The 70,549-nt window shown below is 46.5% G+C and overlaps 2 protein-coding genes across 2 annotated transcripts in view; both read right to left on the reverse strand.

The window, feature by feature from the left end:
* Positions 1-3,080, reverse strand: part of TNFSF15 (TNF superfamily member 15) — a 16,591-nt gene extending 13,511 nt beyond the window's left edge. The window contains exon 1 of the mRNA XM_044439973.1: positions 2,618-3,080. Within this exon, the coding sequence (XP_044295908.1) occupies positions 2,618-2,848 (231 nt within the window). The 5' untranslated portion in view covers positions 2,849-3,080. The remainder of the gene's footprint in view (positions 1-2,617) is intronic.
* A 34,443-nt stretch (positions 3,081-37,523) lies between these two features.
* Positions 37,524-57,696, reverse strand: TNFSF8 (TNF superfamily member 8). Its single transcript, XM_044439720.1, has 4 exons — positions 57,502-57,696; positions 45,097-45,160; positions 39,239-39,307; positions 37,524-38,151 (listed from the first exon to the last, which is right to left on the reverse strand). Exons 1-4 carry the CDS (start codon positions 57,694-57,696, stop codon positions 37,721-37,723), a joined length of 759 nt encoding a protein of 252 aa, XP_044295655.1. The 3' UTR covers positions 37,524-37,720.
* Positions 57,697-70,549: the final 12,853 nt, after the last annotated feature.

The following is a 70,549-nucleotide window of genomic DNA, read 5'->3' on the forward strand; positions in this document are numbered from 1 at the left end:
ACCGATGTGAAATGTGGCATGGTCAGCGCTGGAACGGTCGTTTTCCAGCATTTAAAAAAAAATCTCAGTACTGCTCTGGAAATTCAGAAAGGTCTCCCGATCCTTCCTTGTACTATTCTCTGTACATTCTCTGTGGGGGTTTTGGGCGGCAGAGTGGAAAGAGTTGTTAGCAGATAGATGCATGGCTCTCTGGGGAAAACTAGGTGGGGAGAACTGGCTGGAGCAATAAGTAGTACAATGCACTTGCGAGCTGATATCCAGCCGTAGCACAAATGCGTCCCAGGGCAGGAGAGTTCAGCTTGAGATGCATTGTCCCCTTGCTAAAACGTTCTTCAGGACAGGTGTGGCCTCATTCCTCTTACAGAAGATGCGAGGGAGAATGACAGAAGCCCTTCCTGCTACAAGTTCTAGAGAAGCAGGATCAGGAGCGGCTTCCAGCTGAGGGAGGGGGAGCCCCAAAGGGGCCCCGTCACCGCCTTGGAGGGCCATTGAGAAGTGAACTAAGGGGGTACCCGAATGCTGAGCAATGTCCCCTCCGAATCACAGGTGGGCCATCTCCAAGGGAGCAAGGAGAGTGTCTTTGCCCATCCCTGCTGCACCAGAGAATTCTCACTCATGGAGTTCACTGCAGGTCCTCAGATGGAAAATTTCTGATTTGCTGGATCAGGTTGCAGGGCAAGGTTCGTGGGAGTCTTGGCGACTGAGTGTCATACCTACCTCGTATGACTCAGGTTAGAAAGTAGCTAGAGTTCTTGGAATCAATTTTCTTGGGCATTCCAATGAACAAGAACAATAGCATCTCCTGGAACCCTTTTGGATTTCACTTTACTGCCAGAAGTAAGTTCAGAAATCCTCACAGATCTTGGGTGAGATTCATGGAGGAAAAGAAGGGGCTTTCCAAGCATCAACATATGTTGTGAATGGCCCCTGTTGCAATGCAAAGAATTTGGTAGTGGTTTGCTCTGGCCTTTACAAGCAAACGGTGGAAAGGAAATGTCTTGAAAGGCATTGCTACCTTGGTGATCAACAGTTTCTTTGTGGTACTGGGAATAGAAACCTGTGGAAAAACTTGAGCTGGCGGTCTCAGCTGTCTGGGGACAAGTGCCCCTCTCTTTCCCTTTCTGACTCAACATTCGGTGTTGAGAGGCAGTGTGGTGTAGTGGTGAAGAGCATGGGACTGGGACTCAGGCGATCCGGGTTCTAGTCCCCGCTCAGCCACGGAGCCCACTGGGTGACTCTGGGCCAGTCACAGACTCTCAGCCCAGCCTACCTCACAGGGTTGTTGTTGTGGGGAAAAGATGGAGGAGGAGAATGAGGTAAGCTGCCTTGAGCCCTTTGTAGGAAAAAGGCAGGATATAAATCAGTCAGTCAGTCCATCCATCAAGCTCTCTAGCTCAAGGCCAGTGTGGCGGTTGTCACGCTTTCATCCCACGCAGTACCAATCGTGAGCAGATCTGAGTCAACGGGACATCACACGACAGCCTGCAGCTCCTTGGGTGTGTGGTGGCTGCGTGCACACCTGTGGTCTGAATCCGCAGGGCTACCTGCTTGGAACTGAGGCACCTGCTCTTTGCGAGTTTCACCACTGCCTGGGCTTCCCAAAGCAGATGAGGAAGCAACCCACCCACCCCTGACCCACGAGCCTTTTCTTTTCCCATCTTCAGCCCAAAGTGCTTTGGGAAACAGGTCCTGAGTCGAGTTCAGGAATGTGTCTGCACTGGCCAGGAATTGCACGTCAGCTGAAGAGATGGGACACCATCTGGACCCATCTCTAGTCCTGCACAGGCATTTTTAACTTCAAGCACAATCTTCTCTGTTCCAGTGCCCTCTAGAGGAATTGGGTTATCTCTCATCTTTCCCAGGGCATGTGGCCATGCTGGCAGGGGGCAATGGGAGTTGTAGTTCGACAACTCCAAAGGGCACTGGGTTGGAGAACACTGCTCTAGCGCCCTGGCAACAAGCGGAACTTGGTGGACTGAGTTGCAAGACCCAGACGCTGAGTTCAAAACCTGGCTCAGGCATCCAGCGCATCAGATTACCTTGTGCCGTTCGGTACCTGTCAGCGCAGGAGAGGAATGAGTGCCACCTTTGGTGGGCAACAGGTCGTGACACCTGCAATGCTTCGAAATGTCTTTTTATCTCGTTGCAAGACTGCAACTTCTCCTAATACTGTCCCTCAGAGTCCCTCAGAGTTCTGTCCCTTCTTCTAACGAGGCAGGATGCTGTTCCCATCCCATTCCATGACAATGGTATGGCTATTACAAAGCACACGCCGTAGAAGGTACAAGGGCAATGACTAGATGGAGACTTTCTCCCGATTACACACGTTTTCAAGAGCCTCCCTGCCACCCAGGTTCAAGCTGGCACCCTCTGATGCCCCTCTCTCCCCTCTCCGCAAGCCCTTCCGCGTGGATCTCTCTCCCTCTTCCGTCCCCAGCTCAGTGGCAAGACGTAGGCTAGGCATGCACGACTAAAGGACCCCAGTTCAATTCTGGGTTGGGGGGAGCGCAGCATCTCCGAGCAGGGACGGCCGGGGAGGCCACTCCTCGAGCTGCGGGAAGCCTGGCCAGCCCGCGGTTGCTAGGGCGCGTCTCCTCGCGTTTGCTCCGGTCCTTACCTCGCCGGGGTGCAGCTGCGCGCACCTGCCGCTCTTGTGCAGCAGGTACAGCACCGGGAACGCCAAGGCCAGCTCGAGCACGAGGCAGAAGATCACCAAGCATCGCAGCCTCTTCGCCTCGGCCTGCCCTTCCCGCTTGCCGCACCTGTACCCCTGCTCGACCGCTGCGCGGTCCTGCAGGCGCAGAACCAGCTCGACCAGGTCCATCGGATCCTGCGCCTTCGGGAGCATTTGGTCAGCTGCTGCGCGAACCGAGCGGAGGGAGGCTGGAGCCGGGAGGGCTGGCGCGTGTCCCTCTCGGGGTGCGGAGCCGGGCGGACTGGGTCCTGCCCTGCGTGGAAAGGGGTATTATATAGCCGCGGTATCGGGGGTGGCGGGCAGCGAGACCCGTCCCACTCCGTAACGCAACAGCTGGGAGCAACACACCCTTCTCCCGGGGAGAGGATGCGGCACCTGCGGGGCGGGGAGCAGCGGAAGGGAGGGCAGGGAAGAAGCTGCGGGAAAGCGTGCGTCCCGCTGAAGCAACGCGCCCGGGCGCGCAGTTTCGCAGGGAGAGGAAAGTCCCTCTCGGGTAGGAGGGACCAGAGGAGGCAGGAGCCGCGTCCGGAGCGCGGCAGAGGGCGAAGGGTTGCGCTGCAAAGCCGCGGAGACCTGCGGGCGCCGGGCTTGGAGAGGGCAGCAGTTCCAGGGCGAGTGGAAGGCGCCGGCGGAGCGTGGCGAGGCGCGCTGCTTCCCGGCCGAGGGAGGGCTCTGGCCGCGGCGCGTTTCTTCCCAAACGGGTCCCCTGCGCCGAGGAAGAGGAGGGCGCTGCGCCGACGGCCAGCGGGTCCCAGCCGCGGCCGCGCCAGAAGTTTCCTTGGAAGCAGCGCGCAGGCGACCGGACGGAAGCCGTCGCGATCTGGGAAAGCCGGGCTCCTTGGGATAGTCGGAGGCTGAAGACGCGAGGAAGACCCAGCGCGGGTGGATTAACTCGCTCATGGAAGCCTCAGCCTGGAATTTACAAGGGCGGGCCATCTTGGAGGGAGTTTATTCACGGGGCCGCCATGAACTGGAGATGACTCGGCTGCCGCAAGCTGAAGGAGAAGCGGGGCCTGCGGGGCCTTGGGAGCCAGCGGAGGGCGCCCACTCGGAGCTCGCTCGCTTGTACTTGGTGGGGCTACTTTCCGAGTAGACACAGACAGGGTCGGGGCCCTGCAAGGGTCCTGGAGGAATTTCGAGCCAGTCGGCAGGCATCGCGAGTCGTGGTTCACTCTAGGGCCACGGGACGGTTTGCAGACAGCCTCACCTGTCCACCCCACCTGGAGGCTAAAGTGGTGAATCTGCGGACCCTTAGGAAGAGATGCCCTGGGTCTTCTCTTCCCTCCCTTGTGCAATCTAGCAAGTCTCAAATTCCGTTTACTTTTCATTTCGAGCGTGCAAGTGTGGATTTTCACAATGCAGTCTGCGTTTGAGTTTTACTATCTGTGCTGCCTTGTGTAGGAAGCCTGGATGCAGATCCAAGCTGTTCCTAATGCAGAAGCAGATATGGGTGGGTGTGGGAGAGGTGGAGGCAGCCAGCACCCCAGAAAGCAATTTATTTATCTTTTAACCACGGGATGGAGAGTCTCCTGGATACAGGCCTGCCCAGAAGGCTCACTGAATTCAACTTTCAAGTGAGTGTATCTACTGACTTGTGCTAAGCAAATATGCCTCATTTACATTAAGGGTAATGTACTCTGTCATCTAGAATCTTTTCTATAAATGGAAAAGCAGCGAAGTGCAATATTCCAGGGTATTCCTTTCTCCCGGATCAATACAGGTAAATCGAGGAAAGCTGAAAATAAAAGGAGTCCAAGAAATCTTCCCTTTGTTTCCTATCCCAGAACTTGCCGGTAGCAGAAGAAAACAGGCTACCTCCACACCTTCCTCGGTCTTCATGAAAGTGTGAATAGTGATGCAATTTCATAGAAGCAGTTAAGTCTGTTTTCACACAGTGCTGGTACAGGAGGCTTCCTTCTACTGGGCCAGCCCTGAATATGCTTCCAGTTCTGCCGCTAAGAGATAATCCCAGTTTTTAAAACTTAGCAGAGCACACTTCCAGTGGAAAAAGAAGATAATTTTAGCCAAAAGCAAGACTTAGCATTAGTTACAAGAAAGGCTAATTCTAAGTCTGATTTACATACAATTACTTTTAAAAAAAATCAGTATTCTTTGACCTGCCAAGCCTTCTATAATTTTGTATTTTTATTACTATTAAAAAGTATTTATATTCCATCCTCTATATAAATTTATGTTATTTTATTTTTAAGCATCCAGTTAATAATGGCAATGATGATAACTTATGGTCAACAGATGCTGAATTTGTCAAACACTGACCTTTTTTTGGTAAAGGTCAAAGTCACGTGTCTTGGAGTTTTCTCTTTTAAACTGGAGCACTCAGCGTAATTAAAATTAAAACCCTAACCCATTTACTTGACAGTAAGTCCCACTGAACTCAATGGGGTTGAATTCTTCGAGGAGACAGATTTAGGCTAAACATCAAGTTGGACAAATTTATACATGCTTCCTAAAATGTTAGCCCCACTCAGTTTGATGTGTCTGTCCAGGACTCTGTCTCAACTCAGCCTGTTCTTTTGGAAACGGGTTCCTTTGATTTCCTTTTACCATTCAGATCAGTGTGTTTGGATACGGAGGTGGTCTTTGCCTAATTTCCAGATGGTTTCCCACCTCCCCTAGTGTTTCATCCTATGACTGATGTCGGAGCCACACCTCAGTGTAGCAAGCGTGGTGAACCATCAGAGACCGGTTTCGCACCATTTTTGATGCTCACTGCAGCTGAATTTGCAATGCATGTCACTGTGGCTGGTTGTGTCATCCAAACCCACTGATGTGGCTTGTACCTGTGGTTAAGCATGGCAACAACTCAGCCTTGCTGACCTTGGATGAAGTATGCAGCAACGAATGCTCATGGCTTGAATATGCGAGAATGAGGGAGCTGGGTCTCTTCAGCCTGGAGAAGAGGAGACTCAGGGGGATCTGTTGGCGACATGCAGGTATGTGAGGGGGTGTCACACGGAGGTGGGTAGACCTGTTCTCCCCTGCAGAGGAAGGCAGGACGCGCTCCAATGGAGCCAAGCTCAGGGAACCCAAGTTGAATTTAGATGCCAGGAAGCACTTCCTGATGGTTAGGACCCCAGGGTGTGGAGTGGGCTTCCACAGGAGGTGGTTGAGGCCCCATTGGTGAGGTTATTCAAGGATAGGCTAGACATGCACATGGTGGGCATGTTGTGAGTGGAGCAGGCTGGAGCCGGGGGTCAGACTAGATAGCTTGGGAGGCCCCTTCTGGCTTGCTATGTTTCTAAGCCAGATGGTGCATACCACAGTGTGAACACTGCCAGGAGGCTAGAGCGTGGGATTGGGATGTGGAGGATCTGAGTTTGAATCTCTACTCAGCCACAAAGCTCTCTGGGAGACTTTGAACTCACTCACTCTCAGTCTAACCTACCTCACAGGTTGATGTGAGGATAAAATTGAACTATGTACAGCCCCTTTTTGCAATGTATGGCTGTGAAAGCTGGACCATAAGGAAGGCTGAGCACCGAAGAATTGCGGCCTTTGAATTGTGGTGCTGGAGGAGACTCCTGCGAGTCCCTTGGACCGCAAGGCAATCAAGCCGGTCAGTCCGAGAGGAGATCAACCCTGACTGCTCTTGAGAAGGCCAGATACTGAAGATGAAACTCAAATACTTTGGCCACCTAATGAGAAGGAAGGACTCCCTGGAGAAGAGCCTGATGCTGGGAACGATTGAGGGCAAGAGAAGAAGGGGACGGCAGAGGATGAGGTGGCAGGATGGAGTCACTGGGAAGGAGGGTGTGAGCTCAGGTGGACTCCAGGGGATGGTGGAGGACAGGAAGGCCTGGTGGATTGTTGTCCATGGGGTCGTGATAGGTTGGATGCGACTTTGCAACTAACAACAACAACAGCTCCTTTGTGTACTTCACAAGAGGGGAAAAAAGATGGGATATAAATGCAGTGTAATAACGAGCTCCTGAAACTTTTTGGGAGAGCCCTCACGCGCTTTTGAATGAACTAAGGCCACTGTTAGAATGCACACTTCTGTCTTTGCCGGTACTTTTGGTGGGGTGGAGAAAGGAAACCCATGCCTGTTACAGCAGTACTCTGATTTTCAGTTTCAGTCAGTGAAGAGTAATCTCTCTCCATCAGGGAAACCCACAAATAGAACTGAAATTAGCCGGGAGTAATTTTATCCTTCAGGCCACGGGTATGCTTTCAAAGTCTTTATGCCGTACAGCAGCCACTGTCCAAGTGGAAACTTCACACATTAGCTAAAAACATAGAAAGATGGGAGTGACTGCATTCCACACAAACGTTTTGGCCTGCCTTTTTGAGTTTCTGAGATCTGATTGCACAAAGGCTAGAAGTGGATTCGGGAACAAACAAAGAGACCAAGCACACCTTTCCGCAGAGATAGATTCAAATAACACCAGGCCCTTTGGACAATGGGGCAAATTCTGTACCCAAGGCTTGTACTTTTGAAACAGGAAATCCCACTGCTGTGCTATGTTGTGATTACGAGGCATTTGTGGGCAGCGGATGCTGATTGTTTGGACTGGTATTTCTTCTGCATTCGGTCCTCGCCGTCAGGGGAAAAGCTGGCGATGGCATTACGACCTCCCACACGGCCATGAGAAGCAAGCTCAACACCGCCGTGCTTCTCCCAGGCCTTTTAAAGGCCTGATGTGGAGAGAAGTTTTGGAACAGACACCTGCAGCGTTTGTCCCCCTCGTCTTCTTTCCATGGCCTGCCTGTACCACTTGGCAATTCTGCTGGGAAGCACGAGAACTGCTGCTTTGGGGTGCAAGTCCTGACATGATGAAGCCACCCTCTGGAACCAGAGCACTCCGGATGTTTCAGATGGCCATTCCCACTGGCTTCAGGCAGCAGGATCAAGGATGCTGGGAGCTGCTACCCTAAACATCTGGATATCTTCAGGCAGGGGCTGCAGCTTCACACTGGTCTTAGTTGTCACCCGTGACAGATCGCTAAACCTGGCCGACCTGTTGTATGGCAGAAGCAAAGGGAAGTGCCATCCTCAGTCCCCATTTCATGCCCAAAAGCCGACTGGGCTGCCATTTGACCTTCCTTAGATCCCAGTAGTGAGATTTTATTATTCATTCAATTTATATTCTGCCCCACTAGCCATAGGTTCTCTGGCTAGTAACAGAGTGAGTCAGAAGAGTCCTCCTGGGTCATCTAGTCTGACCCCCAGCTCCAGCTGGTTCCACTCATGACATGCCCACCATGTAGCTTGCATCATATTAAAATCCACAAAACAATGCAAAGTCAACAAGGCAATGCACAACTAAAGGACCAATAAAATCATAAATAAATATAAAAATTCAACGAATCCAGACTAAACAAAATAAAATAATAGCAGAAATAGATAACCCCCTCCCAAATAAGACAAATCTATTAACATTTAATTATATCAAAATCTGGCTCTTAAAACATACTGGCAGCAGCACATAATGTAAAAATTAGGATTAAACTTCAATAAAACACCCAGCACTCCCTGAATTAAGATAACTACAGAACAAATCTGTAGTTGGCGTATGAAGGCCAAAAGAGTAGGCACCAAGTTCCAAAGTTGGGGTGCTAAAGCTCCCTTCCTTGCAAATTCCCGCCTCACTTCTCGGGATGTGGAGGAGAGCTTCAGATGAAGGCCGCAGTCCTGGGCTGTAGGGGGGAAGGCGTCCCCTTCGCTAGGCTGGCCCCAAGCCCCATGGGGCTTTACGTGTTATTGCACGCATGGGGCCCGGACAGCAACTGGCATCCAATGTCGCCGGTGTAGGACTGGCGAAATGTGCTCGTGAATGCCAGTCCTTGTCGGCAGGCGTGCTGCCCAAGTTTGGACAAGGTGCAAGGTCCAGTCCTGGACGGCATCTTTCGTCCACCTGAGGGCTGCAGGTGGATTCAAGGAGCCAGGGGAGGCTGCGTGGCACACAATGCTTTGACCTGCCCAAGAGGGGGATGGCCAGGGGTGGGTGGGTGGTGGGCCTTCGAGGACCATCTGTGCAGCTGCCACGGTTGGCTCCACCAAAGCACCTGCTTCTGCAGGTGATCGCCTCGCCTGCCCCAGGGCTGAGCCTTCCCTGCTGCTGAGGCTCTTCCCCATCTCTCGCTCCAGGACAGAGTCTTACCCAGAAATGACGGCTTTCAAGGTGTGGTGGTTTCTCCACCCACGAGAGAAGTGGCCCCAGGCTCTTAACAGGCAGGATCATAAAAAGCTTCCTGTTGGGGCGGGAGCAAGCCCCAGAAAACATTTGTTTCACTTGTTTCTCATTCTTGGCACACCTCCCAGATTTCCAGCATTTGAGTCATCCTGTTGTTACTGCTCTACAGTTCATATGTTTGCTTTGCACAGCTTTCCCTTCCGGCCTCTTATGTCACATTGACAGAAGGATAGCAAGTTCAGCGCAACGTTTTTGCCCGATCTCACACTTATTTATTTATTTAGTTATTTTTCGATTTATATCCTGCCTTTTTCCTACCAAGGGCTCAACGCAGCTTACCTCTCCTCCTCCATCTCATCCCCACAACAACAACCCTGTGAGGTAGGCTGGGCTGAGCGTCGGTGACTGGCCCCGAGTCACCCAGTTGGCTCCATGGCTGAGTGGGGACTCAAACCCAGATCGCCTGAGTCCCAGTCCCAGTCTCTTGGCCACAACACCACGCTGGTTCTCCATACTTCTGTTTAAAAAGTGCACAACACCCACCCTGCCCCCAGCCACAACTTGGTGCTTCGGAAAATGACTCCTTTTAGCTCAGACCATGACAAAGGCCCTTTGCTCTGGCTCAGTGCTGGAGCCCAGCCAAAGATTGCAAAGCCAAATCTTCCAGTTGGCTCTCCAAACCGCAAGCCAGCTCACATGTTGCAGACAGAGGCCAAAGGACTGCCTTGTTTGGGGCCACAGATCCTGAGTTCTGAGCTAACACTGAATGAGAGAAAACAACACAAATTTAGGCAGGGCCAAGTGAACAATAGGCATCCATCTTGGGCCAGGTCCACATGTCCAAACAGCCTGTCCTGGCTATAAACCATGGTGGAGTTGTGGTTTGCATCTGCCAGAAGACTGGGGCTTGCTGACCCCCTCCAGGCAGTTGCTCAATGAACACCAAGTTTCCCCTGGCATATGGCAGGCAGGGGAAATTCTCTTTCCCTGTTGCGATCAGGAGCTGTCTTGGATCCGCAAAGCATTTCCCTGTCAAATTCTTTTGCTCATCCCTCATAAAAGCCAAGCTGAGAGCCACAGAAAACCCCTCCAAAGTTGATACTTGTAGTGATGCTTCTTAATATTTCTACTACTAATAATTCGTAGGTTTCTAAAAATAGCAGAAGAAGATGGGGGTGGCAGAGGATGAGGTGGCTGGATGGAGTCACTGAAGCAGTCGGTGTGAGCTTAAGTGGACTCCGGGGGACGGTGGAGGACAGGAAGGCCTGGAGGAGTGTTGTCCATGGGGTTGCGATGGGTCAGACTCAACGTCACAACTAGCAACAACAACAACAACAAATAGCAGCACTCAATCGCCTGCAGGCATTCATAGATGCACCGCTGTAGGAATGCACAATCTTACATCTGACTTAGTAACAAACGCCCAGCCTGCACATTGCCCTCTAGAGGCATCAGAGACGTTTCCCTCCCTTTGTTCCCTCTCAGCAGCTGCCAAGAAGAACCCAAGGAAAACCATGTTGCTTTCAGGCTCTGGATGGGTGAAAGGGTCACATTGACCAGCGGAACAAGCTAAAGGAAGCCATTAGCACGATGAGGCACAATGCCCGAGCTTGCTTCTGAATTTCATCTGCAAACCAGCCATTCTCCTCAAATGCTCTGCAGAGGGGTGTTGCCCTTGGAGTGGAACGGTCTTGGCACATGTGCCATTAGATTAAAAAAAAAGTCTTTGTCCTCCGAACGTCTAAAAAAGCTACTTTGGCACCAGCCCCGGTGCAGTCCCGTCCACTTTGTCCTGTGTGAAGTGCTATGGGCACGATCCACTGGGTTATACAGTGCATTGGAGGAAGTGAAAGAACAGCCAACAATGAAACCAGAAGGCATGTGCAAATCAGTACACGGATGTTCATAAAGCTGATTTGTTATCAGCTGTTGTTGATAACAAACTTCCTGTCTGTAGGCGAGCCAGGAAGATGCCTAGTGTGATAATAAATCCATGATTTCAGTAAAAGGCTTTGGAGATAGAATTAAGGCTGTTCTGGAATTCTAATTCAGAGGTCTCTTGCTCGAATTTCCCTGGCGTTCTCCTGCTGCCTTGCTAGTGTGGTGACCTCTGCTCCTTCTTCTCTTTGCAGCCAAGATGTGTATGCAAACACAGAGTACTCCTTGGGCAAAGCTTTCACATTGCGGTCACCCGCACAACAGTATGGAGCCAGCAGACTTACGCAGCCCCGTCAGCAAAGCCAAAAGGACAGCGGCCTGCGATGGGGAAAAGCCCAAAGCAAAATCCCAGATGGCGCCCAACCCACCCCATATGCAACAGCCAGCTGGACCAGCAGAGGAATCTTTTCAGTGCATCCCAGGGGACAGGATCCACTGCTACACCTGAAGGAAGCAGGCTGGCTAAGGGGCACGTAGCTCCTCCCAGGCTTTGCTGCCACCCCAGGAAAGCCCCCACAGTGCCTAGCAGAATGCGGCCCTCCCTGTACAGGGCCATGCACGCAAAGCAATCCCTTGTCTGCTCTATGCTGCCAAGTCATCCCTGACTTACGGCATCCCCATGAAGGAAAACCCTCCAAGATGTTCTGTCCGTGACAGCACCATTTACCTCTTCCAAGTTCAAGGCTGCAGCTTTCTTGATGGATTCAGTTCACTTCATATTTAGTCTTCCCTTTCATCTTCTGCCTTCAGTATTCCCCAACACAGTTGTCTTCTCCAGAGAGTCTTGCCTTGTCATGATGTGTCCTAGAATGACAACCTCGGTTTGGCCATTTTTGCTTCTGGAGAATGCTCTGGAGTAAATTCGGCAAAACAAGGTTGCATCAATGAGTCTACAAGAGCCTCGAGGCCAGAATTCTATTTGGCACTCAAGCACATTCATCAATTCCTTCTCTTTCTGTTTCTTTCACTTTGTATGCACTCTGTTCTTCAGCAGAAGTCCCTGTGCAAACCCCGATCTGTTAAACAGAAACACATTCCCAGAATATATGGCATGCAGTCTGGCTGACTCTGTTTGTCACAGACTATTTTCTGGTCCTCCCCTTCCTAAGAAATCAGTCTTCCGATGCTTGCCTTTGCAAGACATTTGTTCCAATATTAGCATCCCCAGTCAGCCCAGGATAACTATTTTTCAGAGTTTCTCTTTTCTAGAGGTTGTACCTCAAAACAGAGGGAGTGAAAATTTGTCCCTGGTGCGGTGCCATGTAAATACATACACATGAAGTAGCTTTCATGTGCTGGAAACTTCCATTTGGTGAACTCATGAAAAGAAACGGTGGGGAAAATTTGTTTTCTCACCTTCTTGAATCAAAAGTACAAATGCTCTTCATTAGGAGGTGAAGGGCAGACTCCTGCGGAATGAAGAAATGCAACATGGAGTTGATGTATTTGCCCAGAGAGCTTGGCTGTGTGGAGGAGTAGAAGCAAAACAGGATTAGCGGTAGCAATAGCCATGCTAGAGATAGGAGAGCGTTGTGATTCTTTGTTTGTTTAAAAAGCACTCACCTTCATCATAAGTAGCATGGAAACGACAGATGTAAAAATCTGGGTGAAAGAGAGATGGGCAGGCCCAGAGTGTCAGTTGCTTAACTCTTGAAAGCTGAAACTCCCCTGGCTTTCAGATTGGCGTCTTTCTCTTCCCGCAACCTGCCAGTGACTGGGGCAAAGGTGGAGCTTAGGGAAGTGCTTCCAGGAGGGACAAGAGATGTGCCACGGATTTGGGGTGTCATGAGAAAAGGCAGCAAAGTGACGATCCTTAAATGGGCTATTGTTCTACTTTTCACACAGGTGCAGGGCAGAACTCCTCATGGCTCTGCTTCAGGCACCAAAAGAAGTTGGTGCATTAGGCAAGTTAGCTTGGAAGGGGCTGGGGCTGGGGGGATTTCTAGGAAAAGCCCTTGGCCCAACTCTGCTAACAGCCTATCTAGCCCAGGTCCCGTTTCCCATCCTGGCCAAGGAGATGTTTCCAGGATGACCCCAAAACATAGAGCAGGCACACCCTGACAAGGGGCCAGAAGATTTTGACAGCTGTTGGGAAGCTACCTTGGCTTCCAACAAGCCAGTAGAAAACTTTGGCAAGAGACTGATGGGCTAGACTCTGGTGATCCACTTTCCCATTCAGTACAGCCAACCCCTCTGATGTCCGCCGAATAGTCACACGTGGGAAAGAAGAATAGCGTTGGTCTATTGCCGTGAAATTCTAGAAAGGTTAAATGTTGCTCAAGAGTGAACTTATATTGACCTGCTTACCCATCTGTAGCAGTTGGCACTTTCACTCCACTAAGCAAACATTTTGATTAGTTGATGACTGATTGATTGGCTTTTGCCAGCTCCTTCTCGTGGAATTTGCCTTGTCGAATTTGGTGGGATTTCAGCGGCAGGATTGTAGGCTAAGAGAGGGGAAGGTCTGGAGTGGTTTGAGGGGTAAATATGGACTCTCTGAAGTTACCCACACCAGATCTAGACTTTAAAAAGATGTCTCAAGGCAACTTGAATTTAGGATTTTTTTAAAATTAAGGTATTTGCGCACATCTGTCTAGAATAACTGTTTAGAGCCTTCGCTAGGACGAGCTAGTGGCGACTTTGCTTTTTTAATTTCATTCATTTGTTTATTCATTCATTTTTGTTTCTGACTTGCCCTGTGGGTGTTTTGCCCTTTCCGTTCGACACCAGCCAGTGTGGCCAGCAAGCTAGCATGCCCGGCGCTGCAACCTAAAACGCCTGGACGCGACCAGTGGAGCTGGGGTGAACCCTTTTGGAATTGGTCCTCTGTTGCCCAGTCCAGTCCTGGAAAGCAAGCCAAGCCAAGCCAAGCCAAGCCAAGCCAAGCCAAGCCAAGCCAAGCCAAGCCAAGCCAAGAGGAAGTCCATGGACACGTGCAGATCCCTGGTTGCCCGACGGAAGGTAACTGCCAGCAGGCCTGCCCAATGCCATCCCCAGTGGCTGACCCTCTTCCTCTCTGCTTGGGTCAGCGTGGAAGGGCAGAGCTCCGAGGACATGTGCCTAGCGTCTCTCGCAGTCAGCAATTTCTCCACCCGCTGTTGCTGCTGGTGTCAGTGAGTGCCACCAATGCAGCGTGTGGGATTCAGGTTTTGGCAAGCGCCCCACAAACTGTAGATTCCAGGAAGCTGATCCTGGGGAATCTGACCACTTCCCACCCCCATCGTCCACAGACACTTGTTCTCGGCGTTTCTTTTACAGTGGCTGCATCGGTCTGTTTGAGAGCCTTTGCCACCTATAATGGCTATGGAAGATCTGGCCCACCGGTCCGTTGTTTTGCTTTGTCAAAACGTTTGTTTCTGAGAAAGGAGAAATGAAAGCAACTTGGATTCTCTCACAGGGTGCATCACAGGGAAGATCTGGCACTGGCTTTCCTTGTCTCATAGTGGCCCACGAAAGAGTTACGGTGGCTCTGTGGGGACGCTATCTCAACCAGGGTTGGAACAAAGCGCATGGGGAGATCCAACCAAGGGGCAGGGCCAGCCCTACCATTGGGCAGTTGAGACGTCACTCCAGGAAGCTCTTTGTGAAGTGGGATGTCACGATGGATTGATTATATGGATTATTTTTGGATTCTTACTACAGCTAGGCGCAACTGACCTATGCAAATCCTCTACCATATCTGTGGGCAGATAAACTGGAGGAATGAACCCAGTAAACTTCCCCAAGTGGAGGAGAAATTCATGAGCGGTTTCCCACGGCAGAGCAAACCATTGTCAGGGATTTTCCCCAGCTTCTCCTTTTTCTCTCTCCCCCCAGCCCCTTTTAATAAGAATTTTCCATGCTTTTGTGCTGCCGCTGCATCCCTCTGGGGTGAGACAAGTCCCATGACTGAAATATTGCAATTGAAGGGTATAGCTTGTTCAAAAAGAACAGAAAAGAAGGGAGACAGAGTCACTTTATATGTTAATAATACTTATCCATCATTTTTACTTTACTAGGTAAAAATACTTTAACCTACTTTATTTCTTCTATGTAGAAATACTGGTCATGGCATCTGTTCCTATCACTTCCTGGCAAGATGGGGAAGAAATAGAGGTAGTGACAGATTTTATTTTCCTGGGCTCCAAGATCACCACAGATGCTCCTTGGGAGGAAAGCTATGGCAAATCTAGACAGCATACTAAAAAGCAGAGACATCACCCTGCCAACAAAAGTGCGTATAGTCAAGGCTACGGTTTTCCCAGTTGCAATGTATGGCTGTGAAAGCTGGACCATAAGGAAGGCTGAGCACTGAAGAATTGCGGCCTTTGAATTGTGGTGCTGGAGGAGACTCCTGCGAGTCACTTGGACCGCAAGGCGATCCAACCGGTCAGTCCGAGAGGAGATCAACCCTGACTGCTCTTGAGAAGGCCAGATACTGAAGATGAAACTCAAATACACTCCCTCTTAGGGATAAGGTCTGCAGCTTAGGAGTACTCCTCGACCCGGAGCTTTCTTTGGAAGCTCAGGTGACAGCGGTGGCGAGGAATGCCTTCCTTCAGCTTCGACTGATTAATCAGCTGCGCCCCTACCTGGAGTACGACTGCCTGGCGACGGTGACACACGCGCTGGTGACTTCCCGCCTAGACTTTTGTAACGCGCTTTACGTGGGGCTTCCCCTGAAGACGGTCCGAACACTTCAATTGGTGCAAAATAGAGCTGCCAGGTTGCTGACGGGGACGGGGCATTATGCTCACATGACTCCAGTCCTCCGTCAACTTCACTGGCTTCCCATTGAAGCCCGGGCCCAATTCAAGGTGTTGATTATGACCTATAAAGCCCTAAACGGCTTGGGTCCTGGCTACCTGAACGAGCGCTTATGTCCGTATATGCCCGACCGCCCTTTGAGATCTGCGGGAGAGTCCCTTCTCCGGGAACCCTCCATGAAAGAAATTAGGAGAGTAAGTACTCGGAGGAGGGCTTTCTCTGCGGTGGCGCCCAACTTATGGAATTCACTCCCCAAAGAGGTCCGCCTGGCACCGTCGTTACTGGTTTTTCGGCGCCAGGTAAAGACCTTTTTATTTAAACATCATTTTAATTGTTAAAACATATGACCTGGCCAGGGCAACTTCTTCTTCCTTCTCTTTTCTCCTCCTATATTTTTATTTACTTATTTTATACTGATAATTTTAATTTTATATTTGTAACTCAGTGTATTTTTTGTATTTTTGTATTTAATGGTAATTTATTGTGTTCTATTGTATTTCAATGTATTTTATTGTGTTGTAAGCCGCCCCGAGGTTTCGGCAAGGGGCGGCATAGAAATGTTATAATAATAATAATAATAATAATAATAATAATAATAATAATAATAATAAAAATAATAATACTTTGGCCACCTAATGAGAAGGAAGGACTCCCTGGAGAAGACCCTGATGATGGGAACAATAGATGGCAGAAGATGTTCTCATCTTCCTATATTTCTATGTAGAAATTATCCAGTATTTCTTTTTGTTGCTGTTGTTGTTGCTAGTCGTGAAGTCATGTTCGACCCATCGCGACCCCATGGACAATATTCCTCCAGGCCTTCCTGTCCTCCACCATCTCCCGGAGTTCATCCAAGCCCACACCAGCCTCTTAGTGACTCCATCCAGCCAACTCATTTCCTGCCGTCCCCTTCTTCTTTATTTAAATGTGTTAAGAAATAAAAGGAACATGATAGTCAGCATTTTCTTTGGACCACCCAATCAAGGAGAAGATGAGGATGAAAGTTTTGACCCAGAAATTGCCAGTATTTCTGGGATGTGTGACGTGGCTTCAATGGAGACTTCAACCACCCCAACATCTGTTTGGAGACAAATTTTGCCAAAAGTGGCACTCCAAAATCTCTTGACGTGCATGGCTGATAACGTTCTTCTGCAGAAAGTGGAGAAAGGAACTAAACTATCAGCTGACTTAGTGAATAAAGTGGAATTTACGGTCACTCTGGGGGAAAGTGACCACAGTATAATTGAGTTTCTAATGGTAAAACAAGGAAAAACCAAGTCTTGATGAATCACTTTGAATAATTCAGAATAATGATAAATAAGGTCCCATGGCAAGTGACCCTTAAGGAAAGGAGGAGGCCAAATGGGTGGGATTTGTTTTAAAAGGAAATTTAAAAGGCACAAATATAAGGCATTTCGACAAAAAGGAAAAGATAGAAGACGGCAGAAGAAACCACTGTGCCTCCATAAAAAGATCTGAGTTGACCTAAAACAAAGAAGGATGTGAGTAGGAGGTGGAAGGAAGGCCTGGGAGCAAGAGTAGAATTGGAAAGCATGAAAGCGCAGGAATGAGGGGAGATCTGCTAAAGCTAATAAACAAAGGATGCTAAAAGCAGCAAAAAAGGGCTTTCCCCCCTTTTTTCTCAGTAAAATACAGAGAAAAGAAATGGATGAATCTGTCCATTTTGGTTTCCCTCAGTTTCTCACTAATTCTTCTAGCTTTAACTTTGGTTCAATCCAAGCACTGAATTACATTTTTGTGTGCATTTCTTCTAACATCAGCTATTTTGCAAAATACAAGAAGTCCTGACAAGCAATTTCCCTAGAATAATGGACCTGGGTGTTATTTTCCTCAAGTGCATTGCAAAATTTGGACAAATGTGAATTTTGATCATGCCTGAGCTCTTGCTCAAAATGGTGAGATTAGGTCAGCTTGCTGTATGAATTTCTTCCCCACCCTTGGGAGAGAAGCTGAGTGCTGTTTTCTCTCTGTTTCAGGGAGCAAAATGATTGCTGAAGCCTTCTTCACTCAACAGCCTATCTCCTGTCGTGGCCAATGAGGTACCTCCAAGGCACACACCAACATGAGACTATAATGGCTTCCCCAAAGCCACAAGAAGGACACATGCTTAAGAGACTGAAGGCCTATGACAGGTGTGGGCCACTTGTGGTGCTCCAGATGCTTTGGCCAAGTACATCTCCCATCGGACCTGGCCAGCATAGCCAGTGGTAAGAGATGCCCATGGAACGACACCTACAGATCCATGGGCTGCCTTTGCCGAAGTGTATGCATGACTGTCCTTAAACACACAAGTATAGTCTGCTCTATATAGAATATGCAGTGGGGTGTAGTTATTCCTCATAATAGAGTTTCATAATGGTATGACAACTCTAATGCTTTAATCCTCTGATTTTTATCTTTTTCATTGCGGGTTGATTTTTGAAGCTCGCAGTAATAATGCGACTGGGAACAAAAGAAATAAGTCAAAACAAGACGGGATGAGAAGAAACAGGACAGGACGGGGCGAGCTGAGACAAAATGAAATGGGAATGGCATGAAACAAGATGAGACAAAATGAGATGGAGTGGACCGAGATGAGGCAGAACAAAACAAAATGAACAGAACTCACAGCAGGTGCAGTCTGCTTCGCTAGGGACAAGTCTGACCCCGTCTAGACTGTGAAGCCTTGTCAACAGACATTTGTAATTGGGCATGTCTTTGGAGTAAGGTGCCTCCTCTTGAATAAAGTATAGAAGCAGCTGCTTTGGACCCTTTGCTGTTTGCAGCGCTAAAGGGAGCTCCTATTCTGTTTCCAACAAAAGCTCTGTTGCCTTTCGCTCTGTTTCCAACAAAAGCTATTAAGGAGAAGTGACCGAGACGAAGCATAATAGAATCATGTAGTCCCACCATGGGTGGATTCACTGTCAGGCTCAAAAGTTCCAGCTGATCTTGTCTTGAATCCATGGTCGCATCTTTTAATGCTCTCGAGTTCAGCTCAGCTACTGCACAGAGTAAAGACATTTGGCGTAAGTGAGATAGAAGAACCTCTTTCATTCAACAGTTGGGAGTTGGAAATCTTTGCTGATGTACTGCATGTCCACAGAGGTACCAGTAGCTCCCAGCTGGGACTGTGGAAGAAATGTCTTCAGTCCATAAGGTTAGAAAGCTTTCTAGTTCACAGCTCCCAGAACGGAACACGGACTTAAATGCATTCACATTTTCCAAAGTCTGTGTTTGGTCCCTTGTGTCATTTCATGGCCAGCTTTGCAACTTAGTTGGGTGAAGACACTTTCAGATGACAAGCACATTTTCTGAGCAGCAAATGGACACCCTTTTGATGGGGTTTCTCATCATGATGACTTCTCCAGTTTGGGGCCCTTGGGCAATGCCTCAATTTGGCCCAATCCGAGGGGCATCCAGTTGGAGGAAGCGGGTTGCCACAGCTGGGAAGCTGGGGTGATCACGGCAGATTGTGCCCAGCTTTCAGGAAGTTCCCAGCACAGTCATGAGACCATGCCAAAGATGGGCGGCAGCCATTATGCCATTCTTTCCATTTCGATTAGTGCCTTAAAACAGCAACACGGAAGCATGATGCAATTGCAAAGAGGGGAAGAGGTGGGGACATGTCTCCCTGTTCTCTCATGTTGCATCCACGATCAGGCGGTGCTTTGGAGTTTTGCAGGGCCTCCGGCACAAGCTGAGGCAAGAGCTTGGCATTGCCACATGGTATTTCCTCTCTGCTCAGGAAAATGCAATCAGATTGTGCAATCCGAGCCACAAAACATCCCTTCCATGTCCAGAGACTCCGGTGGCCTTTTGATGAACCAAATTCCCCCTTTCCACCTCGTTTCTCTCTCCCTTTCGCTGTCTCTCTCTCGATACGTCCAAACCACAGGTTAGAAGGGTCTTTTCCCTTCTAATGGTGAGTCTAAAAAACCTCACCCTGGAGTAATGGACAGCATAGAAAAACTTTAAATAAAATTAACTAACTAACTAACTAACTAACTAACTAATACTGTAAAAGGAAATTGCTCCTTTTCTTGTAAATACCTTGGAATGAAACAGCCTCAGGAATCAGGTAAGGGCTGAAAATACATGCCTTTTAAACAGAAAAGCAGGTTACCCTTTTGACTTCTTTCAGGGTAGGGAGAAAGATTCCAAGTGACATCAATGCTGTAATGTCTCTGCTAGTGCCAAGTGGAAGTCATGAGTGAGCAAGCTAAGGGTTGAGTTTCATGGAAGCCTTACACAGACAGGAAATTGAACAAATATAACAAAAAGCGGGATAACACTTCAAGGCAAGACAGAATGGAACTGGATTTTCCTGGAAAAGACCCTGAGGGAAGCCATCCTGCAAAGTGATGATTAAAAGGGTGATTCAGAAGGATACTTTCTGACCACATCCTATGTCCAGTTTGGTAGCTTTCTGCCTACACAGGCATGGAAGTGCTTCGCATCAGGGCAAAAGCTCCAGGTGTCTTCTCTGTCCCCCTGAATTCAGTGAGGGGGGTTCTTAGGGAGCACTGGAACCTCCAAGAGCACCTGTGGCCATGCCTGTTCAGCATCGGATCAGGCTGCAGGGCTGCAAGCCTTTGTGTGCTTCTTCAGCAGCCACGAACACAGACTGGGCCTGCCCGCGCATCAGCCTATCAAGCAGCTATGATGCCTTGGTTGTGTGCAGTGACCCATGGTGGGCCCATCATTCAGTCTCACTGCAGACACCAGGGATTGCAAGCCAGAAATCAAATATCGGTGGAGAAAGTGAGCAACCCTGTCTAGGATCTCCCAAAATCTAGAGTTTGGGAGAAGACTACTGTGTAGAACACTAGCCCCAGAACTGAATGCAAAATTTGGGCATATTTGGAAAATTCTGCAGGAAAGCCAGCATTCCTCAATGTAGCAAAGATAAACTTTGAATGGATTTTGTCAAGGGTTTTTTCGTCGCCCAAAGGAACAGTCCCAGCCAGGCATGTCCTAGCAATATTTAAAGCAATTAATTCTCTCGAAGATTGTTGGCATTAATAAACTCCATCTGATCATACTAGAATTGTAATAAGCTCCTGTAGTCTACCAACCGAAACTGCAGTTGATATTTTACTATCCATGTTATTAATGAAATTGGCCAGTCATTAGTTGCATAAGTGTGATTCCTGTCAGTCTTTAAAATTATGGTAATCACATTCCATGGTGATAAAAGAAAGTCTTGTCCAAAAACAGAATTATAGAGATCACAATGCTTTGGGGCCAAAAGGTTGGAAATGCTTTATATCACTCAGCTGGAAATTCATCCCCAAACAGGTGGTGCCCCCATGGTCCTTTCCATAACAACTTTAGGCATTTCCTCAATAAAGAGAGGGAACAAGAGCAACTGACATTGTGAGAAATTGATATTTGGGAGATTAATTTAAGGGGAAAAATCCAGCTGCATCCTGCTTTGATACTTTATTAGTCATAAGACACAAATCATGCTTTTAAAATCATGAGTTCGTATCTTTGACCCTTATGGGCCCAAACTTGCTTTTTTAACATCTTTTTGAAGAGAAACATCTAAGCAACCCAGACCAGGTGCTTTTAGCAAATCTGAAACTCCAGAGAGACAGAGGCTTGGTCTGAAACACCAAACATCTCAATCGTGCCAACATTTGTTTGACACAACAAAGGAGTAGGAGGAAAATAATGCAAAGCAGTTAAGGATGAACAATCGGAATAAGTGCACAGTCTCTTCCACAGCTTTGCAAAATTCCCCGAGCAGCAATCAAACCAAGAGTATCTGTGTAGGCTTGAAATATAAACCTCACCATCACTTGTACCATAAAGGTAAAGGTAAAGGTTTCCCCTTGACATTACGTCCAGTCATGCCTGACTCCAGGGGGCGCTGCTCAACTCCGTTTCCTGGCTGAGGGAGCCAGCGTTTGTCCACAGACAGTCTCCGTGGTCGTGTGGCCGGCATGACTAAACACCAAAGTGCACGGAACGCTGTTACCTGCCCACCAAAGTGGTACCTTTTTATCTACTTGCCTTTGCATGCTTTTGAACTGCAAGGTTGGCAGGAGCTGGGATGGAGCAACGGGAACTCACCCCGTTGTGCAGATTCGAACCTGCGACCTTTCGATCAACCAGCCCAGCAGCTCAGCGGTTTCAACCACTGCGCCACCTGCAGTCCCTTCTTGTACCATAGGAACAGTTATATTCTTTCCAGCAAAGGTTCTAGAACCTCATTAAAATCCCCTTCCCATAACCACATAACAGTGGGCCACATCAACCCATTTGCCAGGGGGCCACTTTCACGTAAGGGCAAAATTACCCACATCCGTAACTTCATCTAGGAATTAATTATTGTTACCTTCAAGGTTCTGTGGGTATTTGGAGACTCTTACCAAATGGCTCATGTCCTAGGGAGAAGACCATGGCAAGGCAGGTCACTAGGCCTAGCAGTGGACTGGGTTGCCCCTTCGCACTGGAGTCTGCCCATCTCCAAGCATGCTGGGTGCTGTAAGACATCAAAGCTCTGCAACGAGGGGATGGTGCTGGGCATCCAAGGGATCTCCAAGCAAGCTGTGGCCACAGGTCAGAAAGCTGGACATGGTGAACAGGTCCTACCTCTCCACAACTTGGAAGTTCACACAACCCATTGGCTAACACATTTGATAAACCTTAGCAGAGAATTGTTATACCAGGAGTCTTCAGAAACTTTCTGCGCTTCTGTGCTTTTGTTGGAAATGGTGAGGGTGAGAGAAGAAGCAATTGGTCAAGTCCGAGAGTGCCGTGTGACCAGTCCACCTGGCAAGACGGCTGCCTAGGCATTGTCACGCTGCGGTGAAGATGGCTGAGAAACAGACGAATTGCACGAAAAAAGTGAGGAAGCGTTTTGAAGACCCCGTGTATGTTCAGGGTATCATTATTTCCCCCCATCAACATGAAAAGCAGCCACCAGATTCCCTCATAAGCAGTTGCACTGAAAAGAGGAGTCCCCTATAGATTAAAATAACAATTCTGAAATCCAGCCAAAGCATCCATTACGTTTTTCTTCTAGCTCAGTTTGCTCTCAGCTAATGTGCATCTTCAGCGTTTCATGTGCTTCTTGCCCAAAAACATGAAAAGCCACGTAGCCATGATGCGCTTTTGACCTAGAAAGCACTCTTCCTTGGGCTCCTGCATGGTTTCAGCTTGGCTTATTAACCATGGCAATTCAAAACATCCAATTTTGCTGCCCAGTTTATGTTTTTTCTCCCCGGAGCGTGTGGCAGGTGCACGTGGCAGGGGGAATATACCGTTGTGTCTTTTTTCTTGCCACTGGAAGTGGGAACAAACTGCCAGAATGTGCCGCTTCATCTCCACTGCTGCAAGAGGCAATTTTCTTGTCCCCGCGAAAGCCGTCGCGAGGAAAGCTTCACTGTGTTTGACAGCTGCAACGTGATGTTTCTTCCCATCCATCATCTGGAGAGGCTTTTGCTCCCCTGAAATACAGCTGCACATTTTGACAACTGGGGAGAGGAAAGTCTTGGTGAACACGGTGTGCCTTGGTACAGGGGATGCCGTATGAGGCGAGACTGAGGGAACTGGGTCTCTTCAGTCTGGAGAAGAGGAGACTCAGAGGGGATCTGTTGGCGACATGCAGGTATGTGAGGGGGCATCACATGGAGATGGGTAGAGGCCTGTTCTCCCCTGCAGAGGAAGGCAGGACGCGCCCCAGCGGAGCCAAGCTCAGGGAGCCAAGGTTCAGTTTGGATGCCAGGAAGCACTTCCTGACAGTTAGGACCCCAAGGGTGTGGAATGGGCTTCCACGGGAGGTGGTTGAGGCCCCATCGGTGCGGGTGTTCAAGGACAGGCTGGACGTCCACATGGTGGGCATGTCATGAGCGGAGCCAGCTGGTGCCGGAGGTCAGACTAGATGGCCTGGGAGACCCCTTCTGACTCGCTCTGTTTCTATGTTTCTAAGTTTCTATGGTTGGTGGAACTTCCACTGGCAAAACGCTCCCCTTTCTCAACTGGCAACCTTTTCAAGCCTAGGCTATGTTACAAGTGGAAGGTAAAAGGGAAAACACACACACACAACTTGGACAGCTCTCAGCAGTTCTGTAAGTGCCAAAGCTCCTCATGTGTTTGCACAATTTTTATGTAGGGTTTCTGTTTGACCCTCTCTGCCTGTCCCACAAGCGGCTGAGAAAAAACAGACTGAAAATATTGACACGGCATTACCTTTGGTTTTGTTGACTAGTTCCCAACTCCCATCTGCTCTGACCAGTAAGGCTAAGGGTCTGCAATGATGGGACATGAAGCCTAGAGTCTGGAAGACCACCAGCTTTCCACTGCTGGATTAGACCAATCCATGGAGAAGAAGGCAACCGAACTAGCTCTTGGACAGGATGGCTGCATGGACCTCCATGTCCATGGGCAGAGTGCCAGTTAGAACATAAGAGGATGTCTTCTCCCAAATAAGACCACCAGCTCATCTCGCCTAGCCTTGTCTGGCAGCAGCTCATCCATTCATCTGGTGCACCTCCACTGAAGAAGAGCGATGGAGAGAACTACTGCCTTCAGGCCAGGCTTGAGCATTTCCTGTGGGCATCATGACTCAAAGCCTCAATGACATGGTCAGTGGCCAGGGATGATGAGAGCTGTAGTCCAGTAACCTCACCACTGACCTAAGGAAATAGGATACTAGACTACATTGGACCTTTAGTCTCATTCAGCAAAGATTGTATTAGGTTCCTATCCATAAATCTTATCAATGTGGATGGAATTCCCCTTTCCTTCCGCACACAATTCAAATTTATTTTTAGCCCAACACATGCATCATATTAAAGACTGGGGGACCACATGCCTCCCAGTTTTTTTTGCTGCTTCTCCAAACAGGATAGTTAGAGATTCAGCCTTCTGCTACTTGGATGTACAGTTGGCAGTGGAAGGTTGCTTGGCCTTCTGTTTAACAGCTTCCCTTCAGATGCCTAAATCTTTCTGTCTCAGTCAGCTTTGGGTTTGATGGGTTTAAGCACCAAGGGTGCAATTCTACACATGTTTAGGCAGAAAAACCCTCCTCCAACTTCCAACGTTCCCCAGGCAACTCTTGCTTTTTCTGTCTAAACATGTGTAGAATTTCACCCAAAATCACGTTAACTTGCTGAATGGATTCCAATTGCTGGAAGGCATTGGATTGTTTGAATGGCTGCCTTGCATTGGTTTTTATCTTTACTTTGCCTTCTTCTGCTTCCTGTCCTTCCAAGTTGAATGCTTTTTGACTTGTTGGAAGTCCTTCAGCATTGTTTAGAAGGTGAGGTATATGCCAAACGGAGCAAACACAATTCAATTCTGCCATTCACACGTGCTGAATGAATAATGCGTTGATTCTTCATTTCAGGAGGAATGTAATGAAATCCTCGAGACCGAGCGGCTGTGTTTGTGGTGTTGGTGGAAAACCAATAAGTGGAACGAAAGAATCAGAAACCATCTTTGAAACTGTGAGTGTAAGAGGCGGGCAAGGAGAGTCAGAGGAATTCCACTTTTTGGGGTAATCATGGACTATATTTATTTAAAACCAATACGAACATGTGGTAATGCTGTTGGCTGCTCCTCTTACAGGCAACTATCCTATATTCTCGTCAGGTGAGCCATCCGACCCGTGTCTGGTGGTGCTCTGGATGCTCACCACCCCAAAGGTTGACATCATCACCAACCACCATCAGGAGACTCGTTGTTGTGCCCGATCTCTCTAAGGGGAAACCAGTTAAGGTTATTCTCTGCGAGAAACCCAGCATTCCTCCTTCATCCTTTTCTCAGTCACACTGGCTAGGCCAGGACATCGGTCTCTCCTCCTGCCCTCTAGCCTGCCCAGTATCTTCCGTTGCCTGGAAGCCAGTCCTTGTGGCATTGAGCAGCAGCAACTGCGCATGTGGACTCCAAAATGCTTCCAGCGTTCACGTAAGTGAGCAAGAGCTCTTCCTCTGTATCTTCCAAGCCTGTGCTGCTATTTCTCTCACACTTTACACCAGATTGTCTCCTTTTCTGGGAAGGTCCATGCTCACCATGGCTGGTCTCTATCCAGGAGACCCATCACTTGACTTACCAAGAGACAGTCTCCTACTGAGGAACTTCCCATATCTGTGGTTAGAGCAGCCTTCCCCAACCAGGTGCAATTCCCACCATCCCCATCCATTGGCCCTACTAGCTGGACTGTTGGGATTTGTAGTCCAAAACATCTGGAAGGTATCAGGTTGAGGAGGACTGTGGTTGAGTGCTACAAGTTTGGGAGCACGAAGGCAGCCATGTGAATGGGTGAGAATGAGTGTTGTATGCTCCAAGCCACTATCAAGATCTCATGGATTGACCGATCTCTAGAACAAGCCATGGTTCTCAGTGTGGTATTCGCAGACAAAACAACCTATTGTTGGCAGCCCATGACCTGGTTTGAATGGCTTAACAACCAAGCGTTAGTAAATATCATTGGTTGGATGGTGTATCATCCAAAGCAGACCTCTGTGACTGACATAATTCTGAAGAGTGTTTCCTTGGAAGAGGAAAATAAATCGCAGTTGGCTTTCTTCATACAAGATGCACTAAAGTTAATAGAACCATCCTTCCAAATTGAGTTGCCAGTCTTTAGAGAATCAGCCAGCCAGTTCTTCCAGGGTAAATATGTTTCCCCAGAATAATTGCAACATATGAGAGGGACATCCAAATTAGGGATGGTTGAATCTCTCCGTTTCAGTTTCTTGCATCCATTTTTTTTTAAATTGTCTCACACTTTCAAAGCTGCATCAGTTGTAAGTTCATTTCATAACCATGTTTATACACATGTCTCCTCTTGCGTAAGTTTATTTTTGCAATTGCTTTTCCTAATATAAAGCAGATGTGAAAAATTTGGAATAGTGCACAGTTTTGTGGGAAAACTGTGCACTATTCCAAATTTTTGTGGGAAAACCGTCAGAAGCAACACTACAAAACTCTCAGAAGTACCAGTTTCTTTCTGCAGGTGCACACAGATAGTTATGAGAGTTGCAAATTAGGTAAGTTCTTCTAAGCTTTCAGATGAAATGCATTCCCCCTCCACCCCTGGAAATGAGGAAAAGAGCAGCAAGGCAACTGAACCATGGGAAAGCAGAGATAAGTTGTGTAAACTTCAGCTACAGAATTTAGTTTAGGAAATGCCCTACGCATATTGGAATTTAGGAGAGCTAGAAGGCAGGACAAAGCAAAGAACAGGGAAACAGAAAGGCTGTCAGGATGGGGGGAATCCCACTGGGAGGAGACACAGACAAAGTCCGACATACCTGAGCCTGAGCAACGCATTCTGTGTTCTCGATAACCAAGGACGCAACTTTTCTCTGTCCAGACATTCATACGACGGCACCTTGTCTGAGTTGTTTTAGTGGTTGTCATCGCCCTGATTGCTGTTCGGTGCAAAGGCAGCGTGAGCATCAAGGGAACAAGGGCCTGAACCCGGTTTTCCGCTTAGCGTTCCGAGATGATGGTGCAGGTGAACAAAAGACACCACAGCAGGACTGGAAGGATCATTGGTAGCAGGTTTGAGTTACATGCAACAACAAAAACTTAGTCTTATTTAGTAATGAAGAGTGTTGAAATCCAACTGGCCAGTAACTCTCTTGCTGTCATTAAAATCCAGGGAGCATTCTTCAAGAATGTGCTCAGGGGTGCCAGTAGGGGTGAATGGAACAGCAGCTCCGTTTTTTATACCATAATACTTTACGGCATCCCACTTTTTGAATGCACTGTTGTGGAATGACTTTTCCTGGTGGCAAAGGTGTAGAAACAGAAAGCCAGAATGATTGGGAGTTGGTACAAGTCCCCTAAGAGAAACATTCAAGGTGTTTTGGGATTGAAGGGGAAGCAAATTACAGTAGATGGGGAAGGAGAATGGTTTATGAGAACATCCATGGTATGGAGAAGGGGATATAGAAGCTGTCATCCAATGAAGCTGGATGATGGGGTTTCATGGCTTCACTTGGGAAAGACTTCCGTGTTTGTGAGCTATAGTGTCAAGGTCCTGCGTTGCTCGGACCTTCTCTGGAGCACTATGCCAAATTCCGGAGACTGTAGGCACGTGTCCAGAGGAGAAGTAACAAAGATAGCAAAGGGTCTGGAAACCAGTCCAAGGAGAAGAGGCACGAAGCCAGAAGACTGAAATTCAGGGTTTCAGCTCAATACTAAGAAGGTAGAGGAGAAGGAGAGAGGGGCCTGGACTAGCCCAGCCACAGTCTCTTCCAAGTGGCCATGTGTTGGGGTTGGTATAAGACAATGTGTTGGGTTAGTTAGGTCTTTGACTTGACACAGCAAAGCCTTTCCTATTATGTCACGGTCTGGCTGTTTCTCCAGGCTCCACAAGGTTCCACACCACGTCTAAAAGGCTTCCAGAGAGATCCCTCTTGGCAGGACAACCTTGTCAGGTGAGAAACCCAGCCTTATATCAAAAGTTGCCGAATAGCTATGGAATGTAGTGGGTGTTTATTTGCGGATAGGTAGTGAAAGTTATCTAGTATGTCCAGAGCTATGAGTAACATTTCTGGCAGCTGGATCTGTCCCTCCTACTATTGCATCAGTCTGTAACTGTGCTTTTTCCTGCCTGCGCTACTGAACAGCTTGCCTTGAATTGATTCAAAAGCAGAACAGGATATTGTGGTTTTATGAAAAGATTGCTGAGGACAAAAACAACAACATGCACACAACCACTGTCCTATGGCAGTGTGAAGGTCGGTCACACGTTCGTTCAAAGACTTGTTTGTGAATGGTTGCCGTGTGCTCAAGGGGACCTAGGGGTGGGCAAGCCCTCTTGAGTGCCCACCATCAGGGCTTTGGAAATATAACAGCAGCTCTCAAATGAAGGGGTGGGGAATGATATAAGAAGGTGTTAGAGGTATCAAAGAAGCCGTATGGAGTATGGACAGAGCAGAAGGGAGTGGAAATTGAACATGTAGGTAGAAGCATCCTGGAATATGTGTATTTTCCCGCTTGTCAAGATCAGTGGGAATGAGAGCAGAAATTACAGCAGGGGAGTAGCGAAATGAAATGAAAATAAAGTTGAGCAGAAAGCAGGGAGGCAGAGGAAGAAGCCAACTGACCATCGCTTTCTAGTCTTCTGGTGCCACAATTACCCCTCATCTCTTCACTTATTACGATTTTTCTGCATGGATGTGTTTGTTCGCAAGCTTGGGGGCAAAACTGGTTTCCAGAGAGCTCTCAAGGTCTTTCCAGTAGACACAGATGCTGTCAAATCTGGGAGGAAGGGAGGGCTGCGGAGAAAGAATATTGCACTGCCTCTATTCAGTCTTCCGTCTGCCCTGCGGAGCTTTCTAAGTGTGTTTGGGGCTTTTCTCACGCTGGACTCAGACACATCTTAGCCCAATCTGAGTCTCACTGTAATTAGTGTGCTAGGTACTTTCAGGGTAAGACCTTTTGCACCCGGTGGAATTTAGAGTCGAAGGTTCAGTGGCTGTATCAGATAACAATTGCAGAACACAACCAGGTCAAATTTTCCTGCGTGAGTTGCAGCTGGTACAGCTTTTAACAAAGCACTTAGTCAAGTTCAGACTACCATAGAAACATAGAAAAACAGAGTGAGTCAGAAGGGGCCTCCCAGAACATCCAGTCTGACCCCCACCTCCAGCCGGCTCCACTCACAACAGGACTACCACGTCCATGCCCAGCCTATCCTTAAACACCCTCACCGAGGGGGCTTCGACCACCTCCCTCCCCATCACTGCACTGGATTGTTGCCCCTCTTGGCTTATACAAATGAGTAGGGAGGGAGCAGCTTGTGGGGCCAGGGAGGGATTGGTGCCTCTTTGCAAGAGGAAGAGGTCTGATGTCACCTGGAAGAGATGGAGGGGAGGCCACTCCCGAAGAAAACATCTCTGGATCTGAAAAATCTCAATAATTTTAGGCTTTCCTGGACATGGCCCTTGAGTGGGTGGTGACCAACAAACTCGAGGTGTTTTCAGATGAATGCATTTTTAGTGGTGTCCCTGATTGATAGAATTCACCCCTCACTGAAGCTTCCCTGGTACCAGCTCTGCTCTTCTTTTGATGCCATATTAAGACTGTCCTCTTTGATAAGAGATTTAGTCTGCTCTGACCCATACATTTGGACATCAGTGTAGGTCTTTAAGAGATCTTGCCGTAATGCACATTGGCTTTTCCTTTCCGTAGTCAAGTTTTCACAACGCTTTTATTGTAATGAGTATTTTATTCCACCTCTCTATTGTATTTATATGCTGCTGTAAACCGCAGCGGGGGAACAATATATATTAATGACAGTAATAATATTGGTCCTATTTTGAGCTGGAATTCCATGATAGCAGCAGAAAAATGAAGAACTGGGGTGGGGAAGGGGCTAGGCAGATTTTGAGGTGGGGAGCAAGAGAGCTTGTATTAGAACACTGCTGAATGGCTCACCCAGGAAAAATAAAAACTGCAGCTAAGACAGACTTCTATCATAATAATTTGATGACACTTGCTAGCAGGAAGTAAACACTACCTCTGTACAGAGCCAAAGAATTGTGAGTCAAACAAACTTGCATCAACAAACACATCCTGAATTCATCAAACATGGAAGGAGCAGATTAGATCTCAGCCTAGCTTTAAAAATTTCCAGTTAATGATTAAACAAACACACCAAAAGTGGGTCCTTCCTTTGGTCAATAGTAGGGGTCCAAAAATCTGAGAAGGATATGAGGGTGTGGGAAAGCTGCCTAAAACCAATTTAGATTTTCTTTATTCCTTGGAATGTTTTCCTCCAAATTTCCCTGGAAACGTGGGGTATCCAAGTGGAAGTAAAGAAGTAAACACAACCTTCCACACTGATCCAATATAGATGCTTTTCTTGGTTTGGCTGGCTAAGTATGGCTTCCAGGCAGTGATGTTCTACTGATAAGATTAGCAAGATCACAGTGTGGTGTAAGGGCTGCCTTCCCATGCCAATAAATCTCTCCCGTTGCCAAAGGAAACTGCCTCAGCTCTGGCCTCTGAAAGGGAACACATTGGCTATTCGAAGTGAAGCAGTTTTATTTCCAAAACTGTGGAGTCAGCCTACAGCTACAATCTCACCAGTTTCTGCTCCTTGTTCGGTTTGCAAACCAACTTCGCAAGATGGTCATCAGCAGAGAAGAGGAGCTAGGCTGCATTGAAAGCCGGTGGGGTGTGGTGGTGAAGAGCATGGGGCTGGGACTCAGGCGATCTGGGTTCTAGTCCCCGCTCGGCCATGGAGCCCACTGGGTGACTTTGGGCCAGTTGCAGACTCTCAGTCCAGCCTGCCTCACAGGGCTGTTGTGGGGACAGGATTCTGAGCAGGAGAAAGAGGATAATATAAGCTGCTTTGAGTTCTCTAACAGAAAAAGATGGGATATGGGATTCTTTTTATCTTAAGTTACTTTTATCTGATCAATCCGATTTTATCTCGTTGACTACAGCCAAATACTGATCAGTGGTTTGTACAGTGCATGGTAGAATTAACCCAAAATGTTGTTATTTATTTATTTAGTAAAAGCTTTTATATGCTGTCCTATTATATAAAAATCTCAGGAGGGCTTACAATGCTTTAGGTTCTACCAGAATGCTTTTACTTTCTTATCTTAATTACTGTAATTTTATTGGTACTGTGTTTTTTTTTTTCTTATTTTTAACTAACTATAATTTTGTGTTTTATTTATTGGCTGGTGAATGACCGAATAAAGAATTGATGGATGGGATATAAATCCAATCGACCAATCAATCACATCCAAGGCCTCTCTAATCCAGCATCCCATACCGATAGCACTCAAGTTGGACGTGGGTACAACGCTACCTCCTTCAACCAGTACATCTCAGACTGGGTATGGTTTCAACGGAACTGAGGCTTGAATGAGATGCTAGTGGGTCTTAGGTAGATGCTATCCACTCCATTTCTTACAGATACATATCTTTGTTTCCCCAATTAAAAGTTCAACTATTTCTGCAGGGAAATACTTACTCTACTGCATAAACATCCATATCTCATCTGGAGGAGTTGATGCAGGAGAGCAGCTGGAGCAGTGGATGGTATTCCCGGAGTGGATAGCGAAGAAAGATAATAGGAGGTGGTTTTGAGAGCTGCTGGAGGAAAGCTCCAGGTGGATCCAGTTGATCCCTGTTGTGTGTCTATACTCAGGAATACTTATGAGCAGAGCAAGCGGCAAAGAAACGACATCTCACTGGCTTTACTCAATCTTTTCTCTGCTGCTTCATGGGACTTCTTAGGACCACCAGGGCTCTAACACAGGCTGGCCCCAAGGACACTGCAGACCCTCTCCTGTAAAATTCTCGCTAGGCAATTCTAGGATAAAGTGTGCTGTGTTGTGTGCCTATGTGTATGTTTGTGTGGGCATTCCGTTGTGCAATCCATGCATGTTCAGGTGAGCTTGTGGACACGTGTGGTGTTTTGTGCATGTTTGTGGGTTTGCGCATGCTCCCCATTGCTGCTGGCCTGGCAACAACCTTGTCGAATCAGGTGGAAACAGTGACCTCCATGCCACCCACAAGGACAAAGTCTTTTGAGTGAAAAGAAGGAACTGTCTCAAAAGTGAGGAGAATGGTAAGAAGGATATGGAAATGAAGAGTCAGCCGGTTGAAATGTATCCCAAGGATGTGTGGGTGTATTATTATGGTTTTGAAAGCCAAAAGTCAATATTACAGCTGAGCAACCACTGCCATTAAGGACCTGATTGTCCCATGCACTGGGGGAGTTTCCTTGTATGGCTTTTCTTTCCACATCATTTCCTTTCCCAGGCTTTTGTGCCATAGTTTTTGAGGGCATAAGCCCGTAGACAAGGGCTGTTTTGATTTCTATTTCAAGATTCTATTCTTTTCTTGGAAGAAAGATGTATGGAAAAATGTTTTGAGTGAATAAATACACCGTCAGTATGTGAAACACTACACCAGTCCTGATTTGACCTCTTGCCTCACTGCTCCTGGATTTTTCAATAGCTTTCTGCCACCATATTGTATCAGTGCCTTTGGAACCAAATTCACACAGTGGGTCTTCATTTCTTGTCTAAAGATGGGCAGAAGAATATATAAATCACAGTGATCAATTTACACAGCCACATTTCATTCACAAGTGAAAAACAAGCCAATGGGTAAAGTACGCCCTGCAATGAACTGTCGTCAGTGTTGTTTCTGATTTTTTAAATGTATACCAACATGCCAATATTGCAGGAAAATGCACACAAAATGTACATATTTCTGAAAATAATGTATAGATATATTGAGGGAAATAATGTACAGAAATGTGTTATTTTGGAGAAATGGGTACAAAGAATTGCATTTTTTTAAAATCATACAGTGATATAGAACTAAAATGGTAGGATTTTTCTTCTGGAAATAAGAGAACTTAAGAGAAATGGACAGAGTTGTCCATCCCTGTTCTTCAACAAAATGTATGTGAGCCTGGAAATAAAGAATAAAAAGCAATTCTGTATGTTTTCAGATAAAATGGTCTAGTTGTACCCCAAATCTGTCTGTCTTAAATTACATAAGACACCTTATCAGGGATTACAGTTTGGCTAACCCAGCATTCTCAGAGGCTGTATTTAGCCATTTAGTTGTAAATGCAGTTATATATGCTTCAGATTCCAAAGTTCTCAGTTCCAGGAAATATCCATGTTACGGAAGGAATAAGCTGAAACTGCTGAACAAGTGCAGACAATAAAGCTTGCTGGAACCCGTGGTGTCATTAAGTAATTTGAGTCCATGTTGACCTTATACCCCTGTATTAGAGTAGGTCTGGTCCCCACCCCGCTTCGAAAGCTCAATTATCTGACCAAATGCAGGAGCATTTGGTTGCCTTCCCACCAGTTCTTCTGAAGTGGAGAAAGTCTCATCCTGATGCTACCACTGAAGAGCAAACTGTCAGCATGGCAGCTAAACAAGAAATGTTTGACAAAGACAACTGGACTGTCTCTAAACTCTGCATGCAAAAGTGAAAGTACTGGCTGAGTCACAGTCAAACACATGCAGATGATGATTGCTTTGTTCACACTGAGTTGAGCACACCATGCTGAGCTGTCTTCTTTTTAAAGAAACTTAGAAACAGAGCGAGTCAGAAGGGGTCTCCCGGGCCATCTAGTCTGACCAGCCAGCTCTGCTCACGACATGCCCACCATGTGGATGTCCAGCCTGTCCTTGACCACCCGTACCGATGGGGCCTCAACGACCTCTCGTGGAAGCCCATTTCACACCCTCCGGGTCCCGACTGTCAGGAAGTGCTTCCTGGCATCCAAACGGAACCTTGGCTCCCTGAGCTTGGCTCCGTTGGAGCGCGTCCTGCCTTCCTCTGCAGGGGAGAACAGGTCTCTGCCCACCTCCGTGTGACACCCCCTCACATACCTGGATATCGCCAACAGATCCCCTCGGAGTCTCCTCTTCCCCAGGCTGAAGAGGCCCAGTTCCCTCAGTCTCACCTCATACGGCATCCCCTGCAAACCGGCCACCAACCTTGTGGCCCTTCGCTGCACTGGCTCTAACCTGGCTATATCCTTCCTGTAATGAAGGGCCCAAAACTGAGCACAATACTCCGGTTGCAGGTGCACCAGAGCCGGACTTCTGTAATCTGCCCTGACTTACCAAGGTCATTCCTATTCGCTGGTATAAGTTCTTAGCCCCCCAGGTTTGGGTGATTTGGGGGTGTTTTGAACAATAAAACAAGTCCTGGTGGGGTTTTCCCATTGTTAGTCCATCATGTTCTTCCATGGACCTTGTATACAACTAGCACAAAGAACCCAGCAAAGAAAGGATCATGTCAGCCATCTAGCCTCTATGCATGGACCAATGATGAAGAGGCAGGGGGCATTGGAAGGGAGCAATGCACCTTGGGATTGAATTTCAGGTGCAATGGCTGATGGGATACCTGCCAACAGCAGCGGGGTTAGGATGGAAACCACAGTAAAGTAGAAACCACTTGATTTTCTGTAAGGGTGTTCGTGGTAAAAACCTGTGGTGGTGTCCTTTCATTTAGTTGTCTTTCTATGATTTCAAGCAGGAAGGAGGCCAAGACTGGCTGAAGTTTCACGCCCTGGACATTTTCTTCTTCAGTGCAGACTGAAGTCATCTTTGAAGTCATCAACAGAATGGCAACCATCAAGGAAAGGTGAATTCTCCTCTCACAACTTCCACTGGATGATCTCAGATAATGGCAGAGATCTAGAAGATTACCTAATTTTGTAATTTTGAACCCAATACTCCAACCCTTTCCAGAATCTGTCAAAATTTACATTTTTTTTTCTGAATCTTGGGATGGAGCTTTCCAAAACCAAAGTAAACTTGTCAGGCAAAATCAAAAAGTCATACTGTTAGGGAAAGACAGACTCACACACACAATGCAGAATATTTGTAGGGCAAGTTGCTTCCAAATATGCACAGTTTAGACAATCTTGCATACAAAAACGAGCACGTGAGAAGACGTGTCCATCAAAGTACATGTGGGTTTTTGCATAAGCATAATTTTCAAAGTAGGGTGAACCAAACTTCTGCCTGGAAAAATGAGAGATAAAAGTTTAATCTTTGGAGTACTTTCCAAAGAAACAAGAAAGATGCATGCTCATTTGATGAGCTAAAGTAATATAGAAACATAAAAACACAGAAACATAGAAACAGAGCGAGTCAGAAGGGACCTCCCTTTGCAAGATATTTTTGGAAGATATGTAATCTTCCCTTTGTAAGATATTTTTGGAAGATATGTAATCTGCCCTCTGTAAGATATTTTTGGAAGATATGTAATCTGCCCTCTGTAAGATATTTGTAATCTCCCTCCCTCCCTCCCTCCCTTCCTGACCCACCAAACCCCTTCCCTGCAAAACTCAGGGTCCCAATCCCTCACTCTCTCTTTTGAGGGGCTTTACTCTCATCCAGTTGTGGTTTTGTTTTGGGGGCAGTGTGCAGTGCCATCTCCCTGACTTGCATCTGCATTCACTGGTGGTGAGAAGGCTGTTTGGACATAAGAGGGGTTGGAAAGAGGACAGTTCCCTGTATCCTGCTGCATGAATTGCTGCATGCAGTTCGGGTTCTCCTGGCTTCGACCACAGATTCGTCTTCTGCAAGTAAAAGCTGGGGCGGGACATTATCTTAGTAGAAGAACCAGCTGATGGCAGGGAGCACTAGGTGAAGGAACGCTGGCTGAGTCAGCCAGGGCATGGGGATCAGCTTCTGGGACCCTCGCTAGAAGGAGCTAGGAACATGGGCTAAACATGCATGCATGGGATGTGAGCTCTCTCTGTCTCTTTCTGTTTTAAGAAGTCTGCACTGTATTCCTGACTGAAGGGAATTGCTTGGCTCTTCTGTGTCCATAGAAACACAGAAACAGAGCGAGTCAGAAGAGGCCTCCTGGGCCATCTAGTCTGACCTCCGGCACCAGCCGGCTCCGCTCATGACATGCCCACCATGTTGTGAGTGGAGTCCATGATTGGCACTGTTTGGACAGAGGCTGGCGTTCTGTATGGGCCAAGTAGGAATTTTGGGGTTGGATGTCTACATTGGCCAGGAAATGTGAGTGCTCCCGCCTGCTCCATTCTGACTGGACTCTAGCTGGGGGTGGGTGTTTCCATATGTAGAGAGAGCATTCCTTCGGCAGGGCAGGGAGGTGGACGGCTGGTGCTGGAGGCACTAAGGACTGGGGATGAGATGCTGGAGGTACCAAGAAGGTAAAATGAATTCCCATGGCCTGCCAACCAAGATTGGCAGAACCTTTTGGTCCTGAACGAACCACTGTTAAAACTTGTGGGACTTGAGGACGGCCTGCACTCCAAAGGGGTGGCTGGAGGTTGAACGTAGTCTCGGTACCATCTTTGACCTCAATGGCCCGCAAGGCACAAGGCAACCATGCAGCGGATCTCTGTTAGAATCAATGCAGCTCTTGTCCTGGTTCACCCAACATTTCCAGTATGACCGTTTATTTGTTCGTGGGATCACAAAAGACACATATCACATCCAAGCAGCTCTGCAAACTTTTTCAATGACATTTCACCAAGATAAGTATTCTACAAAAACGAGGAAGCTGTGGCTTTCCTGTGCCTAATTAGGGAATGTGGCCATGCGGAGAGATAAGAAAAGGAAATAACCCACGGGGTCTTTGCATGTGTGTCCAGAAGAAGAAAAAAAACCCCAAGAAATATATTTCAGTGGTGTATATGTTTTCAGAAGAAAAGAAAAATAACCCATGGGATTAATTAGTATTTCATTTCATGCACTTAATGTATTGGAGCTCCATAAACTGTTCCCACTGGATTTCCAAAAAGGGACTTGAGAAGGTTTGAGTGCACGGAAGTCCCCTTTTATATTCCATTCCATTTAGAAGATTAGGCAAAAGGCAATCAATAAGACTGAAACCTCACACCTAGAAGCTTACTCCTCTGAGAAGATATGCATAAGGCTGCAAAGGAGAAACCGAGGGGAACCATCAAGCCCAAAGAAAGCATCTTAAAGTCTGATTAAGACTGCAGTCCTACTGAACACCATGTGGGGATCTTTGGCCCATGGGCCTCATGCAGCTCTCCGGGTCTCTGGATCTGGTCTTTCTAGGCCTCTGGCTTTTCCTCACAACCTGCCTCCTCACCCTAGGCCCAGCATCCACATGAATCCAGGTCTTCTGTATGGATAATTGATATGATCTGCACCATCTTACGCTGTTCTCCACTACAAATCTGAGAGAGGGAGAGAATGCTGGTTGCAGTGGTCTTTTCTCCCATAAATACACCAAAGACCTTGTCCAGTCAACCCATCTAAGGGAATTTCATAGACATTCATGACATGCTTACGTCTGCCCATTTGGGGATTCCATCCATGCCCACTGCTGGACCCCAGACCAGATATAAGCACTTACCTGGCAATGTCCCATTGAACTTAATGGGACATGGTTCTTAGCCAACATATCAGTGAGAGACCAAGGCTTAATTTGGGCTGGATCATAATTTATAATTCCTCCTCAGGTCTGAGTAGAAATACATAATACCTGAGATATCCCATCCCTGAAATAATAAATAATGCACTTTCTGTCCTATGCCAATGTAGTCTTTTTCTTTTACCACTTGTGTCTGCTGCAAAATTTCGGCGTGAAGTTTGCTGAACGCAAAGCAGTTCTGTGAAGATGGCAAGGGCGATGGACTGATCTTCAGGCCTTCAAGTGGCACAAAGAAACGGCAAGTTCTTGTTGTTATTTTTGCTACAGGAACTATCCATTCACCGCCTTAAGGAAGGAGCAGCCCCAGTCCTCCCCATCATATCTGAAGGCCCCTAAAACATTGTTTTTGGGGAAGATATTTGTTTCCAAATGGTTGAATGGGTCGATTTCCACTGATATCTGGTCCCCCTTCTCCAGATGCACCAGAAGCCCCAGAAAGCGGTCATGAGTCAATCCTCCACTCTTCTGCTGAGAACTGCATAAAGTGACCACCGATTCCTTCAAGATCTTCTTGCCGTGAAGAAGTTTGACCTTTACGTCCATCTCATCGCTTTCACACTGGGCAACGTAAAAGTACAAATGACAATAGACGAAGTACATTCCCGGGATCTGGATGACTAAGTTTCCATCATTGTACTTCATATTGTACAGAATGCTGTCCCTCATCCACTTTAGTTGTGATTGGTTGACTGGAGTCAACACTGGAGAACCAAGGGAGGAGAAAGAGAAAGAGAAGAAACTCCATGTCAAATGTTAAATAATGTTCAATATCATGCAAGGGGTTGCTTACATAAGCTTATAAGACAAGCAAGTTTATCTCCTTCATATTCATTTTTGTATAACATGAAAATATTGGGAACCCAACAACACAGGCATTTCCAGCTTACTTGACCCTCAGGAAAATGTCCTCAGAGCTTGTGCAGACTCTGCAGTGCATATACGCACAAAAACTGCCAGTAGCAAGTTAAAAAAGGCCATACCAGGCAAAACAGTGTCAAGTCCAAGAGAAGAGAAGGATATGAAGGAACCGGATGTTCAGGACCTTGGACAGCAGACTAGAGGGAGCGCCTAACTGGAGCCTTTTCTCACATGGAGAGCTGGATTCTGGCAAGGGACTGCAAGCGACTGAGGTCTCAGGCAGGCAGTCTGGTCCAGGTGTTTCAGAATCTGGGTACCCTTTATGCATTTATTTCTTGAATTTGTAAATGCCTCCATGCAGAAGGACTATTCAGCAAAGACTACACTGAATGGATCCGTTCATTTCTCTGGAGGATCAGCTGGGAAGCCTGAACCAAGGAGCTGTGCCAAAGGACACACAGAAAGACGGGGCCAGGAGGGCCTTCTTGCCAAGCACAGGTTTTGCACAAGAGGTCTCTGCTTAGAAGTCTTCCTGCCCTGAACGAGACAATGGACCAGTTGCTGGGACATGGACAGTCCAGAGCCTTAGAAGATGCAGCTCTGTGGGCTGATGCTTCCAACTCCCATCTCTTGGCTCACTCCTGGACAAGGGCATGGCACACAAATTCAGCAGGTGGTTTAGCAGTTTGTTGGGGAGAAAAGAGCTCAGAGAGAACCCAAAGGGCACAAGCCAGTATGCAAAGGAGCTGAACTTTGAGGCAGGAGCAGATGCGGGCCAGGTGTGGGGACCTGTGGCACTTCTGGGGCTGATGGGCTGCCATACCATGGACAAATATGCTTGGATCCCTGCAATATTTAGGCTGTCTTAGCTCCCTCCTCTTCACACACACACGTAGTGTAGTCTTTGCTGAATAGAATGCCATGACTGACCTTGAAGATACGCAGCTGCTTTCTTAGGTGCTGTTGGGCTCTCCTCGAACTTCAAGGCCTCTTCCGACTCTAGAAAATGAAATAAAACATGAAGCACCATGCACTCGGCTTTTGTCCCCTGAAACAGCCAGTATCTGGTTATGATTTAGTGACTATCCCAGAATCAGGCTGGTCAGACATACCTTCTTGGAGATGAAGGCTGTCAATGCTACTAGTCCTGATGGCAAGGTGCTACCACCATTGTCTGCCTCTGTTGGCTCCTTGCTGAGGAACCAGGGCAGGAGAGAGCTGCCACATCCGTGCCCCATTTGCAAAACAGCCTGCTGCCAACACGGTTATACTTTTGGCATCAAGTTAAGATCTCCCCCTTTCCCCAGGCATTTGCCTACTATGATGAAGTTTTAATCAGGTCCTAGATTGTTGATTGCTTATGCTTGTTTGGGATGGGTATGTGTGTGATTCCTATTTATATGTATGGACATAAATGATTTTTATAATGCGTATTGAAAGTTTCAGTCTTTGTAAACTGCCTGGAGAACTTTGGCTATTGGGCAATATAGAAATATATGAAAAGAAAAGAAAAGAAAAGAAAAGAAAAGAAAAGCCTGTGGCAAGTGGGTTGGCCAGTGTGTGACAAGAATGCTGGACGGGATGGCCCCTCAGCTGATCCAGTCTCAGCGTTCTTCTGATGTTCTTCAGCAGATATGGCATATGGTTTTACAATTATGTTGTACTGAATCCGATTTTAGCCTCCTTTCCTCCATGGAGCACCTGCGCTTGCCTTTTAACAACCCTGCAGGTGAGGTCAGGCTGAAAGAAGGTGCCTGGCTCACAACAACCTCATGAGCACCATGTCGACATGGGGAGCTGAACCCTGGTTTCCCCCGTGCGAGGCTCTCTGTGTAGGCTCTCATTATCACTGTGCATGTTAACCACCTGAAGGTAAAAATAGCTAAAAGGTCTTGGGGGAAGTCAGAGAATGCGGAGGAGGTGTGCAGCCAGCCATCTCTCCCATGATTTTGGAAGGCCATTGATAAATTCCAGGTGGGACTTCTTTCAGAACTCCTCATTAAAATATAGGGGGAGGTGTATCCTGTTCAAGAAAACTCAGTGCTCTCTTTGAAGGGCAGTCAGAGGACAGTCAGGACAGTCCTCTATTTGGAGGGTCCTCTGTGTGAAGGTTTCCACTGATCTCAGTATGAAGAACCAATGGAAGCTGGGAGAAGAACAGCAGGGCCCTGGGAGTGACCAGGGACTGAGAAGACAGAGGTACTGTTGAGATGTGCCCCACTCTGGTTTCTATCTGCGTGAGAGGGATCGTTTCTAAATTTTCTTCTCTGCAGGTACAAATCACACGTTTCTCCCATGCCCAAGTTATGCAGATCTGTGCCCGCCATTTCCTTGCAAAATCCCTCCTACTTTTTTTCTTGGCCTCTGCCACCACTGTGCTAGCCAATTCCATGGCAATTTTGATGCAGAGGGTGGCACGTGACCCCTGGTTGGTTCTGGGTGCAAGATAGACCTCAGTCCTGGACAATGGCTACCCTGCATGCTGTGAGAGAATGGAAAGACAGCCATCCCTCCCTGGTTCATTATAATGTATTAATTTGTCCGTACTGCTGCTTCTGCTACGGAGGCATCGAGGTGGCGACTGTTTGGGAGTGGTGGAAAACTGGAGGAAGGAAAATAGGACAGCAGATCCTAGAAAAGGGAGCAACTGGCTCCCAGTGCCCTGAAAGCATGACATGCTGCATCATGGTCCACCCCTTCAGAACTCAGGAAGATGCCACCTGAACCAGAAGAAGGACAGTTCTAGAATCAACATTAGAGATGATTTCAGCAGAAGTGGAACTTGGGAGGGAAGGACCTGAAGGGCAGAGTGCATTGGAGCAAAGATCAAAGGATGGAATGGAGAGCTCCAGGTGTGTGACATCAAAGGAGGAAATGGTTGCAGCTTTGCGCATGCCAAGGCATTGTTGCACTGTGCTCCCTTTCCAGTGAAAAAGGTCACATGGCTCCGTAGATGGACAAGCGCATTTCCTTTGCATTGGAGGATAACTTTTGGGAAGTGACTGCTCAGCACTGGCAGTCCCAGAGCCAGGCCACAAATTATTTCGCCTCTTCATGCTCTTTCCACAAGGGCAGGCATACAGCACCCTCTGCTGGCTGCAGCCGGGAGTGCAGGAACTCCCAGAATGTTGATTCTGCTAAGTCAGTGCCAAGCATCCAACCGTGGCTGGGGGAAGATGCTCCTTTGATGAAAGGGGGCTTGATGTTACTGCTTGACTTTTCGCCCATGCATTTTTAACACCTGTAAAATGGTATTGCAGCTAAGGTTGCATTCCTTACCTGTGCATAAGCCCCTTTGGAGTCAGTGGGACTTGTGATTAGGGGCTGCACTGCTGTAGCTCTAACCAAAGCTTGTTATAAGAATAAGTTTAAGAAGGCAAAGTTTCCACTGTAAAAAGGAGGGGTGAGCTACTCATTTAAGAATCCATGGTTCTTCAGCAGCACCTGGAAAAACCAGGAAGCCACGATGACATCAGAAATAGCAGCAGCAGTGGCAGCGGCAACAGCAATTACATTTATATACGGCTTTTTCTCTTTTTGCAAGGAACCCGAGGCTGCTTGCACAGTCCTTCAGTATTCCATTTTATCCTTACAACAACAGCTCTGTAAGGTAGGTTAGGTTGAGAGTAAGTTACCCAATGAGCTTCATGGGTCCCCACCCCCATCCCCTGGCACACAATTCCAACACTCTAGTCATCACGCCACACTGGCTCTCAAAGAAGAACTAGTAGCCTAGTGAAATCATAGCTTGTGTTTTGGCATGTAGAGATGCGTGGCATTTCGCTCCAAACACAGCATTCCCATTTAGAGAGTTCAGTCTCAGAAAGTGTAAGACAGAGAAGGAAAGGGCCTGGAATGTGGCCCACAATGTCAAGATTAAGGAACAGCACTGTCAGTTACTCAAAGAGCCTCAAATTCAGGGAAGACGCTGTGGGTCTGAGAAAGATTCACTAACCCAGTGATCCAGTTTTAAGCCAAATAAGCAGTCCAATTAAATAACGTCCAGCATTTCTGCCCTCTGGCCCAGAGGCATCCTGACCCTCCCTGAGGGTGGAGTCAAGCCTTTAGGGAAAGGGAAAGGAGCGGGGTGGGGGGGGGAGGGTCTTCTGTTTGGAATCAACCCATGGACAAGAGCTGCTCCCACAAACCAGCATGGATGTGACTTGGATGGATGGTCCCGGAGAACAACCTTCTTTTCCAACATACTTTATCACACAAAATCTACCAAGCTCAAATAAAAGACTGCATTTCAAATGCCTTTTTGTTTAGATCTGCTGGAGAGGGAGGAGCAGAAAGATAAGCTCTTGACTGGGACAGAGTGTATGCTGACGGTTAGGGTTAGGGTCACTCAAAAGGATTCTGAGTAAAATAAGGTGGAGGAAAACCTCTGCCGCAGCAAACTGGGCTTAGAGGGCCCTATGGTGTGAAAGGGTTTCTTCCATGAGACTGCGACAGGGAGCAGAGGGGAAATGGGGCATTCTGTGCAGAGAAGCCAGTTCCCAGAGGTTTCTTCCTTCAAAATTTGCAGAGGAACCCTGAGGAGGGGAAGATCCTCCCGACAGCCCAGAGAATTCTGGCTGTGCTCCGTGATCACAAAATGCTGATTAACCGTTGTCTGGGTGGTGGAATGGAGTACAATGGAGAGGGCACAGGGGCCTGGCTGGCCTATATGAGGGCAGAGAAAGCACAGCACTCTGTGATGTTTTGCTGCAGGTGGGAATGGGGCAGAAATCGATCCGATTTCATTTTCCAATCCAGAGCAAGAACTGCATTACTTTATTTATTTATTTAGGGGACTTCTATGCCGCCCCATTCACCAAAGCCTCGGGGCGGCTCACAACTTAGACTTGAAAATCCATATTTCTCGAAGCTTCTGATGCTTTGAACAAGGATAACTGAATAGGAAACAAAGGCATTGATCTGTTCTCAAGAGTTATTAACTTCAGGCTCTACCTGGCCATCCCCCTTGCATGTTAGACCAAGAGCCTCTTCCATTTTCCAGCAATGCATTCATCTCAATTAAATGGAGGCAAGCTGTTTCCAATTTGCCCTTTCTTGATGGATAGCTGAGAAAAGTCTCTCTGTGTTTGTGCATGTACACTCATTACTGCAGGTGTGTGTGTGTGAAATCGCATTTAATGAATTGCGGATTATTAATAGTGTGTCGCACTCTGCAAAGAGAAATGTGAGATGAAGATTCATTGGGAGGCTATAATTGCTCCGGATTGAACCGGCACAGCAAGTTCTTATCGACATCGACACGTCTTTTTCAATTACCGCTTTTGAGCATCCCGGCACTTTAGGGAATTTGTCTAATAAGATGCTCATCAGCCTGTTTTTGTTTGGCCTGTTCCGTTTACATGGAATCATAACAGTAAGTGGCCTGCAGGAAGACTAGTCGGGGTGTTACAGCTGGTAAGGTCTGTGCTATCTCTCCTTCCTCAGTTGTTCCACTATATCCCTGTGCCATCGCTTTGGGCTCAGGTCACTCAGTGGTCCTTGCCATTCTTCTGAAAACAAGGTCAGCATCACATCTCTGATCCAGAGCATCTCTTCTTCTGTTCTAAAGCTGTCTCTTTCTGATGCAGCTTTTCCTGTTGCAGAGAAAACTGAGTCCCCCAAAAAGCTTGCCAAGTGCAGGAAACACCCATGTCTTTACAGCTATTTTTAAATAGTTGGGTTCCCTTTTAATCTCAGTTGTTCTTTGGGGAATGGTGTTACGTATCCTCCAGAGTTAAGAATCAGCCGCATTTGAATGCCAGAACCACAGAGCAAGATGCTCTGCAGTGACGCTGACAGAGCCACGACATAGTGAAAGTAACGGCCTAAGGAACATACAGATGTGGTTTCCCCACCGCTGGAAACTGTGATGCTTTTTCTGTTTACAGTATTAGTTCAAAGAAAGGGCAATTAATATTAAAACTGTATTCCTCCTTACGGATCAGCCAGGACAGGAGTGCTTGGACCTGATGCATCCCCTCTCTGGGTTCTGGTCTGGTGTCCGAGATTGGCACCAGTGGAGGCTCCGAAGGGACCAGCCCCACCCTGCCGCAGGGGCTGACAAAGCCAGACAGCTTCCGCAGCAGCAGCGGTGGCGACTCCTCCTCCTCCTCGGCCAGCCACTGCAAAGGAAGCCCCACGGAAGCTTGCCAGACAGCTGCGAAGGCTCCAGGCCACACGCTCCCTTCCAAGGTGTAGCAGTGGTTTGAAAGAAACAGGCAGTGGATGACCGGTCATGTGCTTTCATTACTTGCTTTGCCCACAAAGGGAGGGTTGATTGGTTCAGATCCCTGCCACTCAAAGGTGAGTTTAAAAACATTTCACCTTGTTACAGTGCTTGCTGGCCCAGGTGGCCACTGAAGGAAGGAAGGAAGGAAGGAAGGAAGGAAGGAAGGAAGGAAGGAAGGAAGGAAGGAAGGGGTTATTATGGTTTGTGGTGTTCTCCAAAGCTGGGCAGCTGTTTGAGAGTTAAGGAATCTTTAGTACTTTATCTGAGGGCTTCTTAACCTTCGAGCAACTACTGCAACCTGGGTTGGGAAGAGAAGGTCACCTGCCTGGATGATATGATCCCCAGTCCTCTGGTGCCAGGCTGCTAAACTGGCTCCAGAGGACCAGGGAAGTGGCTCCGTGGAGCACCTGGCTGGGGGCAGGGCTGGTTTCTCAGCCCTACCAAGCGTCACCAGGACTGCAGCAGGGACTGCGTGCTTGTGGAACAGGGGCTCCATCCTTGATCTTCAGAGGAAGGGGGAGGTAGCAGGGCTTTCCCGCTTTCTTTTTAAAACCCTTACCTCTTTTGATGGCCTGCTTGCCCTCCACCTCTGCGCTCCGTCTGCCACACTGTGCAGTTGATCCCTTGAAGACAGAAAGAAAGCCAGAAAATCAATCTGGAACGATCCAAACAGTTTTGCTCATTGCATTCATTGTTCTTGGCTAGGTTGCCGTGGAATTGCACACCTCGACGAAGTCTTAAAAACCAAACCAAACACCTAAATGCTCAAACTGGGCTCAATAATCCATAGGTGGCTTGAGGAGAGATGGATGTGTCTCTCTGTTTCATTTTCTTTTAATTTCACCTGAAATGACCCAGAACAGAACAGTCAACAGCACCAAACTGAACCATGAGCCATGTCTCTGGCCCAGCCCCTGAGACCCATGGGGCCCACCAGAACTGCCTGGTGCAGGTTGACCTCTGTGGGCAAAGGTTCCCCCTGACTGCACAAACAAGACGATCCTGCCCTATTTGGGGATTTCTGTCAGAGCAAAAATGTAATTTGGGGCAGGTGGAGTTCCAGCATAGCAAACCGGTGGAACAAATCAGCAGGGATGGGGAAATTTTGCACCATGGCACCACAATGCCTGTCATCCTTGTCCCTTTGTCATGCTGGCTGGGGCTGATGGAAGGGAGGGAGGTCTCCCCACACTGACGGTCAGTGGCCCAAGATAAAATTGACTTTGAGATTAGGATACGCAGAATGCCTGATGGAAGCCATGCGTGGGCACGTGGGCCAGCCCACTCCAGTTCTGCCTGGTATTCCCTGACTGCCCTCCACTGCCGTGCCCTTCCCTACAGACAGAGTGGTTTCACAGAATCATCGAATCATCACAGAATCATCATAAAATCATACAATAGTTAAGCTGGAAGAGGACACGAAGGCCATCGAGTCCAAGCCCTGCTGTTGCAGGACACCATGTTACACCATCTCACTCAGGTGGCTGCCCAGTTTCACTTTGAATGCCTCCAGTGTGGGAGAGCCCCCCACCTCTCCGGGCAGCTGGTCCCACTGTCGTATTGCTCTGACTGTGAGGAAGCTTCTCCTGATGTCCAGCCTGGATCTGGCTTGTTGCAACATGACTTGATTATTCCGTGTCCTACACTCTGGCACCAGCAAGAAGAGATCTTGACCTTCCTCGTTGTGACAGCCTTGGAGGTACTTCTAGAGGGAGATCATGTCCCCACTCATGGTTTGCCATGGTTGCTTACATGGCCCAGTAATTTTCTCAGTGGTTTCCCAACAGAACATCAGCTAGTGAAACGATTCTGTGATAGGAAGCTCTGATCTCCATGACAAGGCAACAGAAAGGCGAGGGGAATACCTGCCCTTTGGAGCAACTGATGGGAGGTGATGATGGAGGTACTGCAGTCAGTACCATACCAGTGTGTGGTTGCTGACTGGTTGCCTCCCACTTTCACTGGCATTAGCACCCCACTCCCGAAGGCGGGGGTGGCTACCCTCAGAAACCGCATACCTCCAGGATGCTGAGTGAGGATGTGCTTCTACCGCCTCCAGTGGGTTTCGGTAAGGGAAGAAGTTCTTCCCCTCCATGTCAGGACGGTGGCATCCTACTATTTCTCTTACTGGTAGGTGAAGAGTGACTTGTGTGACCCTGCCCAAGGGTTTGGAACCTGCTCAGTTTGCCTGCCCAAGGGTTCAACTCCAATGGCCACAAAACCTTCATTGGGTCATTGTTGTCTGGCTGCTCTAAGTCCAGCAGCTTGTCTATCCTCCATCACTCAAGCCACAAGTCGCTGTTGCTCTGGATGCAGAGCCCCACAGGCCACAAACTCCCTATTGGGAGTCTCCTAGGCTGTGCTGAGCTGGCTTGAGATCCCAGGTGAGGGATGTCACCTGTCTGCAGCCACGCACCAGTCACTCCACTTCAGGCAGAACCTCTTCTATGCCTTCCTGGCTGAGGGCACAGTCCTTCTTACAGCCTCAGGCTTCAAGGATGCAAAGCCATCCTGATGCACCTGCCCAGGTGTGCAATCGAGTGAGGATGCCGTCTTGGTGGCCCAGCATTTGCCAGGGGCTTGCTATGCAGCAACCTGAGAGATCTCATTCCCAAGACAGACCCCTAGACTTTGGAACGCCTCCCTCCCTCATATACCCTCTGCATCACATCTTACAAGCTTGGAGAGACCCCTAAAGGGCAAATTCCACCTCCAGGTCTGCAGGCTACATCTTGCAAATGGCTGTTTCCCCCCCTGCGATTCTGTTCTCCCCTGTTTTACTTTTGCATCCAGCCACTGCTGTAATTTTCCTGTGCTTTTTGGATGATAAAATGAGAAGAGGGTAATAAAAGGTAGAAATGAAAAGAAAATTAGGAGCACCAACCAACAGAGCCACAAGCCAATCCTTGGGCCAGTCTTCATGGCCTATTTTTATATCGATTGACCTCATTTGAGAGGTAAGTTGTCATCTTAAACATGTCTAATTTCTCGAATATTCCAGGCAGTGAACACTTAGTGTTGAATAACTCATGATGCAAGCAAGATAGTATCAGACTGGCAGCCTCAAACTGTGAAACCGAATCAGGTTCAGGCCTTCCAAGAAAGCAACTTGAAGAGAGAAAAAATGATCAAGACATTCATATTAGAATGATATAATCACCACCTACGACTTCACTAAATACAGAGGGAGGAAGAGCTGAGGCTGAAGACTTGCTGAATCCTGGAATGATTTTGTTTTTGAGAAAATTACATGCATTAATGCATCTTAAACACCTCCTGGAAAGCCTTCAAATGGAAAAACATAGCAGCGAACACAAGCACTTTATTTCCGATGGTTTCAACAGGGAAAAAAAATAACAGTCCCCCCCCTCTCAGAAGAGTTGTATTTCATCCCCTTTTACCTGGGGATCCACATATAACATTATTTCTTTCCCATTATTTCAATGGAAACAATTAGTTCTTTTTAAAGGCTGCAGTGCCTCTGTCAACATCCCTGGGTACTCCACAATATGCATTGGAAGGGACCATAATATTTCATTATTATATTTACTAATATAATGTTAATATTTAACATTTCATTAAATGGGGAGGGGCATTTACAGAAAACTGACGAGTCAAAGATGTCTTCCGATCATGAAATGGCAAGCAATAGAAAATAACATTAGTGTGAGATGTAGGCAGCAGGAAGGGGGTTTAGTGTACATCCCTTTTGCTGCTGTCAGATCGATGATGATGATGATAGTGGTGGTGGTGTATAGACTGTTGCCTCTTCACGATGTCTCCATAGATGCGGGCCCAGTTGTGTTTTGCTTTACTCCCCGTTGACCTAAATATCTGCAAAGGAGAACTCTTGTGCATCCCGCCATATGGGGGCAGATACTGAACCTTATCTCATAGGATCCCTGATTGTGTTGGCAATGAAAGAGATTGCTATTCTTGGTGCACATTCCAGCAGCAAGAAGAGGACTGTGATGGCTGGGAAACGGGGAGTGTGGGGATCAAGATGGGGGAGGAGGGGGAGGTTATCCCAAGGTCACCATCTCCAAGATCTTTGGGCTAACCATGGGGCAGGCAGGGTTTGGTCAGTGAGGAGGGGGACCAGGGACAAGTGGAAGAGGAGCAGCATTGGACTAGAAGGGCTGGCCAGTTAGAGGACCTGTGTGGATCTAGAAGGCTACACAGCCTCCTTCTCCAGAGGGCCCCATCCGGAGGACGGAGGCCCACAGTGATTGAATAGAAGGATTCCTGGAAGTATTTCCTAGTCTGGGTTCAGCAAATCACATTGTTGCGGCTCTAATTTGCGGCTCTAGTTTGTCAGCTCTGAACTGGAAATAAACTCTTGCAAAGAGTTTGGCTTTTGTTTGAAACAGACAAGGGAAAGTCCAGCTCCTGACAGATTGCCTGTGATCTGTCATCCTATAGGATCCCTGATTGCATGGGACATCTATGCAAGGGCAGTTGTATGTAGGCCATTACTCTCCTTGCAAATATTTGGCACCATGTGCTGGGAGCACTGCCCTGGACGGGCTCCGCTGGGAGAACAGCGAGGAGGCTATTAAAACTCAGCAGAGCTCACTGAACATTTTCAGTGTCTGAAAGGCAGGAGAAACTTCTTAAAACCATGCCAAAGTCAGATGGCCTTCCTCTTATTCCTTTGTTAATTTGGAATTCTTTCTGAAATCGTCAAGAACATTTGCATTTGAATACAGTATGTACTTTAAAGATAGCTGTGCTCTGTATACACATTTCTTAACATGGTATCTAAAAAGATGGTTTTGCAAATACATTTTGGTCCTTTCTGAGCTGAGGACTATATGTTAAAATTAAAAGAAAAACAGAATTGTAATGTGTGTTCTGATCTGCATATTAATGCAGAAGGATGGGCTTGCCTGTTTGTATGAGATTTCACAAAGAGCAATTTTATCAAGCACCCCAACCCACCAGAAATGAGACATCTGGAGTTGACGCTGAAGCCGGAAGTCAAAGTCAAAGGACATCTGGAAGCAAACCAGAACCAGGAAGAACTGCCTGGGCTCACACAACTTCCCAGTCCAACCAGGAACCCCTTGCTGGTCTTTCCTGTCCAGGATGGCCCAGTGGACAGCTGGCTTGTGTGAACGAGTTCATCCCCAACTGGTTTCCTCTCCCTGCTGAGTGTAATATGTAGCCATCCTCTCCCTGGATGAATCCTCTCCCATTCAGCCTTTTTTCTGTCTCTTCTCCTGACAAAGGAAGAGAAATAACCAACAGAGCCTGACTTGGGCAATGGGCTCTGCTATGATGTCAGGATAAGTCCCTTCCTTCCCGGTCTCCATGACAGCTGTGGGTCTTCTCATCTCCTATTTCAGGTGGCTTTTGGAGCCTGTTAGAAGAGGGGATATTTGTGCTTTCCTAGTCGAGGATTTGCTTATCTACATCTTTCAAGACAGCTAGCATACACACGGCTTACACATATACTCACACACATATTTGCCACGAAAATGCAGACACACTGTGCATGTCACACACACATTCTAGCATGTGTGCATATCTTTGAAATAAATGCACACAAAACTATGCAAGGCCATGGACAGCAGAGGGAAGGGCATTTGATTTCAGGAAAAGAAACAGCAGCAACCGAAGACAGAAAGCTTCCAGGGTGGGGCAGCAGCGAGAGCTGAAGTGCAGGTGAGTGAGAAACCAGCTAATCCAGGAAGATCTGATGCAACAGAGGGCACCAATGTCCCTGCTCTTTCTTTCAACAAGTGCCCATGGATAGAAAGCTGGTGGAGCACAGATTGTGGGACTCCAGGTGAAAGATTCAGGGCTCCAGCACTAGTGGCTCTTCCACTGCTCCTGGCCAGAATGAAATCCACGGTCCTGCTCCTCCATGTAAATATCCTTCTCTTGGAGAAGGTGCCTTCCTACAGTCTCTCCAACTTAGGGCAACCCTTTGGAAGCCCTCCAAAGTGTCCTTTCCATAACCTTGCTCGGCCCTTGCCACAAATTTGCAAAATTGTGGCTTTCTTTATTGAGTTCATCCATCTCAAACGTGCTCTTCCTTTTCTTCTCCTGCCCTCGATGGACCCAGCATGACGGTCTTCTCCAGAGAGCCTTGCCTTCTCATGATGTGCCCAAAGTAAGGCAGCCTCCGTTTTGGCATATTTGCTTCCAAGGAAAGTTCTGGTTTGATTTGATCTAGGATCCACTAGTTTGCCTTTCGGGAGGTCCCAGATATTCACAAAGCTCTCCTCCATTTCTCCTTCAGCACATCCACTTATTCCCACATTAAATCTTAGGGTCCTCACATCCCATGAATGAAGGATCTGGGTAAGTTCTTATGAAACCAAAAGGACCACAGTAAGTTTTCACCTATCTGTACTGGCCAAATTCAATGGATCCCCAGCACAGAGAAAATCATAGCATACCTATCTGACCCTGGCCAACATTTTCACCCATTCCTGTTTTTAACTGGTGATGGCAACTTGGAGTAAACAGGGAGTAAACTGTTCTATCACCAAGCTTGCTCTCCTTGTGTGGTTGTCCACTGGAGGAGAGATTAGCGAAACAGAGGAAAGAAACAAAGAAGTTGGAGGCAGATTCAGAATTCCAATGAGTCAAAGTCTGACCTAGATGCTCCTGCTTTTGATGAAACTGATGTAATAGACAGTCTGCCTTTGAGATCCAGCTTGTAATTTGGACTTCTGCAAATCCCCATAGGTTTCATCTTTCCATGTTATATCTTGACATTTTCTCAGTGTGGGAATATATGGATTTTGCTTCTATTAATCTCAACAAGTACAGTAGAACCACCCAAGTGCTTTTGGGTGGGAAGTGCTTGCATCATTGGCCTTGATTAGGCAGAATGAGGTAACCCTCTCAGACAGCAGTTGGTCAGGGACAGAGGACAGCTGGAACTCCTTAAATATGCTGTCTCCCTAAGCTGCCCTGCTCTTTACAGGGATGGTGAAGGAAGCCATGGGCGTTGATGAAGCAGCTGCCCATCCACTTGGCTTCTGAACACTGAAGGGAAGGGCATCATCATACCCTCTGTTTCAGGTAGCAACATGTCTGGGGTTGCTCTGGTTTGGTCTACATGGTTCTGAGATGTCCACATGTGTTCAAAACCAGATGGAACAATTTCATGGAGATGTTCTTCCTACAAGGTGTTTGGATACAGGAAAGATCTGGATGTACAGATCATGGTGTCGGGGGAGCTGGTGTCTATCCTTGGAATGTATTTCAATGCCATGGCTAAGTCAAGAATGCTGCAGGATAACCAATCCGGCTCAGAACCCATGGCTGCAATGTGGAGCAGTTATGTTCAGGGACCCAACAAGCCATGCTCTTTGCCAAGGTTCTCCATTCCTATCAAAAGCAACTTTTGACGGACGTCTCCCAAATGGACTTAGAGGGAATTTTGCTATGCTTCACAAATGCTGAGGCTCAGCTGAGCCTAAAAGCAGTGAAGCCCTCAGGTGCTGTGGAAAATGGGAGAGCAATCCAATGGGAGAGCAAGAATGAAATAAATAGCCGTGATGTTTATTTATTATTAGATTTATATTCCACCTCCTCCTTTTTTTTTTTTTTAAGGAACTCAAAGCAGCCTACATCATTCCCCTCCTGCTTCTCTCAATATTACCCATACAACAACAACCCTGTGAGGTAGGCTGGGTTGAGAGTCTGCAACTGGCCCAAAGTCACCCAGTTGGCTCCATGACTGAGCGGGGCCTAGAACCCAGATTGTCTGAGTCCCAGTCCCATGCTCTTCACCACGACACCACACCAGCTCTGCTCTTGTGGGGTGGAGGTCACAGGCATAAGGAAAGATCCTGGAGAACTTTTTGGAAGAAGTAGAGTAAGACATGACTAGACAGATGTGGGGGCTGAATTAATTGTTGCCTAAGATCTAAATACAGCCACAGGAAAGGATGCTAAACATTTGTGCAATCACTGATTAATATTTATTCATTGTTCTGCTGAACAAAATTCATCCATTTGCTGACATTGGCTATATTTAGGTATAAGTCCAGTGTTGTGAGTCAACACAATGGATGGTCCACATCCTAGTGAAAAACAGAGTAAAAAGTGCAACAGGCAAAGAGAAAACAAATCAAGAGAGCGACGGAACCACAATTCAGTCCCAGATTCCCTGGCCTGGATCTGTCCATTGCAACTGGCACCATCAAGGTCATGCCCCAACAAAGAGGGTATGGAACACATGTTCCAGTTCACTTCTGATTTGCTTTTGCCCACTTCACACCTTCTGAACCAAATACAGGCTCAGAGATAATCTGAGATCACCATCTGTACATTTTGGAGCTTGTCCTGTGATTCATCAATCCAAAAGTTTGCATCAAACAGCATGCACAAAACTGAAAAATGCACATGAAAGGAGGTGCACTTTTGAAAATGCATACAAACAGATTTTAATCAATGGGAGAAGCATGAATGCTTCTCAGATTTGATCTGCACATTTGGAAACATATCCGCAAATACGCACATGCATTTCCATGCAAAGTTCAAGCAAGCAAACGAAAAGCAACCCGCTGCTGGCTCAATCTGCTGCAGGCTCAGGTTGGCATGAGCCTTGAGGGGCAATCTGGAGAACTTTTGTAAGCTCAGGTTGTACTGAGTTTTGCATCCCTCCCGGGAATTTGCTTGTACCTGAGGATTAGAGAGATGGCTATCGCACCGTAAGGCATCACAGTAGGCTGCTGTGAGCTGTTCTTATCTGCCAATTGCGTCTCCTGTCAGGGCAGGGCCTTGTGGGCCCCTGACTTGCACAGGATGGTAGCCAAGTGGGCTAATGCATGGCATTTGAAATGAGCACCACTGAGCTAGGGAGATTGTGAGCAAACCCACACTGGGTGTCTGCAAAAGGCAGTCCTTCACAAGGAGTGCTTCTACTTGGAGACTCCGTAGCCTCCCAGCTGTACAGTTCTATGATTCCACGATTCAATAATCCAGGTAAACTCTAATGAGGCCTTTTAATACTTCCCAATCCAGTATGGATGGTACTGCTTTGGGTATACAAAGGAGATCACTACTTACAGTCTGCCTGCTAGCACAGGGGATGCAGGAGAAATTCCTTCTTGGCTAATTTTAATACGAGTCAGCATGTCCTGAATTGATATCCATCAATTCACATCTGTTTGACAGCCCTTCAAAGACTTGAGGGACAGAATCAAATCTCCCCTTAGTCTTATCTTCTCAAGGCTAAACATGCCCAATTCTTCCAGCGTCTCCTTCAACGGCTTCAGTTCATTAACCTGATCACTCTTGCTGCTCTCTTCTGAACATTTTCCACTTTATTCGCATTGTTCTTAAGCTGTGGTGTTCAGCATTGGGTGAGATACACAGGATGGCGCCTAACCAGTGCTGAACAGAAGAGTACAGCTTAGATTCAGTCTACGTTTTTCCATGGTTTAAGCCACTCTGGCTATTTCCGATTTGCTTTCTACTTTTCATGTTGCGTGGTAGCCCTGAAAAATGGGGTAAGACTAAGAAATGATGTCTAGTGTTGTCCTGTGCATGTCTATTCAGAAATAAGCCCTGATTAGGATTGACAGGATACCACCCATGGCCCGTTTACCCATGGAGGGTGGTGATGGGGAGACAAGTTTCCTCTGGCAACAGATTTGACTTCTAGCTAGCTAGTCTAATTTCTCTCTGTTTTGAATGTTAAAAGAAGGATCAATATAACCCAAAACCCATTTGGAACAGCAGTGGTGCTGTTGTTAAGAACAGAGGGCCTTTAATTTCTTGGAAGATGAAATGGGGATCCTTGAAGGTCTCCACATGGTCTGGCATGTACGCTCTCTGTAGCTCAGAGAAGAGGCAAACTGTGAGCCCAGCTTGAGTGAGAGGCCTTAAAATACATCGCTTGCTCAAAATACACAACATCTCCAAATTACAGGCATCAATTCTCTCATCTATCTAATGTCTACACCAGCCAATGGCCAAAGCTGTTTACCTAATATTGCGTTCTTTCTGTTGGAAATGAATGGTCCAGGACAGAAATATCCCAGAAAACCTTGCTTAAGAAAAAATGGTCCTAGCCAGTGTAATACGTGGGAGCAATGTGATTGCCCAGAAAAAGTATTCAGCTTTGCCTTGGGGTACCTTTTGCTCCAGCCCTGACAGCATCGGACCTTGCCTGATCTCAGGTGTTCTCAGAAGTTCTGACCTGGCCATGTGCTCTTGAGGTTTATTATTTATTTATTTAGGAAACGTCTATGCCGCCCCATTCGCCGAAGCCTTGGGGCGGCTCACAAACATGAAGGTTCCCCTTAGGGATGCCTGTAAGCCAGCATCCACTGTTGCCGCCTTCTGGAACATGCTGTATATCAACAAAATGCAGGCTTTCAACTCTTCCCCTTTCCATCTCTTGCCAAGAATCACTGTTTTCGCTGCCAGAGAACTGTACCAGTATGGTTACACCGAAGCAGAGGCTGTTTTCTATATTTTATGGCTATAGTTTGATAGTTTCTGTACATTACTTTTGTAGTCTGCTGAAAAGAGGTATAAAATTTGATGTAGTGCATTATAATAAAATGTTGGGATTTTAATAATAAGAATAATTGAGATAATAAAAACACACAAGCCTAACAGAGCAGACTGAAGTTTTCTGGTACAATTTACTATCCTAAAGGTGCAATCCTACAGAATTTTAAATGAAAGGGGTCTATCTCCTATTATGCTTGGTGTTGAGGTCTTTTTCTGTCTGAAGGTATACAGAATTTCATTCTAAACTAGATTAAAATTTAGCTACGTGTAGTAATGAATCCTGGACTTATTTCTGTAAGTTGTGGCTAGTTAGGTGTTCTTGGACTCCAATTCCCATCAGCTTCTGCCAGCATAAAGATAGTGAAGGATGATAGGAGTCGGCATCTGGAAGGCTACATAAATAATTTAAGTATTTTAAATGGCTTCTGGTTAGGGTTTGGAATCAAATCTTTCTAAATTCTAATAACAAATAGATATATTCATATTATATATCTGTTCCAAATAGGTAAAGGGCAGAGGCCCTCCTCCAGGAACCCTCTGTGAAGGACATTAGGAGGGTGAGTACCCGGAGGAGGGCCTTCTCTGCGGTGGCGCCCCACCTATGGAAGTAATGTGCTCCCCAGAGAGGTCCGCCTGGCACCGTCATTATTCGTTTTTCAGCGCCAGGCCAAGACCTTTTTATTTAAATGATATTTTAATAATTGTTGCTATTATTTCTTGTTTTTAAAATATTTAACCAGGATGTATCCAGATTTAAATGTATTTATTTGTATGAGTACTTATTTATATGTTGGAAGCTGTCCCGAGGCTTATGCGAATGGGACAGCATACAAAAATTCCAAACAAACAAACAAACAAATAAATATAGTCCTAAATCTCCCTGATCAATGTGTAGAACTGAACCTGGCTACCACTAGCTTTTTTTACTTCACCTATATTCCAATAGAGATTTCAGCTCTAAAATCATAAAGAAATGCCTTCTTCATGAAAAAAATATGTATATCAATGATAAATGCGTATTTTTAACCAAAATAGGCATTCTGTATGACTTAGCTATGTCTTTAAGGGTAAAGATACAAGTAGATTTTTTAAAATCTTACAGCTGAATGTGGAAACAAGATCAGTCCTATGGGTGAATTTATGGAAATGAGACCAGACATTATTTTTCTTGTCCATTTCTAATTAAACAGCAGTACCATTTCCCAGAGTTGTCATTCCTTGAGTTTCAGACCCCTTCCTAGGGTCTCAAGGACTGTGGGAGCAGAAAGAGATGAAAAAAATGTCTTTGTAGGTTGTTATTTATCCATGGAAGTTCTTGCCTTTAGGACAGGTAGAAGAAAAAGTAGGAGTATGAACATAACAACTCTACATAGCATCCAGCCTTCAATTTCACTTGCTGGGGACCACTCTGTGCAAATTCGGGGTGCATGTGTTGGGGGAAAGGAATTTAGTTCTATCTTTTACAGACCAATCATTGCCTTCAGAAACAGCAGAAGGAAAAGAGAACTGAGTTCCAGATTCTGGAAGTCGGCAGTGTAATTCAGTCAAGATCTAATGTTCTTTAAACTAGTAAAATAAATCAGTGGAAACCTCTAAAACTCTCCAACCTGAGAGTTTGTCAAACTGCCACTTGGTGGACGGCATACATAAATCCCAAAGATGTTCCCAAGGAAGGCAAAAGCTGCCATCATTAATGGATATTCCTCATGTATGTATGTTGAGAGAAAGAGCCCATATTTATTACAAATAAGAGCTTTCTCAAAATTACAAGGGGAAGAAATTAATTGAATTACATAGCTGTACCATTTTGTTCTCAAAATTACAAGGGGAAGAAATTAATTGGATTACATAGCTGTACCATTTTGTTCCGTGAAGGCTGTGAGCATGTGATAGATCAGACAGACAGACTGATAAATAAGGGAAAGGGAGGGCTAGTTCAGTTGCAAAAGAGCATCAAGCTCATGCAAAGATAGAAAAACTTGAAACAAACAAATGCATTTCCCTGTTCAATATCTGGCATCTCTTCTCAAAAGGATTGTAGGTAGCAGAGGACGGAAAAGCCCTTCTGTGGCTGAAACAGCAAAGAGCTGCTATCACTCTGAGCTGTCAAACTGGAGTCACGAAGCCAAATAATCTCTACTATTGCAAAATAGACATTCTACTTTTACAGAGAAACAGAAGCAAGGGGTGGGGTCCTTCTTGCCAGGAGCTTACCATTTAAATGTCAAGATACGTTTGCCTTCCAGAGACCATTTTTGTCTCATTTCAAGCTGCTTTTCCTTAAACAGGACATTGAGTGCTAATAACAGCCTATCCTCTAAGATGCAGGACACTTTTTGCAATGGAATTGGCTCTCCCAAACCAGCTCGATCCTAGCCCAGAACACCAACCTCTGTGCCATGGAGCAGGCATTCAACGCATTTTCTGGACAATAAAAGTGAAACAAGGCAAAAGACTTGAGCAGGAAGGAACTTACCGTTTGCTGAAGCACTAAGACTAGAATAGTTCCCAGAGTGGCAAGAAGACAGATGGTTAAAGAAGCAATGATGAAATAGAGGTATGTATGGACCGGGGCACCAATCTGTCTGCTGACACTTTCTTCAGTCATATCTCTCGCTACTTCCGGAGGATTCACTGGTAAGAAAGGTTTCTGCTCCAGCTGAAAGCTCATCCCTTTATAAAGTCCTGAGTTTTGCCCCACATCATCCTGCGATCGCCTCGGTTTTGCATCTCTGGTCCTAAGAAGATTCCCCCACACCTTGGCTCATGTGATCTGGAAAAAAGGTAGTTTCATCGCCTGTCGTAGGAAAAACAGAAGATCTGAAGGCGGGACGTGAGTCAACTATCACCTCAAAGAGGAGAAGGCTTTTCTGGGTTTCTTAACAAGGCCCTCCCACCAGGTTCAAGCTCGGACAAGCCTATTCGTGGTGCCCAAATGCTTCCAAACAACAGCAAAAACAAACCAAGCCCAGCAACTTTCTCCAACTCAGCTGATTTTTGTAGTTCTGTTGTCACACGTTGGTAGCAAGAACCATTCTTGGTTGGTGACTTCCTGTTTCACATGTCAGAAGCAAGCGTCTTTCTTGCTTTTCTCTTTTTTTTTCCTCTCTCTGTCTCTTTTTGTTTGTTTGTGTTTTTGGGTTTTGTGTGTGTGCCCGCACGCTCGCAGAGAATGGCAGGGTTGTGAGTGCAGCCACAACGATGGAGTTTCCCTTTGTTGCTCGGGAGATCTGGATTTCCAGAGCCTGGTGATTCATATCTATTTTGAGAAATGTATATACCTCCCCTGCTCCCCAATATGTAGAACTTGACCCTATATTTCCACAGAAATTTTTGCTGTTCCACTCCTTGGGGTCAGATATCCGCTGAATTTTCTAGCATCTTCCATGCGTGCGTGCGTGCATGCGTGCGTGAGCACCGCTCTCCGAAATAAGGGTTTTGTTTTCCACTTCTCCTCTTCTTTGAGCATGAGTTTGTACATCAAGATTTAAAACATTTCTTTTTTACCAAGAGAGCACTTAATTTCTGGGCCCTTCTCTCCCTAATTTGTCAGCATCGGGTGAAAATTACCCTCTACCTCCAGACATTCAATGAGATATGATAGGTTATGTCAGCTATTTTAAGGAGTCTAGTTTTTCCTGAAATTGCTTTAGATGTTCAAGCTGTTTTATATCTTGTGGATTAGGTGTTGTATGCTCTATTTTTACTCTATCCATTTTTAAAATTGTTCTTTCGACAAATAGTTGAGAATCACAAAGAGAGTTTCAGCTATCAGGGAGAACAGACATGGGATTCATAATATTTATTTACATACTTATTTTTAAGCCTTTATAGACTGCTCATTGATTGAGCAAAAAAGCTCTCAGAACAGTGCACAACAAATAAAAACCATATTAAAACATGGCATAATATTAACAACTTTGAAGTCAAGAGGACATCAACAACAAGAGAGCCAGTGTGGTGTAGTGGTTAAGAGCATGGGACTGGGACTCAGAGGATCCGGGTTTGAATCCCCGCTCGGTCATGGAGCCAACTGGGTGACTTTGGGCCAGTCACAGCCTCTCAGCCCAACCTACCTCACAGGGTTGTTGTTGTGGGGATAAGATGGAGGAGGAGAGAAGATGTAAGCTGCCTTGAGCCCTTTGTAGGAAAAAGGCAGGATATAAATCGCAATATAAATAAATATAAATATAAAACAACCATCACAATTCGAGCATCATAAACTGCAGTTGATAAAGAGAATAATATATTGCACCAATATAAGCTAATCCACAATATACCAATGACAGTATGAATATAAACCAGTATAAAATTGAATAATCATATTTAACAGCTAAAATACCAGGGAAATAAAAAGGGGTTGACTTGGTGCCGAAATAACTTTCAGCTTCGCAACATTGTGCAATTCATGTGGCTTTCTCTTTCCCAGAGTGTTTCTATTTGTGTCAGTCATTATATGAAGCTGGTAATGTCAATAACTGATCCTTGCATTTGTTTGATTTCCTCTTTCTTCCTAATTCATTCTCCTTTATATCTCTTCTCTGTAACACCGTAAGCCTTGCCTCATTTATTGGTCTTATGGAGGCTTTGTGGCTGAAGAATGAAACTAAACCACTTAAAAGAAACTTACAGTCAGGTTTAGTTTTACCTGTGTTATCTTATCTCTACTACTAAGCCTGCCAAAAGCACAGGGTGGGGGGCAAAGGGGAAAGAATCTCTCGGCCTCTATAGGGAGTCCTGGAAGAGAGCTCTTTTGTGGAGGGATGAAACTGAACACTGGCTTAAAGAAACACCTTGGTGCTTCCATCATTCCAGGTATGGTCTCCTCTCAATTTAGGGACAGTTGCAAACATCAGGGCTAAACTGGGCAAGAATCTCTCCCTGCACAGTTCTGCAGTGGCTCAGAGAAACCCATCTCCCCCTCCCTCCCTCCATCCTTCCCTCCCTCTCCCTCTCCCTCTCAGGAGGAAGCCTCAGTCAGCAACCCCAGAAACAAGCCATGGGTTATCCAGCTAGACGGTTTCCTGCAAACAAGCCATGCTCTGGGAAGTGGTCTGCATTCAGAGGACATGACAAGGCATCTTGGTGAGGTACCCACAACAGGCTGCTATCTCAAGCAAATCCACTCATGAACAGAAAGTACCAGATGGTTGCTTTGCTCCTCTTTGCCCCGGATTAGAACAGTGGGCTCTCACATTCAAAATGCAGGTGCCAAGTTAACCAATTAAAATCCAGATGCTTTCTGTCCGCTGCCTGCGCTGACCTCTCTGCACTGATCAGAACTGCCAGGTGCATCCAGAGATCAATGATCAGACATGGGCTATGAAATTTTGCATGTTTGTACTGAGTGCTGGCAATTCTGCAGTGTTCCTTTCTTCTTCTGGAAGTTCGTTCTGGGATGCATTTGACTCTTGCATTTTACTGGTTTAGCTGGAATTGGCAGGACGAATTTCAGAATTGTTTGGAATGCATGCAGTTTTCTGCGACTTTATTCATGCTTATTTCTTAAATGGCATGTAAAGGTGACACTATTAAAAGATTCTCTTGGTGGCTTATGGTAGAAGAATAAGCATTATCATCATAACCCAGCAGCAAGATCCATAGAACCTAATAGGATTTGCATTGAATTGCAGCTCAGGATAACATATGACTAAAAAGAAAACATTTAAAAACGTTTTTAAAATCCTTTAAAATCCTTTTACACAAGGGAGAAGAAACTCAATGGGATGAAATGGTTTAATCATTCCTGCAGAGAATCTTCTTAACTGCTCATAGCAGCTTAAAAAATTGGTTAAAATATTTGCTAAGTTGAGGAAAATAGAAAAAAAGATCACATGACATCAAAAAGGACTATTGAATAGGTTCCCTGAGACTTCTGGGGAAAATATCTTGCAACCAGGGTGAGCCCACTGGTTGCGGGTGGGGAACACAATCCCCCGATAGCACAGTACCTACCTCAATGAAGGAACCCCATAATATAATTTCAGGTCTGGGGAGAGATATGCATTGACACCGTTCCCCCTCTTTGCATCACTGATGTGTATGTGAGCATGGATGATGCTCCAACAGGCACCCTCGGAACAATTCCATTCGTTCATTTACTTATTTCTTCACCTTATCATCTGCATTAAGTCGTCCAAGGGCTCTCTAAGTGGATGTAAAGAAGCAATAAAAACAGCATTACGTGACATTTCTGTCTTTTGCGCAAAGTTTTACTCAGGCTTTGATACGCACCTGCATATTGGTACAATGCCACACACAAAATTGTTTGGATAGAACTGGAATTGAAATCACACACATTGGTAATGGAGAAAAGGAAAATGGAGAATACACCAAAGATCAGGATGCACTCAGCATTAAAGAAAACTGTTCCAGCATCGTAGGAAGTGAGCTGAAAGTTTTCAGGATGGTTGTTTTCCCTGAAGAAAAACAAAACTCTTAGGAAAGAGAGAGAGAGAGAGAGAGAGAGAGAGAGAGAGAGAGAGAGAGAGAGAGAGATTCTCTATTAAAGGTAAAGCTTGCAAAGGGAACCAACAGATGTTCAGGCTGCAGTCCTATATACAGTAAACCTCAACGTAATGAAGAAGGTTGTCCTGTAATACAATAAGGGAAAATATGCAGAAATTTTTTAAAAAATGAGATAGATTTTTCCTATATTTCTGAGTCTGCACATATTGGATAACATCCAACAGAAGTACTATTGGAATTTCGCTGTAACGTGTGGTCTGTGATCGAAAGCCCTCCAAAACTTCCTTTCTGTAACAACCTTGCTCAGCTCTTCTTGTTAACATTGTGGCTTCCTTTTTGGATTCCAGCCATCTCTTAGTGTTCTGCCCTTTTCTCCTTCATCTTTCTCTAGCATGATGGGCTTCCCCCACAGGTCTTGCCTTCTCCCAGTCTTGTCATTTTCGCTTAGGGATAGGATGGTCGAAATGAATGGTGCATAAATTAGTCACGGCTAACCTAAGTCACGTCGATTTCTCTGAGTCTGCTCCAAGTATGAGTAGGTCTGGATTCAATCACCAATTGGTGCTTTGAAGGCAAAAATCAATATACAAAACAATGCCTTTTCATTACGTTTGGAACAGAGCTTTAGACACTGAGTCAGCATATAAACCCACTCTTGCAATAAAATAATAAACTAATTACTATCTCCATGCAAATTACATTTAAACGCTCTTGATTTCTACAAGAAAAAATTACACTGTAAACCATGTCATATCGAACACCCACTGGAAAGCGTAAATTGCTCTGCTCATGGGGGCTGGAGAAGGCAAGTCATTGATAGATTAAATTAGACCAACCTGTGCCCCAGAAAGCTCACTCCAGAATTACGCAAACCTTTAAAGAGGAACCAGTTCCCAGGCTAGCTGAAAGATTTTCAGGTTGCCCAACCCTGGATGGATGAGAAGAGATCAACCATCTTGGGACCTAAGCAATGATCCATTGGAAGCCTCAAACTTAGCAAAAAGACAGAACTCTGATGATTTCTTGCACGCAGAAGGGCTCAACCAGTTACCCAGAGGATCAGCAGTAAAAGTGGGGAGGGAGACCTTCCCAGGGTGAGGGGAGGGAAAGATCTGACAATTGGATGGAGGTCAGGTCAGTAATGGGGCATTCCAGGGGCATGTGGGGGGAAGCCATCCATCCATAACAGTTGATGCTCCTTTTGTCTCTGCAAGCATGGATCAGGAATTACTGCAGCCCTGGAAGGTTTGCCATTAATTGCCCTCCCAGGGGTTTCAAAACAAGAGAATAAAGGGATGAGGCAGGAGTTGGAAGCTGGGCACAGTCAACAGTGAAAGACAGAATGGCTCCAAGCTTCTGTGGGCTGGGAAGCTGCGGTTCTTCTCCCCAGAATCCTTCCCTCCTGGAGCTTCAAAGGACTCCCTGCGATGCTGCAACCCACTTGCAAAGGAAGCTGTCCAAAGTTGACACTGAAGAATTGTGCATTCCGGAGTCACTGACGCACTTCCTCCAGACCATTCAGAAACCCCAAAATTTGGAGAGATACTGAGGTGCCAGGAATCTTTTCATTTTTTAATCTAAAGGGACAGAGCTAATGATAACAACAATAATGCCTAGGAAAGCCAAAGGAAGCAGAAGAAAATGAACAGACAGAAGAGATGGAGGTGGGTGTTGTGAAACCTCAAGGGGAAGAACTTCGAATTTTGGAATTTTGAGAAATCAGCCTCAGCGTTTCAGTGAGATAGATAAAAATCTGTCTGACTCTGTGCTTTTAAGCGGGCTGCCTTGTGACTGCAATCAGAAGTTTCCAATGTGTCATTTCCACTTGGGTTTTGAGTGCGTTGTACGTATGTGTGTGTTCAAACAAAGCTGGGTGTTACTTTGATCAGTTCATTGTATTATCAAGACCACCTCCTAATGACCTGGCACATAGTTCTGAACTAAGACTCTTTTCCCCAAAAAGTAACTCATAAACCCTGTATGACTAAGCTGACCAAATCAACTTCCATGAACCTCAAATGGAGGAGTTGGATGAGGTTAGAAATAAAAGCCATTGAGTTCATCTACAAAAAAGACATTTGAGGGAAAATAGGCTTCTCCAAGTTTACTCTTTGAATTCATACAGTCCTGTATTTTGCCCCTTCCGGTTTCTCTAAAACAATGTCTAAATTTAGCCTTAGAATGAGAATAAAGTCCTTATGTTGCAGTTTTGTGTTTCCAGTTGTTCCTCCCTTTAGACATACACTGGAGCATTGAGAAAACTCTCTCTTAAATAAGTTAGATCTAGGCTGGACTTTATAGGCCCCTTCTAACTCTACTTTCTATGATTCTATGTTTGTATAAGGCCACTTGATAATAGTATCTATGACCCCATCTTTTTAGTTCTTCTGTGCTGTGACAAGGCACCCTTCACACATTGCCAAAACTTCACATGAAAAGGATGGATGAGAGGGCCACTTCAAGAACATGTTCCACCATCACCGAGTTGGAATAGCTTACACTCATCCTCATTTTATTTGGACTTCTAGGCAGTTTTATCTCACTCTGCAAATGCGAAGTGAAAATGGAAAGCAAATGAAGCATGGGAAGGATATCCACCTTCTTATGATGGTGTCAGGGATTGCTCACCAAAAAGACTTCTGGGCAAGATGGGGCTGCCTTGATGGACTGAGAAGCTGTGCAAGAAGCCTGGAAACTACAAGGATCTGGTCCAGAAGGTTGGTAGGTAACAGCCTGACTCAGGTTGATCCACCAGAGATGCAACTTAAGGGCGTGGGAAGGCCTTCTTTGCTTCTTCTCTCTTTCTTTCTTTTCCCATTTCAACAGTATTTTGTGGTGTGCTCCCTGCTTCCTCGAGATGACTTCCTTTGGTTTAGGGTGTGACCAGTTCTTTCTTGTTCCTCTTCTCTAATGACTCTTGTGGTCTCCAGAGCCAGCAGCCAGCGGCAGCTAATGCCCATTGGATCAGTTTGGCGGAAAGCAGATCTGCTGGCAGTAGGTGGAGCCAAGGGGTCCCAAGTGGAACCCACTGCACAGACAGGACAAGCTGAGGCAAGGCCAGGGAAAGATCACCAAGGCAAGGCAAATGAGCATGGAAAACGAAGTCTCCCAGTGTGAATGTCTGGCTTGCAACGACTCAGATGCATCCATTTGAAGTCATCTTTGCTGGACCCACGGTGGAAACTCATTGCACAGGATGGGAAAGAGGTGGGTGGGTGAGTTTAAAAACCACGGGTCCAAGCAAAGTCTGGGGTGGGGGGTGGGGGGAAGTGCTCTTTGATCCATGCAACAACACAAAGCAACCCGTGGGAGCCCATTGCTGGATGCAGCAAAGCTCCCCCTGGTGGCTGAGTTGAGCAGGCAGCCTGCTCAGCTTGGAAGTACCTGCAAGAGCAGGAACACGCTTGTCCTTGGTTTCAGCCACTGGATCATGGAAGCCACAGGAAGTCTTAGAAAAGGCCACTCAAGTCTGCCTAGTTTCACTTCAGCAACAAAAGTCTTTGCCGTGATTTCCTCCAGTCCTGCAGCAGCCTTGAACACAGAAAGCAGGTCACGTTTGTGGATGCATACGCACGGCTTCCTTTAAATTATTATTTCAGTAAGTAATGTTAAAAAGAAGCTTTTGATGTCTTTGTCGAAACAACTGTGCATTTCCAGTTCACCCAAGTTCAGAAGGAATGCCTTATCTCTAAGGTGGTAATTGGACACGGAGAGGATAGGAAGCCAATTAATTGGTACTTAATGTTCAGATAATTAAGTTTAGTCGCAATCTGGTCAGATACTTTGCAAGCACAGAGGACATGCTTTTAGGTTTAAAATATACCTAATTGCCTCACGAGATGACATTCTGTTGAACAGTTCAAATGGGTTGTTTCTAAATTGTTGTGCTTCCGTTTGCATTCTATATTGTATTGTTTTTATATTGTGTTTATTTATTTATTATTGTGAGCCACCCCGAGGCTTCGGTGAATGGGGCGGCATAGAAGCCTCCTAAATAAATACATAAATAAATAAATAAATAATACATGTGTACAGTTTTTGAGTCCAAGTTCATTCTACTCCGTTTCCAGTTTTACACTTTTATGTGTAACTGCCTGCCTTCAATGAGGTCAAACTTATGGGGTACCATAGCTATATCTTAATTACAAAAGAATCCGTTTTATCCCTGGTGTGAGTATTTCTCTATCTACTTCAGTTTTGCCTACTCTGACTGGCAGCTGCTCTCAGGCAGAGAGGGCTCAGGGTTGCTAGAACAGGAAGAGATCTGCACACATTCATGGGAGGTTGTGGACTTCAAGCTTTTCAGACACCGGGCTGTTCATGTGCAGTATCTACATTTGGTTTTTGTCACAGATTGGAAATTGGAGCATTCCATGAGGATTCCCTTCCCTGGTTTTCTGCAAAACTGGGAGTGGGTGCCAAGAAGTGGGCAGTGGTCTTTGGACATGCACAAGGTAGGCATGTTGTGAGTGGAGCTGGGTGGAGCTGGGGGTCAGACTAGATGGCCTGGGAGACCCTTCTGACTCACTCTGTTTCTATGTATATGAGAATCCCAAAGGGCTTGACCAGTGTGTTTGCCCTGGGAGGGTATATCTACACAACTGCCATGGCTCGTCTCTGGGCTTTCCCCATCCTACGTAGTCCTTCACTTCATCTGTCTCAGTGCTTTGCTTTTAGCATTTCATAAACACTTGGAGAAAGCGCTTTTGAAGTTGGGCATCCCCCTCTGTGTATGCTAAAGGTGCAGCAAATGTGCAAGCGTCAGGAAACATGTAATGAATTTAGGAAAAGGCTCGTGTTGCCTTGCGGGGAAGAGAGACTTCTGAGATCTATTTTTACTTTTCCACTCCCAGACAAGTCATTGTGGTTTTGCTCGGTGCGGCATGGAAGCGACAGTGCTGGTGAGCTTCAGAAGTGTTCTCTTTTACTTTGCTCATCGAATGGGTAGGCACCCGAGAGGAAGGAATGCAAAACTGGTTTGTATTGTCCATGGAAGCTTTATCTAGCAGACCTTCCCAGGATATTCTATCCTGCATGAGGAAAGAGTCTGAGCCTGGAAGGAGAGGCTACGATGGAGACTCTGGAAGGAACCAGATTCAGGTGGAAACTCAGGATCAAAACATAGGGCTCTCCTGGGATTGCCTTCCTCAATCCATGGGCCTGATCCTGGAAACGCAGGAAAGGAGTGTTGGGGGCTGCATGATGCTGACACCCAGAAGGCTCCGGGTGCAGCACTGGCCTGGGGCATTCTGAGAAACCCAAGTGGTGTCCAGATGCAGTTGAGTGTGAGGCTGGAGGTGCTGGTGATGACCTATGAAGCCCTGAACGGCTTGGGTCCTGGGTACTTGAAGGAGCACCTTCTTCCCTATGTGCCCACCTGTCCCTTGAGATCTGAGGCAGAAGCCCTCCTCTGGGAGCCCTCTTGAATGAGATCAGGAGGCTGGCTACCTGGAGGAGGGCCTTTTTGCCAGTGGCACCCCGACTCAGGAATTTGCTCCTCAGGGAGGTACCAAAGGAAACCACTGGAACATCTGGCCAAGTATCTCCTCTGCCAGGAGTAGGCAAGGTGATGTCCTTCAGATGTTTTGGAGATTAATGTCTTTAACTCCATGGATTGGTCAAGGATGATGGGATCTGTAGTTCAAAGCATCCTCTAGATGGCACCTGATTGCATTCTTTTGGCCTGTCTGACGAGCAGCCCCGCTCAAAGCTCTAAGAAGAAGGTAGATATCCTAAAACCTGGATTTGTTCAGGGTGAAGGTGGGTCTTCTGAACACCAAACGAACACTCTGTCACTAAACTGGATCATGTTCCTCAGTTAAAACGCCACTCTCTGGGTGTTGTTTGAATGAAGAGTGTGTGCCCATCTCTCCAGAGACGCTTCACAAAATTTCTCAAATTCTGCACAAGGTTATGAGGATTGTTCTTTAGAAAGGAAACCCCCACCTGTCCCAAACTCATGAATTAGATTACTCAGCAAGTGCTGGCTATGCAGTTCCTTCCAGGTGACCAGCCTGTTGCTGAATGCTCAGATATTCTCGGCTCTAGGTTTACAATGCCAGGGCAAAGCTCAAGGTGCTTTGGAGCATATTACTTTGGTCTATTGGAATGAGTAGGAATTGCTCTAGTCTGCATCACTTGGAAATGGAGGCAGTATAGATTTGTTGTTAGTTGCAAAATAACATCCGACCCATTGTGACCCCATGGGCGACATTCATAAAGACTTTGAAAGCATACCCGTGGCCTGAAGGATAAATTACTCCTGGCTAATTTCAGTGTTATTTGTGGGTTTCCCTGATGGAGAGAGATTACTGTTCATTGACTGAAACTGAAAATCAGAATACTGCTGTAACAGGCATGGGTTTCCTTTCTCCACCCCACCAAAAGTACTGGCAAAGACAGAAGTGTGCATTCTAACAGTGGCCTTAGTTCATTCAAAAGCGCTCTCCCAAAAAGTGAGGGCTCTCCCAAAAAGTGAGGGCTCTCCCAAAAAGTTTCAGGAGCTCGATATTACACTGCATTTATATCCCATCTTTTTTCCCCTCTTGTGAAGTATACAAAGCGGCTGTTGTTGTTGTTAGTTGCAAAGTCGCATCCGACCCATTGTGACCCAATGGACAACAATCCACCAGGCCTTCCTGGAGTCCACCTAAGCTCACACTGACTGCTTCAGTGACTCCATCCAGCCACCTCATCCTCTGCCGTCCCCTTCTTCTCTTGCTGTCAATCGTTCCCAGCATCAGGGTCTTCTCCAGGGAGTCCTTCCTTCTATTTGGTGGCCAAAGTATGTGAGCTTCATCTTCAGTATCTGGCCTTCTGAGAAGTAGTCAGGGTTGATCTCTTCTAGGTCCAAGGGACTCGCAGGAGTCTCCTCCAGCACCACAATTCAAAGGCCTCAATTCTTCGGCGCTCAGCCTTCCTTATGGTCCAGATTTCACAGCCATACATTGCAACTGGGGAAACCATAGCCTTGACTTTAGGCACTTTTGTTGGCAGGGTGATGTCTCTGCTTTTAGTATGCTGAGTATAGATTTAGAAATCCATAAATTTCCAGTCATGTGTTGCTTTTTCTGGAACACAACAAGCCCAGTAAAATGCATGCCTTTGGGGGAAAAGAGTATGCAAAATACAAATACATCAAAAAAACAGCCTACAAATATACCTCCATTAATGAATGACTGAGTACCAAAATGCTTGTAATCCGAAACATATGGAAAAGATTCACTGAACCCATCTCCAGCAACTTAGACCTTTCCATATAATTCAGCTCTATTTTTAAAACAGTGCATGGGGCAATAGCAAATAAGCTGGAGGTGGAAAATGGAGAAAGTCCATGGAAGTGGGCCGGACAGATTCATGCATTCCTGGAACTGCCAAAGTCATGGTCCAAACTGAGCCACGGAAGGAAGAGCCCATGGGCTCTCGCTATGCATCATTTCTTGGCTGTCTCATGCATTGCTGTAATGTTATAGAAGTTTAGAAGCAGACAGGAAGAGAGTCCCAGAGGAACTTCTATTTCACAACACTGAAGATATCCAAGTTCTCTTGAAAAACCACAGTGGTCTAGCTTCTCTTTTAGTTTTGCACAAAGATGCTCCCCCAAAGAACTGAGGTGTTTCTTTCTTCCAGGAGTCTACAAATCTCCAAAGTAGCAGATCCTGTGCTTTCTGTGTGTTTCAAGCTAAGACTTGAGGATACCTAGGAAAATGTTCTGTAGGGGATGGGACAGAAAAGCTTTTAATAAGTAAAATAAATAAGACATGAAAACTCCAATGACAAGGGGAGATGATTTAATCAACACAGTGATAAAATATGGATGCAGAACATAAACAAGTGAATAGAAGCTTGTATTTCCTTTATTTGTGGCCATATTGGATCCCTAAATAGGCCAGAGGATCCTTGGAGAGCTTCCAAAGTCATCTGGGTGAGCAATGCATCTATTCTTCTCCCAGGGTCAAGAATGAAAGGCCACATCTCTTGCCATGGACTTTATACAGTTCCTGTTTCCCATCATGGCAGAGTTGGTCAGTATTGCAGGAGCTAAGTATCCCTTCCTCTGAGCAAGGCTGCTCAAGTAAGGCAACCAGATCCATTCTTCTAGCAAAAGCAGCCCTTCTCTACCAAATGCCTGTGGAAGGCTGCTTCAGAGCCTATCGCCATTTTTTTTGCCATCGCCAAACAAGTTGAAGGCCTTGCCATGACTTCAAGAAATTCTCCTGGTTTTAGACTTCTGGGAAAGTTTGCTACACTGCCTGCTGAATTCTTCTGGAAGAACCTGTCTAATGCATCGTCCAACCCTTACAAAGTTACCCAAACCTTCTGAGTGCTGTATCAATACTGAAAAATGGGATAATCCCTGCCTACTGGTTCATTATTGGATAGGAAAAGGCGGGAGATAAGCACTGGCCTGTTGCCTCTTCACTCGCTGTGGTGAACGGTTTGATCAAACATTAGCGTTTTGTTCTGCCTATTCTCTTTTCTATCTTTGGTGCGGGCCTTACTGTAAGAGCACAGGAAATTGTTATATATATTAATTTCCGAGGAAAGAACCTAAATTAAAGCAGCGGCTGGGTACAGAGTCACCCTTGCAGTACTTCACTTCTTCACCGCCAGCTGCATCCGCATAAGCCAGTGCAAAAGTTGCTATTTGATGTGGTCATGACAGCAAAGAGATGGCAGAACAGAAAACACACTTCCGGGCTGGCTTCAGCATGGCTGTTGCAGTTTCCCATCTTTGCTTGCTCAGTTCGGATGACGTCTGCGCTGTCTGGGAAGTAGGCAGGGTTATAACCGGCCTGCAGTCATGTGAGATATGCTGCTGGCCCCACCAGAAGAAAGCCTGCAAGCATCTGCCAGAAGAGGGGCCACCTGCCTGTGTGGGTGGCCCTACAAAAGCACCGCAGAGCAGAGCAGAGCTGCATCTCCCAAAGTCCTCTGTATCTCACATCTATGAAAGGTACAAGAACCCTGTCCTTCTTTGCAGCCTTCTCTACTCTGGGAGCTTCCAGATGTTCTGGATTACAACATCCAGCATGCCTGGGCATGCACCTCGCTGG

Source organism: Varanus komodoensis, unplaced genomic scaffold (assembly GCF_004798865.1).
Source record: "Varanus komodoensis strain SLA01 unplaced genomic scaffold, ASM479886v1 scaffold36, whole genome shotgun sequence".
NCBI lineage: Eukaryota > Metazoa > Chordata > Lepidosauria > Squamata > Varanidae > Varanus > Varanus komodoensis.

Bases quoted from the DNA above. Each gene is read 5' to 3' on its own strand.
- TNFSF8 (XM_044439720.1), bottom strand. From the start codon at position 57,696: ATGAGCTTTCAGCTGGAGCAGAAACCTTTCTTACCAGTGAATCCTCCG. The intron at 45,161-57,501 runs GTAAGTTCCTTC...TCTGTCTTCAAG, and splicing joins TCTTAGTGCTTCAGCAAACG to GGATCAACTGCACAGTGTGG. The intron at 39,308-45,096 runs GTAAGGGTTTTA...TTCATTTTCTAG, and splicing joins CAAGCAGGCCATCAAAAGAG to AGTCGGAAGAGGCCTTGAAG.